We start from the raw sequence: 59,950 nt of genomic DNA on the forward strand, positions 1-59,950 counted from the left end.
TGGCAGTCATGGTAAAGCCCTGTTGCCATGGTTCAACCTTGACTGATTGGTAACGAAACAATAAGTCACTTTGCTGAAAGTGGGCTGTTTAGGACTTCTAACTGAGCAGGAAGTGGTGTGTGTGTGTGTGTGTGTTTAAGAACAGAGCAGATGTAACAACAGTGACAGTATTGTCAGATCTAAACAAGACTCGCTTGGGGAACACATTGTTTATGTTTGGAATGGTGTGCTTTTCATACTATTTTGGCAATATGTAAATAAAAGACTATAATAAATAACAATTTTGTTGTATACAAATTACATTTACCAACTGTATCCAAAAAATGCAATGCACTCCACTGGACCAGAGAGTGATGAATGAACCAGAAATGCTTGGTAACACTTGTACAATTAACATTAATTACTGGCATTAACTAACATTAACTAATAATAAGCCATACATTTGTTACTATATTTATTAATCTTTGTTAATGTTAGTTATAATGATTTTTATTACATTTACTTTCAAACTATTTTCTCATAAATTGCTAATACGTTTCACAAATAAATACAAAGAAATGGTAATTATGGAATATTAAAGTAGAAATACTGAGATATTATTTTCTTGTAAAACATACTCCAATAATTATTTACTTTTTAACAATAAAAATCATTTTACAGTATAAAAAAAAAACTATTTATTGTTAGTTTATGTTTTAGTTGTTTTTTCACAGGAAATTCACACTTTTTTAAAATTGCGATATGTAAACAGAATTATATTTTAAAAAGTAAGAATTGTGAGATGTGAACTCAGAACTGATTGAAAAAATTAAAAATTGCAATATGTAATCAGAATTCATATTTAAATAAGTACAATTGTGAGATGTAAACTCAAAATTCATAGAAAAAAACTAAAAATTGCAATACCTAATCAGAAATCATATTTAAGAAAGTAAAAAGTATGAGATGTAAACTCAGAATTCACATAAAAAATTGCACTATGTAAACTTGCAACATTTAGTAACACAACATGTATAAGTAAATGTTGAAATTAACCTGAAACTAAGTTTGATGAATTCTTTAGAAATATTTTTAATTGTTAGTTCATGTTAACTAATGGAACTTTACTGTAAAAGTTTTATAACAGAATTATAACACTCTGCCAATATTTTACACAAAATGGATCAAAGAAAGCCGAAAAGTGTATCATTGCATACTGCACACATTTCATACATTAAATTATTTTGAACTGTATGTACTACACAATAACAGATACACCAGTATTTCATTTCAAACATAACCACACACTGTATCAAATATCAGTCCATCCATTGTAGCATATATTAAGGTGTGGCATGAGCAGATCTTTTATCTTTAGGTTAAAACACAAGTCTGTTATATCAGATTTCTCAACTGGTTGAAAAAAACAAGATGTTGCAGGTCTGTTCTAATAGGGAAAAATATTATTGTTTAATATCGTATATTTCCATGTATACATTTAATATGTATAATCAAATTTTATTATATACTTTATATGTGATAGAAGCATGTTCATGTAGTTTTTGGTCCTAATAAAAATTGGCAAATTATTATTATTTTTACATGTTGTGTATTTATAAATGAATACGCAGCGCAGCTGTATTTTTATCATCATTCTTCCAGTCTTCAGTGTCATATGATCTTCAGAAATTATTTTAATATGATGATTTACTGCTCAAGAAACATTTCTGGTTATTATCAGTTTTGAAAACATTTGAGCTGCTTCATATGTTTATAGAAACTGTGATGTATTTTACATTTTTCAGGATTATTTTTTGAACAGAAAGTTCAAAATAATAGCATTTATATGAAATAGAAATGTTATATACGTTATAAATGTCATTATTGTCACTTACTGTCATCAATTTAATGTATCCTTGATGAATAAAAATAATAATAAAAAAGAATACATATGACGTACTGTATGCTATAGGAGCATGTTAATGTCAAAATGACATGCAGAAGTCATTTTACCAGTGTTCTATTTATGTGACATCACACTAAGTAGCTCCGCCCACAATGGGATTTCATTGGTTGCCGCTCCAAATAGCAGTACATTCTGATTGGCTGTGAATTTCAGCACTTTGCAGTTGCACAGTAGTTCACTTTAAATGGGAAAAGAAAAATAACATACACAGGCTTGTGTAGCTGGTCAGGACGTGCTGTCTGTGTAAAGAATAGATTGAATGATTATAATAAATGGAGAGTCAACTCAGTTCAATTATTTCTGTGGCTAAAGGTGATTACAAACATTCATCAGAATATTAAAGAACTGGTGTGTTAAATTTAGACATTGGCATCATCGTTAGACCAGACTGTACTGCGTTCCTATCACACTCCTGAAGCTTGTTAAACACACACACACACACACACACACACACACACACACACAACACGAGCCTCAGACACCTCAAGGCTGTGTTGAAAAAGATCCGCTCTTCTCTTTCCCCACAGGACGAGTGACTATAACATTCACAGAACACAAGACTGTAAAAACAGCCTCTTTTAATACAGAAACAGAGACAGACAGAGAGAGAGAGCGATGTTTCTGACCCCCCTGAAGTCGACATGAAACACTTTTCACAAACCGTTGTATCCTGAGAGAAACGAGACATTCAACAAGAAGAAATATGCAGGACAAGACCTGATTCTATCCATCAGGAATCGATCGGGTCGTGAAAATTATGCCTTTATTGTATTAAATTATATTATATTACATATAAATTATATTAAAATAAAAGCTGGTTGTATTAATTTGAAAACAGATTATGAAAACATCAGTGTATGTATTAATATTTTGTATTAGTTTTTACTTTATATTTTAGTTATTTTAGATTTTATTGGTATGTTTTATATTTTTTTATATTTTAATGTTACTTAAAAATTTTTAGTAATTTGATTGTTTTTCCTCATTTTTTGTTGTTTTATATATATAATTTATTTGTTTTAGTTATTTTAGTAAGTTAAACTTTTTACAAGAAAAAGGTGTAGGATTTACTCTGACTCTATTTTTACTCTATTTTTACTACTTAAATTGCTAGTAATTTGCACAAATATTCATAAATTATCGGCAAACAAAACAATATATATATATATATATAAAAATTCAATATATTTTTTGGTAGAAAGACTGAAAATAGTCAATAATCTTTTTTATTGACTATATATAATATTGCATCAGCAATTAACTGAAATAAAATAAGCTAGTTTTGTATATTTTATTTCATTAATTTTTGTTATGGTTTTAGTTTTCATTAGTTTTATCTATTTTCTAGATTACTATACTTTACTATACTATCAAGATTACTAATTTTAGGTAATGTATTCTGAATACTTTTGGATTATTTTTGCCATAACTTGCAGATGTGAATGTGATTTTCATTACACACACACACACACACACACACACACACACACACACATATATATATATATATATATATATATACACACACATTTTACATTTAAAATAGAATTTAGAATTAAAAAGAATCAATGAATTGTGAATAATTATGAATAATAATGAATAATGCCATTGTGTGAATAATAAAAAAAGTAATCGGGATTGTTGCTGGGCAGTCGCTAGTTTCTTTCAGGTTAGCATCGTACATTCCTAATAACCTTATATAAATAATTATTCCTCCTCCATACCTTCCTCAGTGATCCCTCCATCCTGATCTTCCCTGATGATCACTGTATCTCCATGACGACCGTCCGCTGCTGATATTGGAGGAGAGAGTGACGTTCAGTCTATAAATAACCGGACAGACGGTTTGTCCTTCCATTAAACGGTCTGTCGATGAATCAGACGGTAGATGATGATGGAGGATCAGCTTCTGACAGCACAGAGCACTCAAAACATTTCTCACAAACTCTGGATTTAGACCATTAGTACTCAACAGATGCTGTGAGGCACAGAGACATGGCATTTCACAAACACACTCGTACTGTGCATTATAAAGAATGAGCTTTATGACACAGTTATGACACAAACACCTGAGAGAAGTACGCGAACAGACTGTTTGATCCCACAGTCGAAAACTAGAGTATGTCATTCATAGAAAGAGACAGAAATGCAGTGTTATAAACTTACATCAAAGAAGCAACAGACAAACTGTGTGCGTGTGTGTGTGTGTGTGTGTGTGTGTGTGTGTGTGTGACTCCTTTGAAGATTAAACACTGACTACTGAAGTCTCTCTCTTTCTCTTGTGCGAAGGAAAACATGAGGAAAAAGTGACTTCAATCTCACAAAAAACTGTGAAGAATATATTCATATTAAAAAAATCGAAGAAAATATATTTTGTATGAATACAATATACCTTAATAATATATATAATATATATTTCATCATTTGTTTTAATTATAATGCAATGCAAAAAAAAAAAAAAATGTTATGTACAGTATACACACACACACACACATATTCAACGACTAAAAATTATATAAATATAAAATGATTTTTATGGCAGAAATTATATACAAATTATTAAGTATTATTATTAAAATATTACCATAATACAATTTTTGTCAAATGTAATTTATTCTTGTGATGGCAAATCTGAAACATTATAAATGAATTATTCATTTATTTTAAATTTCTACGTTAAATTTGTTGCCAGTGCTGTATTTATTGTAATTTATCAAAATCTATGCAGGTATAAATATATATATATTAAATGCAGTATTTTATATTGCATATTATAAAATGTTACACATAGTATCAACAGGTTTTTTTGTAATATATTTAATATAGTATATAAGTAGATATATTTATATATTTTATATTTATATATTTAATATAGCATTATATCTCTTAATATAGCATTATATCTCTCAATGCAAAAAAAAAAAATATATATATATAAATAAATAAAAATAAAAAAATTCTAATGCAGTTTTTTTTCTCATTCTTTACTGTGTTATGCAGTATGTTTTTTGTGCAGTTACCGTGTATAACCCTGAACCTCTCTCTCTCTCTCTCTCTCTCAGTTTGTTCGCAGTATTCGCGAGGAGTCTTTGCGATCTTCGGCCTGTACGATAAGCGTTCGGTGCACACTCTGACGTCCTTCTGCAGCGCGCTGCACATCTCTCTGGTGACGCCCAGTTTCCCCGCCGAGGGCGAGACACAGTTTGTGCTTCAGCTGCGCCCCTCCATCCGCGGAGCGTTACTGAGCCTCCTGGACCATTACGACTGGAGCCGCTTCGTGTTCCTGTACGACACAGACAGAGGTAAGAAACACACACTTGTGCATGCAGCCGTACTGAAAGACTAAATCAAACGTGACCAGCCAATTTTGAGTTGTTTAAACACTTTCTGGTGTCTTGGTTTAATGATTTGTTTGTTTGAGCGGCTTGAGGACAAACTTCTGTCTCGACCCATCTTTGTTTGCATGTGGCGTAATGATGATACGATCGCAATCATTTTTGAACGTGAACATGAAATGAGTAGACTAGTTTACATAGATATACATTCAGGGTTATTCTCGTGAACTAAAACTCTTTAAAACATTTCGTTAGTTGAAATAATGATGAAATATATTGAATAAAATGAAACGAAATAAATACTAGATGAAAAATAAACTAAACAAAATTGAGAAATGACACCTTGGCCAATAAGTACATTAAGAAAAAAAAAATAATATATATATATATATGTATACATATTGTTGACTGAAAAAAAAAATGTAATTAGTAAAAATTAATAAAAAGGCAAAAAAGACAAAATAAAAATAAGAATATAGAAATGTACTTATTAAAATATTAGTAATAAATAATACTAAAATAAATAACAAATAAAATAAATATTAGAAAAACCATAAACTAAACAAAAAAAGAAGGAACTTAAATTAATAACAAAAAAAAACTGAAATTAAAATAAATTAAGCCTAAATAGCAATATAAAACAAACAATGCAAAAGACAAAATTACTAAAATCTTTATAAAAATAAAAATACAAAGGTAATTATATAAACAAAATAGAATAAAATACGTAAAAATAAATATAATAATAAACAAAACTAAAACAAAATAAATAAATATTTAGTATATATATATATATATATATATATATATATATATATATATACCATACACCATACACCATATACCATAGATATATATAAATATATAATTCTCTCGTCTGGCATCATGGGAGCCCGCAGTGAGGCCAGACCTGAGTGTGCGAGTCAGGCAGGCCGCTGTCCAGAGAAGGGGAATGATATGATTCTTCTTGATATGATTTGCTCTTCTTCAGTCCATTTTAAGCCCAGCATTTGGACACAGAGCGCCTCAGATCTCCTGCCTGCTGTCGGTCCACTGCTCATCCTCGAGCCCAGAGTGACGCGGGCTGCAAGCCAATCATCCAGTCATCCGTGATCTCCTGCTTAAAGACCAGAAAGAGAAGCTAATGGATCCTTTACATCTGCTTTCTTCCCTCGTCTTCATTTTCTTCATCTCCTCCCTCACTTAATAAGTGCTGATGTCTGAATTTGACTGCTAGTCTCTTGAGTCTCTTCATCCGAGCTGGCGTTGAGTCCAAGGACGACGTAGCGTTTTTTCCGCATCAATTTAGCCTTTGTCCTTCTGTTTTGAAATAAGCACTAAAATTACTAACTGGAAAATGGAAATAAAAATAAATTAAACCAAAACCTTAATATTTAAGAAAAAAATTTAAATAACCTAAACCTCAATATAATTAATAAATAAATAAATAAATAAATAAAAAATTAAATTAAAAGAAAAACTGAAAAAAAAGAAAAACTTTGAAAAAAAAAATTGAAAATATATCAAATAAAACACTACTAACACTAATATAATGGTAATAAATAACACTAAATGACACAATGATTTCAAATTATATAATAAAATAAAATATAAAAATAATATAATATTTTATATAATTATTAAATAAAATAACAAAACACATTCGATATATAAATAAAAGTAATATTAATAAATCATGCTTAAAAAATAACTGGACTGGAGTTTAAGCACTAAAATTATTAACTGGAAAACATAAATAGTAATAATTATTTTGTAATTATTAAAAAGTAAAATAAAACATTTGAAACATATAAACAATCATATAAATATAAAGAAACAAAATGAATTTGGAATATTATTAAAAACTATAATAGTGTATACTAAGGATGGACCAGGATGATTGAGGTTGAGATTAGGGAGGTTAACTAGTGGCAACTTCTCAGAAAGTGTTTTAGCAATTATTTATTTTGTGAATCATAAGCGTTATTCTGATCTTGAGCCGCTTGATCTGCAGTTGGCATCGATTCCAAGGACATGGCATGCTTCCCCTGTCAGTTTTGCCTTTGTCCTCCTGTCTATGTTGATTGCCTGAGCGCTGAGGAGGTTTATCAGACTCGCAGACACTCAGTTTGACCTCACACCTCCGTCAGCAGATCTGCATTGCGGCTCTGTCTGCTAAAACGTCTCCGATCGCTCGCTCATACACGTGAAATGGCTGATCGCAGGGGAACGTCCGGCTTGTCTGGAGATGTTAGCATCACTGCCAGCAGATATGGAAAAAATACATCTATTCACAGATGAACAGGAAAGCCATACTGCAGATTATTAACTAAAATAGCCATTTAGAGAGGAAAACACTTTACCGACGTGTAAAACAATCAAGCATAATTTCTCTTGTAGGTTCATTGACAGGGAAAAGCTTGTTAAAAATACACTTTTATACAAAAACGGAGAAGAAATAAACAGAAATGTGTATAGATCTTAAGGGTGTGTGAAATTGACAATTGAAATTGAGAATATCTCTAAATTTATTTTGGTATTTAGCAGTTACACAAATGTATGTTTTTATTAAGGTCCAAGTTTGCCACCTTAAACTGATTTTCAGAGGCATTTTACCTTTTTAAGACCATTTTTTCTAACTTTATTCAATGCATGTGTCATATTTTATGTAAAATTCTTATATTTAATCAATAAATCAAGTTAGTATAATAAGACCCTATATTTACTTTATATTTAGTTTACTTTAAATTAGTTGTAGTCATTTATTCATCCAATTTGCTCTAAATGCTGATTCAGTCAGATAAATATTTAAAAAATAATCATTGTAGTCTTTCATTCAACTAAAAATATTTTGATTTTTATATGACGTTAAAGTTTAAATATGCAAGTCACTGTCTTAATGAGTGAGTCACTGAGTCATGTATTCAACCGATTCATTTAAACAGCTGATTCATTCAAGAACAAACGAAGTAACAGTTGAAAATTGCATCATTGATTCATTCAAACGGATGATTTGTTCAAGAATGAAGCAAGTGACTATTTCTAAATGGATGATTCAATTTGATTCATTCAAACGGATGATTAATTCAAGAAAGAATCTTTAGAGACTGACTTAATGAATAGATATTTGAATCATTGATTCATTCAAACGGATGATTTGTTCAAGAATGAAGCAAGTGACTATTTCTAAATGGATGATTCAATTTGATTCATCCAAACGGATGATTCATTCAAGAAAGAAATATGTAGAGACTGACTTCATGAATAGATATTTGAATCATTGATTCATTCAAAAGCGATTCATTCAGAAACAAAACATTGCTATATTTCGCTCTGTATCCTCAAATGATTTACAACCAAAAACTGATCAAATTAAATCCAACCCACGTATTTACATCTGCAAGTGTTTGCTCATCTGCAATACATCTAGAATGTTTCCTTTCAGATGTCAAATAAACGTTAGCTATTTAAGATGTTTATGATTTAGTGTATTTTAAACTGATGTCTGAAAGAGGTCTGTCAGATGTTTGTACACAGCAGATGCTTTCCAGATGCAGACGTACATGCAATCTGAGTTGTTTAACAGCACTGAATTATAAAATCAAGAGAAAGCTGGTCTTTGTAGGCTGCTAATTTAGGGCGAAAAGGCATCTTTCTTTAATTCTGGTCATTCAAAAGTGCATTTTGATTGCACCCCCGCCGTCAGCTGCCTCAGGATAGTTGCTCAGTTCTTTATTACGGATCTCTAGCATCCGGTAGGTTAGTGGACGTCCTTGTTTACGTTCGGTGTGCCATTTCAGCAGTGCTGGAAACCGCTCGGCTATTAAATGCTAGCAGCACAGTTGAGCGAACATCTCCACTTACAGGCCCTGAGTAACTGACACAGCCGTTGCTACTGGCACGCTCACTTTAGCCGAGAAACGGACCATCTGGAAGTCTGGATCGGACTGTTAGCGATCGGTTCCAGCTACCGCTTTGACAGTTTAGCTAGAGTCTTGCTACTGCTACCTTTATGAACACTGAGTGAAATACTAATGCACTGCCTGCAACACAACTGTCAGCAAAAATATGAGACAGTATGCACAGTACGGAATGCTAAACTTTCAATAAAAAGTTTCTGTTTCTAAGCAGCTTTATTGATAATTCAAAGCATTGACAATACATTTTTGTTTCTGTGTGTGCATGATATACGTGTTCTCAAACTTTCAAAAAATGATTGCTTCATTCAAAATCCCGCTGCTCCTATCTTCACTCCGCTCTTGACTTAGACATTGTTCAGATTAGGACAAGCTAGATAGTGGTGGATTTAGAAAAGAGGGAGATCATTCCACCAGCCAGAATGGTAAATGATAATGTTCTGCATAGTGATTTGTGTCTCTCTGTGATGGTACCACACAAGGCGTCGCTCACCTGTAGATCTCAGGCTTCTGGAGTGGATGTAGAAGAGTGAGTGGAAGTCGGCAGGTGTTGAGCCTGTCGCTGTTCTATAAGCAAGCATCAATGTCTTGAACTTGATGCGAGCCGCAAACAGTAGAAATTAAGCTCTTTCTGATGTTGTGCAATGCAAACCCGCATGATCCGTTTTTGCAATGTGGTCTTTGAAATTCAGCTGGTCATTAAAGATTACACCAAGATTTCTGATGGGTTAATTGTTGACAAAATTAGCTGGATGGTGAAATCACGCTGTAGGGTTGGAATGGCAGGGAAGATGAGAAACTCAGTCTTTGCCAGTTTGAGCTGTAGGTGATATTCTTTCATCCAATGTGAGATGTCTGCCAGGCAGGCTGAGATCCGTGCAGCTACCATTGGATCATCTGGTTGAAATGAAAGATAGAGCTGTGTGTCTTTAGCATAGCAACGGTAGGAGAAACCATGTTCCCTGTTGTGGGTCCCAGTGATTTTGTGTATACAGAGAATGGAAGGGGTCCAAGTACTGATCCCTGAGGAACCCCAGTGACCAGTTGGTGTGCTCTGGATACCTCCCCTCCCCAGGCCACCCTAAAAGACCTATCTGGGAGACAGGATTCCAGTGATGAGAGGGTGGACAAGAGGATCTGATGATTCACAGTGTCAAAAGCGGCAGAGAGATCCAGCAGAATGAAAACTGATGATTTGGAATCAGCTTTCGCAAATCCGCAAGGCTTCAGAGACCGAAAATGATGCAGTCTCAGTTGAATGGCCACTTCTGAAACCTGACTAGTTATTCTGTAAAATAAATAATGATATCTGGTTGAAAACAACTCGTTCAAGTGTTTTCACTATGAATGGAAGGAACGAGACTCCTGGTCCAGGTCTGTAGCAATCTACAAGTGAAGTGTTTAATGTAGAGCAGTGGGGTTACCCGAGCCTGCTTGAACGCTGTGAGGAAAATGCCTGGCAGAAGAGATTTGTTGATGATATAATGTTACTGCCTGTTACTTCTGCCTCAGTGAGGGGACAGGAGGAGGAGAGGGGAGTTTTAGCAGTGTATGTGGTTTGGAAATGGAGGTGGTGGACGGGAACACAGAAGATGATTTAATGTTTTGACGAGATTAGATGTGTCTGGAGCGCTGTTGATCTTGTTGTGGAAATACGAAGGATTGGCAGTTTGGACTTTTGCAGAGAAAGATGAAAGCAACGACTGATACAAACTCAGGTCGGACGGATCTTTTGATTTGTGTCATTTTCTCTCTGCTGCTCAGAATTTGGACTGATGTTCACAAAGAACATGAGACAGCCAGGGGTTAGAAGAGGCAGCACAGGCTCGCCTGGAGTAGAGAGGACAGATATCGTCTAGACAAGAAGTTAAAGTGGAGCATAAAGTGTCAGTTGCTACATTCACATCCAGAGATGAGAAAGGGGTGGGTGAGAGAAGAGTGTGGACGATACTATAGAGGAAAGATGGGAAGGTGAAAGGGAGCATAGTTCACAGAAAAAGAGAGAGGTGCAACTTTTCTACTGCAGATGGATGGATGGATGGATGGATGGATGGATAGATAGACAGATAGATAGATAGATAGATAGATAGATGGATAGATAAGAGTTTATGAGACATCATGCAGTATGAAATAGGAGTAATTTGACTGATTAATAATAATAATAATAATAATAATAATAATAATAATAACAATAATAATAATAATAATAATATATTATTATTATTAGAACTGATCAAATAAAACGCTACCCTACATTTGTTTTTATAGAATAATGTTTCACAGAAATAGGTAATATTTTCGAATAAAATTGCATATTCATGATAACACACTTTGTACAATTTTGAATACATTTTGAATAATTTCAATGTTTAAAATGTTTAAAATATTTTAATATTTTACATTTTTATTCATTTTTTCATTTTCATTTACTTATTATATTTGCATATTTAAAATTTTACAAAATTATAAAACTATGTGTAGCTCTAAGTTCTATGAGCCATTTTGCTAATATCCTAAAATGGTATTAAAGTGTAAAAATAATATTAATAATAATGTTAAATATGTACATATTTACAAATATAAAAATATATTGTTTAATAAAAAAAAAAAGAAAACCTAATTTGAGTGATTTTGCTAAATGACACTGCATTTCTCAAAAACTTCTCCTTTTGAAGTAGCACGTCACATGCCTACACATTCACATAGCGCTGTGTTTGAAAAGCAGCTGCTAAAGGCTGTGATTTCATGCGGAGAGAGAGGAAAGTGTCCATCCGTTCGTCCGTCCACACTCAGACTGAGGTTTGTGTACAGAGGATTCTCCAGCTCTCTGCTGCCAGTCTGTGTTTACTCACAGGACAGCTGGTACCGCTTCATTATGATTGCATGTGTGTGTGTGTGTGTGTGTGTGTGTGTGTGTGTGTGTGTCCGAGCTCACGGTCATCTGTGGTCTGTCTGTGTGTTGTGGCCTGTCTCATATCTGTTGTTGTGAACCTGCTCACACACACACACACACACACACAGAAGATACTGGACACTACATATGTCCTGATGTCCAAAGTCCTGCGGTGCGACTAAAGGCCAGTTTAAAGGACATCTGTTGCTCTTGGCCGACATTACTGGCACACTGATGCAGAATACACATGGGACATTTGGACAGGAGACAGAGCCCGAGCGCAAACACACACACACACACACACACCCACACACACACACACACTCTCACTCACTCACTCACTCACTCACTCACACACACACACACACACACACACACACACACACACACACACACAGAGTCTGGAAAGGAGAATATAGCTGAATTATGTAGCTTCTCTCTTTTTATTATTTGCATAATATTGCATCAAAATTACTTTTTTTCATATTTTGTCAGAGATAATAGAGTCAGTATTATATTAGTGATACTATTATAGTTTTTATAAATAATTAAATTAGTTTTTATATTTTCTGTTTTCATTTTATCTTTAGTTAACGTTTTAGTCTTTAGTTGTGTGTTTGTCATTTTTATGGTTTATTATGATTTGTAAAATATGTCTGTATAGTTTTTTTTTTCTGATTTAGTAATTTTAGTATATGAAAATGAAGTATCTCATTAAATAAGAATAAGAAATGTTACTAAAATAAAATAAGTTCAAGTTTTTACCTACAGTTCGAAGGGTTTTATCTGATTTATGTTGCATCTTACTTTTTAGCATCTGCATAAAATTGCAGAAAAACTTTTTTTTCATACTTTGGGAGATATAATGGAGTCAGTGTTATTTTAGAATCATTTGGGCATAATTCTACTTTTTATCAATATTGTAAATTATTTAATATTTTCTTTTGTTTCTGTTTTCATTTAAATGTTAATCTTTTAGTAATTTTGTATTTATTTTATTGTATTTCAGTTATAATAAAGTAAAGTTAAACCATTTTGTTATTGTTTTAGTGAACTATAATAACCCTGAATAGAGTTACATTTTTTATGTTGCATCCTTTTAGCATTTGCATATACTTGCATAGTTTTCTTTTCTTGAAAGTTTTTATTTTTATTTTCTCAAGTCATTTATATTTTAAGAATCATCTTTGTCTCCCATATTTTTATAAAATAGATAATTAAGACAAATGTTGACATTAAGTAAGTAACTTTTTTAGTAGTTGCATAAAATTGCATAATTTAATTAAATTATAACATTCTTTTAAGTTGTTTTTTCTCTCTTTATATATATATATATATATGTAAAGTTTATTGAAATAAACTGATGAGAGCTCTGACTCTTTTGTAGCTGTTGCAATCTAAAAGTCTAAATTAAAGTCTCCACTCAGTTTTCTCTCCGTATAACATGCAAGTTTAGGTGAAGACATACATGTGTTGTTGTTGTTGTTAGGATATGCCATCCTGCAGGCCATCATGGAGAAGGCGGGTCAGAACGGCTGGCAGGTCAGTGCCATCTGTGTGGAGAACTTCAATGATGCCAGTCACCGAAGACTGCTGGAAGACCTGGACCGGAGACAGGAGAAGAAGTTCGTCATCGACCTCGAGGCAGAACGACTCCAGAACATTCTGGAACAGGTGAGCATCACATCAAGCAATCAAAATTACCACATTTACAATCCTGGTCAAACACAATGGATACAATAAAATGCTCCACTACATTGTTTTTCGTGTGATATATTCTTTATATCATTATGCAATAAATTGGGCTGGGAGTGTAATTTCATGTTGACTTATACAATAAAAGATTTTTTACACTTTTTTTTATTTACATGCTTTAAATGTATTTTAAAATATTTAGATATTTTAAAATATATATTTTTAAAACATTTTTTTTTTGACTTTGAAAATATTCCACAATATGAAAAGAATGTATTACAATCTAAATGTTTTATTTTATTTTTTAATTATTAAAAATATATTTTTTTTAAATAATAAAACTATATATAGTAATGTAAGTGTTTTGAGCAGTTTTGCTAACTGATTTTGAAAATATTCGACAATGAATTTCTTCAAATTATAAAATGTAAAAAAAAATTTTAATTTATTTATTTAAATACTTTTAAATATTTACATTTTATTACAAAAAATGCATAATACTATATATAGCTCTGTGAGCTCTTTAAGACATTTTGATAACTGACTTGAACATATTCTAAAATATTAAAAATAGAAAATATTTATTAAATTTGTAAAAAAATATATTCAGATCTTTTAAAAATATATATTTATAAAAAATTAAAAAAAATATATATATACTACCACTGTAAGTGTTTGGAATAGTTTTGGTAAATGACTAAAAATAATCTACAATTTCAAAATTTCAAATATTTTTTTATAAATAATTATATTTGTATTTTTTAAATATTTACAAATATTCTGATAAAAAATCTACAAAACATAATATATAACTGTCATTTAGCCATTTTGACGGACTTTGAAAATATCATGCAATATTATAATTTTTTTTACATTTAATAATTAGTAATATTTAGATAATTATATTAGAAAATATATTTTTGAAAACCTATTAAACTGTATATTCTACAATATTTTGAAGTGCATTAATAGAAAACATTATTTTATTTTTTTTAAATGTTTAGATTGTTTATATATATATATATATATATATATATATATATATATATTTTTTTTTTTTTTTTTTTAAATAGGACTATACGTGCTTTGAGCAGTTTTCAAGCTGACTTTGAAATTATTCTACAACATTTTTTAAATGTACCTACAATTTCTGACAACCCGAGACTCGAGCACACAACCTTTGGATTATGAGACAAAAATCTCTAACTTCCACACAATATGATAATATTATCATATTGTATATGATATGGCATATATATGATTTGAGCTGTTTTGCTGACTCACACCAAACATCTCCAAAACCTTTTAAAGATATCTTCTGACATAATGCACAATGATCCTGAACTTGCACATTGATTGACAAGCAGGGAGGAATTCTGATTCCATCCTTAACGCACGTCAACAGTTTGTCAGTTTGACAAGAACCTTATTGAGAAAGTGAATTAATCAGTTTAGTGACATTTGAATACTGCTGCCAACAATTGTCCAAAAAAGTTAATGATTTTTGAAAGAAATTGATACTTTTTTTCAGCAAAGATGCATTAAACTGATGAAAAGTGAAAGTAAAAATATTTATGGTGTTGAGAAATGCTGTTTGTTTGAACTTTGTTTTCAAGTAAGCACAAGTAAAATTGTCTTAGAACATGTAAACTCTAGTTACAAAACAATCATATATGTTATTAAATTACAATTATTATTATTTAATATAAAATAACTAAAGTAATACGCATTTTATATAAAAATGTATTAAGTGCATAAATATATACAATAACATATATACAATATATAAATATATAAATATATACAATATACAATGTAAAATATTTAATTTATTTTAATATAACAAGTAATTTAATATAATCTTAATTTATTATTCACTTAAAAATGTCATTTAATAAAACTTTTTTTAATTAATTTATTAATCTTATTAACTTTTTATCTCTGCCATTACTGGCATTTTAAAATGTATTGTAATAAAAACAGATATTTTTGTATTGTAATAATATTCCACAATATTTTATTTATATGTTAAATGTATTTAAATTTTGTATTACATTTTTTTATATTTATTATAAAACTATATAAAGCTCTGTGAGCCCTTTGAGACATTTTCCTAAGTGACTTTGAGCATAATCTACAATACAAAAAAAAAAAGTTTAAAATACTTTAAAAAATATTCAGATCTTTAAAAATATTTTTAAGAATTATAAAAAAAAAATATATAGTACTGTAAGTGTTTTTAATAGTTTAGCTTACTGGCTGATACTACTGACTACAGTGATTAAAATTAATTTCAAAATCTACAATGTTTAAATTTTTTTAATAAATAATTATATTTAAATTTTTAAAATATCCAAAAATTTATATTTCGATAAAAATGGAGTCATTTTGACTGATTTTGAAAAGATATTCTACACTAACATACAAAATATGTATAATATTATAAAATATTATGATTAAATAAATGCAACCTTAGCGAGCACAAGAAACTTCTTTCAAAATCATACAAATATTTATGATTAATTTATTATAATTATATAATACTGTAATTACAGTAAGAATTATTTTTAATACTAAAATGTATACATGTGTATATCGATTTAGTTTTTAATATATACTTTATTTTAATGTAATTCATTTAATATAATTTTAAATTTTTCGTAATAAAAAATAATTAATTTAGTATTATTAATTTAATATTTTTTTTATGAATTTGTAAAGGAATACATAAATTGTAATGATATTTCTCAATTTAACTTTTTTATTGTAGTTTTAAAACTTCTTTCAAAAATGTTTTAAAAAACCAAACTTTAGTGTACATTAAACGGTTTAAATGTGTAGCAGCTCCATGGTTCTCGTGCGGTAATGATGTCACAGCTCAGCTCTCAGGACGTCTGATCTATGAACTCTGTGATTGAGGGGCATGTTTGATTATTACATGGTCCGTCTGTTCCTCAGGCAGACCTCTGAGGTGCCCATCTATCAGCCTGACAGCAGATGTGGCAAACACACACACACACACACACACACTGTCTCGCGGTTGGACATAGTTAGGTACAACATCAACAGAATGTTCTCTCTACATGCCCTGCCAGAATGTTCCTCGAGCAGATGTGATCTTACACCGATACCAGTTACACACTAGACAAATCTCAAATACAGTATTTGAAAAAGACTATTTACTTAAAGGAATAGTAAAAAAAACAACACTCTGCCTCAGGCCATACAAGATTAGGATGAGTTTGTAGCATTGCATCAGTGTCTCATCAATGGATGCTCTGCAGTGAATGGGTGCCGTCAGAATGAGAGTCCAAACAGCTGATAAAAACATCACAATAATCCACAGCACTCCAGACCATCAGTGAACATCTGGAGAAGACAAAAGCTGAAACAAACCCAGCATTTAGGTGTTTTTGAGTCCATAATCTATACTAATTCTTCCTCCAGTGAAAACATCATCTGAATCAGGAGAGAAATCTGCACCGTTTACAATCCAAAACAGCTCTATTTTGAAGTGAGAGACTTCAAAAGGAGATTAACTTTTTTCACTGGAGGAAACGTTATTATGGATTATGAACTCATGTTTTTGCCAGAAGCAATGGTTTGAAGTTAAAAGCATCTTAATGCTGGATTTGTTTCTTACAAACACGTCTTCTCCAGATGTTAACTGATGGTCTGGAGTGCTGTGGATTATTGTGATGTTTTTATCAGCTGTTTGGACTCTCATTCTGACGGCACCCATTCACTGCAGAGCATCCATTGATGAGACATTGATGCAATGCAACATTTCTAACTTTTTGTGTTTTTTTACTTCAAAATGTTTCTTCTGGCTGGTCCATAATCCATAATTACACTTCCTCCAGTGAAAAAGTCCTCTTCAAGGTGATGAAAGCGTTCTTTTGTCACGAATGACCTGTTTTTGATTCTGTAATTGGTGCTGAGATTACAGAATCATGGGTAATGTAGTCTATTACCAGGAATTATTTACAAATATAAGTAAAAACAAATGCAGGCTGATGGCTTCATCAAAAATCAACTATCATTTTAATTATACTTACATTCAAATTTGAACTGCAATTCTGCATCCTATTTACCAGATTAATACAAATGCATTGAAATTGAAATGCACACAGTGTCTTGGAACATAAACTCTATTTATATGTAAAAATACTTTCCCAATAATATATGAATGCATCTGTAGGCTGTATTGCTGAAGCGTGTAATAAAACAATCTTTGTGCTACTGTATTTGCAGCCACTCATTCCTTGTATTTCTGTCTTTCTCTCAGATTGTGAGTGTGGGCAAACATGTGAAAGGATATCACTACATCGTCGCTAACCTGGTGAGTGCTGGCGCCGGTTTATACAGTGATGGAGGAATACAGCTGGAGGAAATGAACAAATATAGAGGACAGCGTGTCCTCTGGCTGTAATTCTGTGACTGAGCTTCACTTTCCTAAAGAAAACCAGAACACAGTATTACATGTTGGCATCTAACTCACATCATTTGTGAAGGATTCCTTAAATCATGTGCACTAGTGCTCTACTGCGTGATCATATGCACCATTTTCACCTTCTGGACGATAAAGCAGATTTAAAATCACACAGAGATTTGAGGATACAGGACTTTTTTTTTTTTTTTTGCTTATTATATAACCACCACCATTGAGTTTTAAAAGCACCAAGTAAATTTAAATTCTAATTATAAAACAATCATATTCAAAAATGATATTTAATATAAAAAATAACTATAAGAATTATTGTTAATTTTAAAATGTATTTCCTAAATGTATAATTAAAATGAAATAATTAATTGACCTCATTGACACCCAAGAAGACATCAGCAAATTTTCTTTTTCTAATTAATTAAAATAATATAATTTATTAATTTATTATAATATATTTCATTTAAAGTAAGGAATTTTAACTATTTGTTTTATAAAACTTAATGTAATTGTAAGAAAAAGTAAAAAAAAAAAAGAAAAAAAAATATATATATACAGTATATATATTTTTTTTAATGTAATTAGAAAATAAAAATAAAATAACGCAACAAACTTAACATCATCTTAGCAACAATAAATCAATGCCAATGCCATAAATCTTTTAAAAACCACCCAAAACAGCCTAGCAGCAACTCAATCTGGATGATTAATTTTCTCTGAACTGGTAGTTAGTCTCAAGTATTTTGCCGTCTTGTTTAGTTTTGGAGACTCTGACTATGATTGACTGCTGAACCTGAACTTTGTTACGTGTGATTTATCATTGCTTATTTTGTGCTGTGCCTTGACGCATTCTGCGTGGACATTTGTTAGCGTCAGCATCTGGGATATTATGAATTGTTATAACTCACTCCACCTCACATTCACTCAATTAATCTCTATCCTTTTCCACCTTTTTATCTTTTCAATGCATCGGCTGCATTCGCTCTCACCCTGCTCTCTGTCTTTTTTCCCGTCAGGGATTTAAAGACATTTCTCTTGAGAGGTTTATGCACGGCGGGGCAAACGTCACTGGTTTCCAGTTGGTGGATTTCAGCAAACCAATGGTGATTAAACTAATGCAGCGCTGGAACAAACTAGACCAGAGGGAGTATCCAGGATCCGAGAGCCCACCCAGGGTACGCAAACAACATAATTAAACACAAATGCAAACACCAATAAACCAGAATAACAAACACTGCGAACATTTATTTGCACACGCTTTATGTTTCAGCACCCAGTTCACTAAATTAGCTCAGAGATCTGAACTAAACACCATTGAATCCATCAGCAGAATAATTCCTTATCTACTCAAACAGCGTGCTTCGAACCCCTCGAGCAAATAGAAGTTGGTTTAAATCAGGGCAAAACTCTGATAATCCTGTCGGACGCATGTGGCAGAGATCCAGTCACAGATGTTCAGCCAATCAAACTGTGACAGGACACATTCTTCGTCAAGCTTTAGCCAATGAGATTCAACAAGCAGCTGCCCAGGCAATACATGAGTCAATTAAGCCGTGACAGACCACAGCCGGAGCCACGTTTAACCTGTCTGTTGGGGAACATGTGAAATATAGTCTTAATACAAGTAAATAAATGTTGTGTTTTGAAGACTGTGATACCATTTTAGACAAATTCACATTCAGGGGCACAGTTTCAATGTATCCAACAATGTGCTTTTTTTTAATAAAGGGATTCAATGAAAGCAAAAACAAAAAAAAAAAAGAAAGAAAAAAAGAAAACGAATATATATATATATATATATATATATATATATATATATATATATATATAATATATATATATATATATATATATATATATATATATATATATATATATATATATATGTATGTATAAATTATAATTTAATCTTTAAATACTTAATAATAATGCAATTATTTATATGCCTTTATACACTTTATAAACATAGGTTTATACAATTAAAAGTAAATATATTAATATAAAAATAATCAAATAAAGGCAAAAGTACACACACACAGACACACACGCAAAACAAATGACATGTAATCTGGGTTATATAATCATATTCCAAAAATAAAGTACTTATAATTAGATTATATCACAGATTAAAGTTTTTATAATTACATTATTACTTATTTACACAATGACAGTAAATTAATGATGTACTGATTTGACCTATTTTCACTCTTAAATTTGAATAAAATATATTATATACTAAATACAAAAAAATAAAGTACTAAAAAGTTCATTTAAGTAAAGTACATAAATATATTTAAAGATATATTAAAAGTTAAAAAATAAATTCCTGTTTTGCCACCACCAAATATAAGACTTTTAAAAACATTAAGATGCTTGTTATAACATTTAAGATATATTTTTTACAATCATAAAACAGATTTTCTTTTATTTTTATTTTAAGGACCCTTAGGGCCTTTTTGTTATTCGCACATGCTCCTAAATCCATTTTACATTTGCATACATCTATTCTTAGTCTCAAACACAAGTGAAATGCTCGCACAGTACCACACAAAAAGTATTACAGTTCTTTGTACTAGAAAGCAAGACAAATAAACTCATTAAGATGGTTTTATTCTGCATAACCTCACCTCATTGTGCGGTCCTCAGCTCAAAACCTTGCTTTTCTCCTCTGTTGATAACGTGGAGCTCCTTCTCTTCTCCCATTGATTAGTACTTCTATCCTGCGGTCCCTACTATAAATTATCAGAGGAACATCAGACCAATCTTTACGGGTTCATTAGAGCACACTTTATAGGCAAGAGCCTTGACTATCTCCATCTCTTGCTTGCTCTTGATTTTCTGCATCTCACTCGCTGAGTCCCCTCTTTAATGTTGTTGTTTGCTTCTGTCTTTCCCTCACTGTTAATTGGATGTTATTATGCCTCTGCTAGAACCATAAATCTTCAACTGATCAAATTCATTCATAATGAACGGTGTCTGTGCAGATCCAGCCACTGAGGCTTGTTCTGTCTTATTGGGGTAATTTACTCATGCAAATAGCCATGCTTTTGTATTTGTTTATGGAAATAACAACAGATGAACATCCATTTTTATTTCTGGTGCAGTGAAGCTTTTTTATTTTACCGCTAGTGGTACCTCATAAAGAGAAAAACAATGCACTGTTTTCCCCAGCAATCTCTATGGATCTTTACTGCTCTGTAGCAGCAATCTGTACTGCTTTACAGTTAAATAGCTTTTCCAGTAACAAGTAGTGGTGGTGCTACATTGCAGTTTTATGTCACATTGCATTACGTACACAGCCTTACAAGCAAGCTGGCAGAGGCAATAATCAATGCACTCACCTAGATTGCCCTCTCTGTTGCATTTACATCTACTTTAGGCACTAGGACAGCTCTGTATTATAATTGATATGTGATTATAAACAAGACACATGGGTAATGTAGTGTGAATGAAGTAAAGACACAATATTCCTTTTCCTTCCTCAGTACACATCATCATTGACGTATGATGGTGTGCTAGTGATGGCAGAGGCGTTTCGGAATCTGCGTAGACAGAAGATCGACATCTCTCGCAGGGGCAACGCTGGAGACTGTCTGGCAAACCCGGCTGCTCCTTGGAACCAAGGCATCGACATGGAACGAACTCTGAAACAGGTGAGAGGATGTTATCTAAAAAATGGAAACCACAAGTAACAATGGGCAAGACTCTGTGAGACAGGTGGGAATGGGCTGGACTTAGTGAGACAGGTGGGAATGGGCTGGACTCTGTACGACAGGTGGCAATGGGCGGGACTATGCAAGAAAAGTGAGAATCGGCTGGACTACTACAGGTGGGAATGGGCAGGACTCTGTTCGACACGTGGGAATGGGCTGGACTCAGTGAGACAGGTGGGAATGGGCTGGACTCTGTGAGACAGGTGTGAATGGGCGAGACTCTGTGCAAAAGGTGGGAATAGATTGGACTCTTTTTGACAGCTGGGAATGGGCTGGACTTAGTGAGACAGGTGGGAATGGGCTGGACTCTTTACGACAGGTGGCAATGGGCGGGACTATGCAAGAAAAGTGGGAATCAGCTGGACTCTGTACTACAGGTGGGAATGGGCAGGACTCTGTACGACAGGTGGGAATGGGCAGGACTCTGTACGACAGGTGGGAATGGGCTGGACTCTGTGAGACAGGTGGGAATGGGCTGGACTCTGTTCGACAGGTGGGAATGGGCTGGACTCTGTTCGACAGGTGGGAAAGGGCTGGACTCTGTTCGACAGGTGGGAAAGGGCTGGACTCTGTTCGACTGGTGGGAATGGGCTGGATTCTGTGAGACAGGTGTGAATGGGCAGGACTCTGTACGACAGGTGGGAATGGGCAGGACTCTGTACGACAGGTTGGAATGGGCTGGATTCTGTTCGACAGGTGGGAATGGGCTGGACTCTGTTCGACAGGTGGGAAAGGGCTGGACTCTGTTCGACTGGTGGGAATGGGCTGGATTCTGTGAGACAGGTGGGAATGGGCAGGACTCTGTGAGACAGGTGGGAATGGGCTGGACTCTGTATGACAGGTGGTAATGGGTGGAAATCTGTATGACACATGGGAAAGGCTATGATTCTGTACAACATCTGGTAATGGGCAGACTCTGTACGACAAATGGGAATGGGCTGGACTCCATAAAACAAGTGGTAATGGGCGGGACTTTGTATGATAGGTGGGAATGGGCGGGACTCTACATGACATGTGGTAAAGGGCAGAACTCTGTATGACAAATGGGAATGGGGATTCTGTATGACAGGTGGTAATAAGCAGGACTCTGTCTGTCAAGTGGGAATAAACAGGAATCAATACCACAGGTGGGAATGGGGGGACTCTGTACGACAAGTGGGAAGGGGCGGGACTCTGTGAGCAGATGGTAATGGGAAGGACTCTGTATGACAAGTAGGAAGAGGTAAGACTGTGTAAGGTAGGGGGTAATGGACAGGACTTGTATGACAAATGGGAATGGGCGGGACTCTGTATGACAAATGGGAAAGGGTGGGACTCTACAGTATATTACAGGTGAGGGGGGGGGGGGGGGGGGCTCTGGGTGGGATTCTGTGCAAAAGGCTGAAGCATTACCTGAAAGGTGATTGTGGGTGGAACTGAAAGAGAGGTGAGATGCTCTATAGCAGGTAAGTTTGGACAGGGCTTCACATGACAACTAGGAATGGGCAGAACTGTTGTCTGGACACATCCTGAAAGTGAGAATGGGCGGGACTCTTTATAACAGGTGGAAGTAGGCAGGATGCTGTCTAACAGATAAGAGTTGGTATGCCTCTAAATGGCGGTACACTGTCTGAAAGTGACAGTGGGTGGGACTGTGAACAGCTGCTGGGAGTGGGCAGGACACTGTCTGAAACGTGAGAATGGGCAGGACTGTAAAACAGATGGGAGTGGATTTTATGCTATTTGACAGGTAAGAATGGGCAGAGCTCTATACTTGAGGTGGGAGTGGGCTGGACACTGTCTGAAATGTGAGAGTGTCCAGGACTCAAGGGGGGTTCGGACAATGCAGGATAAAAGGACACATAAATTTGCTATCAAATCTCACTCTAGTTTGAACTCATCTTAAAAGTTGAAACCACTCATCAAACTAAAATGTAGCTAATAATGATAACTTTCTTCCATTTTTACCAAAAGTGATGCGTGTTCTGTCTTACTAATACTTCCTTGTGTATGTGTGTGTGTGTGTAAAGGTGAGAATCCAGGGTCTCACTGGGAATATCCAGTTTGACCATTATGGACGAAGAGTCAACTACACCATGGATGTCTTTGAGCTAAAGAGTAACGGCCCCCGCAAGGTCAGACACACAACACAATTTCATACATTTAAACACACACACAAGCATCCATTTATACAGATACACACTGTAATTTTACCCAGATGCCCGCACACAGTATTGATCACCTTATCATCTATAATCTGCAGATCGGTTACTGGAACGACCTGGATAAATTGGTTCTGGTCCAGAATGAGCTCTCCATGGGAAATGACTCCACTATGGAGAACAGAACGGTTATCGTCACAACTATAATGGTAATGTACACGCAACCACCCACATCCGCGGTCTTACACACATAGTGCCATCTAGAGTGAGCAAGATATCAGTTAGATATACTTGATTAAAACTCACTTGCATTGCTCTCGACTGTATTAGTGAGAGAAACAGAAAGTGGGCCAGTGGAAGCAAGAGAGAGGGAGTGCTGACTGTGCATTAATTCATTAATCATGTTAATGTCATCAGTTTAGCCATAGATAAGAGAATAAGAGGGTTATACTGAAGAGAAAAAGTTTGCATATGCATTTGAGGTTGATGTTTAAATTTCCCTTAAAATGCACCACAGTAACCATCGTTTTCAACAAATCATAATCGTTATAGCAGTCATTGTTAAGGTGCTGTCCGACTAGCTGACTCAATTTGAGTTTGGTCAGGCGTGTCAAACCTACCAACTGTTTATGTCAAAAAGTCGTAGGTCTGTCACGGTCAGCAATTAAAAATGGATGAGATGACAGGCTGAAAGATTGTCTGTGACATTTCGATCCCATTCTGTCACGAACTGCTGAAATAAGAACAGGAGCACCATGCAAGCAATTATAATAGGCTGACTTAAATTATACAAGTGTACAGCTATGCTATATGACTTTGCATTCGTTGTAAGTTCTTAAGCCAGAGAACATTTACATATACATGAATGCATTTGGTAGGTGCTTTAATCCAAAGTAAATTACACTGCATTCATGCGTTCCCTGGGAATGCAACCCATGACGTTGGCGTCATGTTCTACTATTTAAGCTGCTGTACATGAATGCCATATTAAACACAGAAGAAGCTGAGAAGAAGCTCAAAGGCCATGACAGCCGCCCACTTACTGGCTCAGGCTATTTCAAACTTACTAAATGTTGCACTTTTGTTTGGGGTGTTAACAAAAGCGTTGAGTCACTATCTGACCTCTGATTCTCCAACAGCTCACAGCCGAAAATCGATTAGCAGGACATCAGCATTAAAGACCTAAAGATTCAGAACCTATTAGCAATTACAATTAGACAAGCTCCAAGGGTTCATATTTTAGAAAATATGCATCTGAACTAATCAGTTTATCAGTTTTAAATTTTTTAAAACATCTTTAGATTTGAAAATATCAACATTAGAATTAAGATAACATTATGGAAACCTGTTTCTGCCTTTTATAGAATAAAATCTCTTATTATATTATATACTCACATTTATATCTTGTAATTTTGCAATGATATCTCACAATTCTGCTTTTATATCTTGCTGTTCTATGTTTATATCTCACAATTCTACCTTTGCAAGATATTATAAAAAGTCTGAATTGTGAGATTAAAAGTTCACAATTATCTATTTAATTAATTTGATTATCATCCAACAGCGGAAAGATGCTTGCATAGAACATAAGATATAAAATTAAGGTTTACTTTTTTTACTTTAATTTTGAAAATATCAACATTAGAATTAAAAGAACATAAAACAAAAGGTAAAAAAAGCTGAATTTTAAGTATGAGAAGTGCTATAAAATAGCATTACTTTATAATTATATAAAAATATTTTTATATACGTTTTTTTAATTGCTTTCCATTATATTGTCTACTGTAACTTTACTACAGTACCACACATATTTTGGTGGAAACTATGGTCATTGTGGTAAATTCTGTAAGGGTTAAAACAGGGAAAGAGCGATAGAAAATTATACCTTAGCAGGCTCCTCCTCTCTCTCTCCTTCTCTGTCTCTCTTTTCTTTTCTGCCGTGCGCTTTTTAAGGCGATGGAGAATTTTACCTCTGCAGGATCATCATCGTTTCCATCACTGCTAAAGAATCCGCTGTTCAGACACTGAGCAGAGAGAAGAGGACGAGACAACCGTGAGACACCAGAGTGTAATGATTCAGCTGTTTTCAGCTCTTCAGCCGGGACTGCAGCGTTAAACGTTCACTAACATTCAGCTCACATACTTGAGGTGCAATGCCAAGGGTGTACAAGGGTATTTTGTCAAAGGGTTTTTTGTTTTGTCATCTTGTGATTGCTTGACCTTGCTCTATGAATTTACATGGCTGGCATTTAAAGGCATCATGAAACTGAAACTGACCCAAATTACTGTACTCTATAATTGAAGTTTAAGTCTTGTTTCGTCATATTATTGTGTTGCCTTTAAATGTCCTGAAATCCATCGGAGGATTGTGTTTCTCGAAGGTGTGATTATCTGAGATGCTGTTTTCTGTGTTTATGGAGGATGATCTCTATCATTCATGTGACCGTGAAATGATACTCTAACAAATTAAACGCATATATTCATCAAGATCATGCATCATTCAAAACTGAATTGAGATTACAATGTCCAATTCAATGCCAGGTTATTAAAATTATTAATTAATTATTAACTCATCCACACATCACTCCAAACTTTATGACTTTTTTAAATAAAACAAAACAAAACAAAGATATGTAGCGTCTATTTGCATTCAACAAAAGTCATTTATAATATGCTTGTTTAATATATAATGTGTTATGAGGTTTTACCGTTTCAAAATAATAGTTTAGTTTCAAATGCTGCCCGTTTTCCTTCTATTCTCCTTTGGTATTAATTTGACATATTTACTACTAAATATATAATTTAATAATAAAAAAAATACAAGTATATTACTTGTTCCGTACGTACTTGTAGTTTATTTTCCTCGATTTCATTTTTTCTATAATTTAAAAATAAAAATTTAAATATAGTTAAAAGAAAAAATACAAGTACATTTAGTCTAAATACTTTTTGCTCAGTAAATGTAATAAAAAATACACGTACTTACATTTACTGAATAAAAAAAGGTCAAAAAGTTATTTCCTAAATTAAACCATAAAAATGTTAAATTAAATAATTAAAAAATAAACTAAATAAAAAAACACCTACTAAAAAATGTATTTCTTTGCCTTCATGTTGTGACTGACAATAGAGAACAAAATACAAGTACATTTACTCTAAACAGTTTCTATTTCATAGATATACTTGTAATTTATTATAAATAAATCGTTTATACATTTAAAATAATATTTATTTTAAAGTCAAAATTTAGTTCTATAAACAATTTGTTGAAAAATAAATTACAAGTATATTTACTGAATGAATGTATATTTATTCTAAACACATTTTGTTGACTTGTACATAATTTATTATTTCCTATATTAAATCATACAAATTTAAAATAAAATAAATAATAAACAAATCTAAATAAAATCTAAATAAAACACCTAATTAAATTAAACATTTGATTTCTTAAAATATATATTTTTTTATTTTTAACAGAGAACCAAATACAAGTACATTTACTCTAAACACTTTCAGTTTCATAAATATTCTTGTAATTTATTTTTAAATAAATTGTTTACATATTTGCTAGTAAAATATAAAGTATTTATTTAAAAACTAGTGTAAATTAAGTCTAAATACTTTTTTGTTCAGTAAATATAATTAATTTAAACATACTCAAAGTATATTTATTCTAAATACTAAATTAAAATTGTATTTAAAATAAATAATAATAATAATAATAATAATAATAATAATAATAATAAATGTTATTAACATCCGAGAGCTATGAACCTGCAAAGGTGCTGTTAAATTATCGAAGTGCTAATTTAAAAATCAAAGGTCAAAGGTCAAAAAAGTTTGTGAATTTGTGATGTGTAACTAATGCAGTGCTTTAATGTCAATTAATGTAAATCTAAACAAATAAAATAAAATATGCATATAACTACAAATAATGACGCATATGAATAATAACACTCACCATTGGGTCCCATGCAGACGAACTTGACCTTCAGTCTCCTCAGTGTTTGCCTCTGGGCTCTCAGATTTCCCACAATCCACTGCAGAGTCACATTCCGCTCTGATATGAATCACAACCACATTAATTCATCATAAATTAAACATGAATATATCTGTTACATTATGTCAGTAGATCGGACCATTTCATGTTGACTTTAAACCCGATGTTTTTAGTAACACATTGTGAGCACAAACACACGGGTGACGCTTTCTATAAATAGACACATTAATTAATCCAATGAGAGTTCTCGAATCGATCAAGTGTAAGTGTGTCAGATGCAGAGCAATGTATCGTGATGCACAAGCGACACATCCAGATGTGTTTGTGTACATTTCATGATCTATATGTATTAACATCATTAGTGACTTAACTACAGATAACAGCAAATAACACCAGTCTCATGCTAGTGTGTAAAATGTGTTGGAAGGTTTTATGTTTAAAAAAAAAAACAATATTTTCATCATTTATTTGCAGTGCTGCCTTCTGTGTTTTTCATGATCATATATTTATATTTACTGGCAAATATATAAATAAATACAAATATTTAAATGTATCTAAATATAGTTTTTGTTCAGTAAATACACTTGTAATATTAATTTATACACTTACTTACTATAAATTAAAAGTATATTCACTCTAAACAAACTTTTCAGTATTTTTTATATTTTATATATTTACCCAAAACACTTTCGGTAAAATTATTTAATTATTTACTAATAATTGCATAAATAATTTATTTAGAATTAAATCACAATAGTATTTCCTCTAAATGCACTTTTTTATTCAGTAAATAATTTTTTTTTTTTTTTATAAATTATTAACTTAATTTACTGGTAAATATATAAACTAATAATTTATTTAAAATTATATTACAAGTATGTTCACTCAAAAATATTTGTATTATATATTATATAAATATATTTGTTTATATACTTGTAAATATATAAACTAATAATTGATTTAAAAATAAGCTAAACAAACTTTTTGTTCAGTGTATATATATATATATATATATATATATATATATATATATAAAATAAGAGAACTAGTAAATAGATACATATATAAATTGAAAAAAAGTGCTATATGCTGTGTGGTGATATTTAATTCAGTTTCTCCATTTATGACCTCTAGAAAAGTACAAAAACTGTATATTTAATGTAGAATAATTGACTATCAAATGAATGTACTGTACTTTATTCTGTCAAATGCATTGTTGTTTGTCTGTCTAAATGATCCTCGCTTTAGTGTTTAGAATGACTTCTCTTGTCAGAAATGATATCTTGGTTTAATTTTGATTACATGAACTTGTTTATTTTATTCGATTCGATGAAATCATTTGATTATCAGTGACCAGTTGATCATAGTAAATTAATACTTGCAATGATTGACATGTCAAATGTTTCAGACAGTCGTATACATGTGTGGAAATAAATGTTTTGATTTATGATGATAATCTTGTCAGTCAAACCTTTATTGGCTGCATTTCTAACGAGCATCACAAATACATATTGCATTCATTTATGGCTCATAAAAGAGTGTTTTCCACAGTTATGTTTGCAGTCAGATCCTGTGCATCCCTGATAACTCATGAGTTACTATAGGAAAATAAATCACTTGAAAACCATCTATACTGGTGCTTTAAAGGACATAATAACCAAAACGCCGATCTGAAATACTTTTATAAGATCTGTAAGATCTCCACAGAACCAATAAATCCAAAAATGGTTCTTGATAAGAAGTTAGTCTTCCAAAGAACTTTTATTTTGAAATTTGTAATTAATAATACAGTTTAATTTTGAGGTCAGCTTGACCATCCCTGCCCACCTCTGTCTCTCTCTCTCTCTGTGTGTGTGTGTGTGTGTGTGTGTGTGTTTAGGAAGGACCGTACGTGATGTTGAAGAAGAACTGGGAGATGTACGAAGGAAATGATCAGTTCGAAGGATACTGCGTGGATCTGGCGTCCGAGATCGCCAAACACATCGGCATCAGATACAAGATCTCCATCGTTCCTGACGGGAAATACGGAGCCAGAGATCCAGAGACCAAGATCTGGAACGGCATGGTTGGGGAGCTGGTGTACGGGGTGAGATACACACATATATATATATATACAAGGTCTTTTGTGTTTACATTTTTACAGGCATTTATCATTGTTTTTATCACGAATGTTATCTTTTTCATGCACATCACTTTATTAATGCATGTGCATCAGATAGAAGAACCTGAAAAATATATTTCCAACATAAATTGAGCTAAAGAAGCTAATTTTATCATACTACTGTTGTTTGATTTTGCTTTAAATAATAAAGAGTTAAATAAATGCAAAGATAAAAAGAAAGAAAGAACAGAAAAGTAAAAATATTTTAATATATATATTTATTAACTAACATTAAAAAAAGATTAATAAATGCTGTCATAGTATATTAAACTGTGATGTTATTGCTAACCAAAGCTAAAAGTATTGCATTTTGTTTCCGGTACCTGAAGGCTGAAATAAAAATATAGAAAATATAAATAATAATAATAATTTAAAAAAAGATGAAAGTTTAAAAACATTAAACAAAAATTACCTTGGTTGGGAGCTAACTGTAATAAACATATTTATTTTAAAGTACTTAAATTACTTAAACTGAAATGTAAAAAAAAAGAAGAGAATTATAGAAATATATATAAAATAAAATAAAAATACAAATGACAAAACACAAAATTACTAATACTTTAAATTTAAAATAAAAATAAAATATAAAAATAAAAACATGTTCAAATTATTAATAAAAAACTATAATAGAATCTCAACGATGCTAAAATAACACTGAATATATATATATATATATATATATATATATATATATATATATAACAAAAATGTACAAATATTAAGATAAAAGCTAATCCAAAATATGAATAATTTTAAAGTATATAAAAAAATTCTAAAATAAAAATAGATTATATATATATATATTTAAAAAACACAATATAATAATAAATAGTATTTATAAAATAGATTATATAAAATAATTATTATATTATATTATATTATATTATATTATTATATTATATTATATTATATTATATTATATTATATTATATTATATTATATTATATTATATTATATTATATTATATTAATCTAAATGATGGTTCATTATTGTGAAACGTTGCCAACAGAGCTGTTGTCATGCTGGCAAAACAGCAGGAGAAGCCAATTACTCATGTTTGCTCAAATCGTTTGCAGACAACTATTGACATATTTAATTCAATCGCCTAAATCAATTTGCATCTCTAATTTTCCTCCAATAAGACAAGACACGTGGTAAAAAATATAACAATAAAAAATCTCTCATTTCAGTCTGTTAATGTTTGTCCAGATGTGTTGGTCTTGTGTGTTTGTGTCGGATTCGTACAGCCAGAGCTCAAGGCCTTTTCTCTTTTAAATGCATCATCATTCATCGTGCAAGTACATAAAATCAGCCTCTCTGACGTCTCGCTGTGACTCCAGCAGCGAAAGGCAAACGCTCCTGCTGACGAGTGTTAATGAGCTCGGGGAGAGCACAGATGCACATCTTTCTGCCCCATTAAACACACTCATCCTCCAACCTGCTAATACACACTCCACAAGAGCGACCCGCGCGTGAACACGCCATTCAGAACCTCACAGTGAGATTTAGAGGATTTATAAGCCTTCACGAGAGACCAGAGGGTGTTAAACAACATTATTAGACTCTCTCTTGGTCAAGTGCTGCATCAGATATGTCTATACTAGACTAAACGACCAGTCTTTGAGGAAAAGTTCAGTCTAAAAATGAATTTGATGAAAGTTTATGCCAACCAAGATCAGGATGAGTTTGTTTCTTCATCAGATTTGGAGTAATGTAGCATTGTATCAGTGTCTCATCAATGGATGCTCTGCAGTGAATGGGTGCCGTCAGAATGAGAGTCCAAACAGATGATAAAACAAACAGATTTGACACTATAAATATTAATAATAAAATTATTAATTATTAATAATAAAATGTTTTATTAAAATATTATAAAAAATATTTTATTTAGAATTATATTTTATTCATACAAATTGTATTATAAATAAATATAAATGTAAATGTTCCGAAATTATATTTATATACAATATTTACATATAAACGTTAATATGAACAAGATAATAAAACATAAAATGTTTAATTCATTTTTATTATATAATACATAAAATATTTCAAAATATGATTAATATATAAAAGTTAATATAAAAATTATATTTATATTTGTTATAAAAATAAATAATATAAATAATATTATAATTACTATATTATTACTATACTATATTATGCGTATTTTTTTATTATTTTAGTACATAAAATATTATGTTGTATTAAAATACTAATGTAGATTAAAATCTTTAAAATTTCATTTTTGCATATATATATATATATATATATATATATATATATATATATATATATATATATATATATAAAATAAACTATTAATATATTATGTATAAACTATTACTTTATATTTAGAATGTATTATAAAAACTTATATTATAAAAACTTATATACAAAAAAAATTGCCATTGTTTCAAAGTAATTTATTTTATTTTATTTATTTTTCTTTTTGTAATCAGCTTTGCAATATTGTCTTTTCTAACTATTTTCAAATATTATTATTATTATTATTTTATTTTTGTTTGCACAACACTTAATCTTAAAGCTGCTGGGTTTGGATCAAGGCTTAAAAACTCATTGAAGAATGTATTGAAACGCAGCTTGGGAAAATAAATGGCACATGCATTTTCAGAATCAAGGCTACTGGAAAAGCAAGTGCACACACACACACACACACACCCATACACACAGGCCTCTAATTAAATCTAGCAGCGAAACAACTTCTTGTGTTCCTACAGGAGGGAAAAAGATGGCCGACTTTCACTGTGACCTTTCACTGGTATTAAACCACTGAGCCGGTCTAAATATTACTATACTCAAGTCCCTCAGACGCCTGTTCACTGATGAAACCATTTCCATTCACAAGTGCTTGAATCCTGGCGTTTTATTAACTTGGAGATGCTGTAAATGTGATATAATAAAGGAGGTGCATTGCAATTTTTTTCTCTATCATCTAAACCCTTTAAAGAAAGAGATGGGGGAAAGTAATGGGCTGTAAAAACATGCTTGGACACAGACACTTGGAATGTGTTTTTCTCGTGAAATCGCACTATTGAAAGCACTTTACTATAATAACCCGTCTCTCCCGGACTTAGAGTGGCTTTAACCCGGGATTCACCGCAATACAGGGTCCTTGATGTTTTGGGGACCTTAAAAATGAATGGGTCAGACAGATGCCGAAATGAGTCACATAAAAGGGTAATATTCTACCGTTTTAAAGCTTTTTGTCCATGTAAAGTCCGATTTAATTGTAAGGTTTCTTAAAATGTGTGATTTTTTAATAGAAATAAATACTTTTATTCAGGAAGGATGCATTAAAATGATTTAAAAGTGACATTTTTAAATGTTACAAAAGATGACTATTTAAATAAACGCTGTTCTTTTGAACTTTCTGTTCATCTGTTAATCCTACAAAATAAAATATATCACCTTTTCCACAATAATATTGTGCGGCACAACTGTTTTCAACACTGATAATAATCAGTAATGTTTCTTGAGCCGTAAATCAGTATATTATTCTGATTTCTGAAGATCATGTGACACTGAAGACTGGAGGAATGATGCTGAAAATACAGCTGTGCATCACAGAAATAAATTACATTTTACTTTATATTCACATAGAAAACCATTATTTTAAATAGTAAAAGTTTTTCATAATTTTTATTTTATTTTACTATGAATAAATGCAGCCTTGATGAGCAGAAGAGTGGCTTTTACAAAATGTAATTTTATTTTTAAATCTGTAGATCTCAACATTTTTAAATGACATCAAGGCTGAAATATCGCTTTAAATATACAGCAAACAACTGAAATCAATAATAAAAAACACCTTTACATGAGATTTAAAGCAATATAATTTTTTCTCCAAAAACTACTCATTCCAGCTCTGTTTCAACACTCGATTCTTTGTGTATTGAAATCGTGGAGTTTATTTCATGTTATTGTGCTTTTAGTGTTTTGATACTGTTTTACTATGTGTTTACTTATTGTACGGCACTTTGCTCAGTGGTCGGTCGTGTAAAAGTGCTCAATAAATACATAAAAAGACACACATAAACATCAGATTCTGAGCCTCTGAGTGTGTTCCTTCCTCCACAGAAAGCGGAGATCGCTGTGGCCCCGTTAACCATCACTCTGGTCCGGGAGGAGGTGATCGACTTCTCCAAGCCCTTCATGAGTCTGGGCATCTCCATCATGATCAAGAAGCCTCAGAAGTCCAAACCGGGCGTCTTCTCCTTCCTGGACCCGCTGGCCTACGAGATCTGGATGTGCATCGTGTTCGCCTACATCGGCGTGAGCGTGGTGCTCTTCCTGGTCAGCCGCTTCAGCCCGTACGAGTGGCACACCGAGGAGCCCGAGGACGGCTCCGACGGTCCGCCCAGTGACCAGCCCCCCAACGAGTTCGGGATCTTCAACAGTCTCTGGTTCTCTCTGGGCGCCTTCATGCAGCAGGGCTGTGACTTCACACCCAGGTGAGAGCCACTAGAGCCGTGCAATTCATCAAAATAAAGGCTGCAGTGGAATTAAATACATATACAGTACAGACCAAAAGTTTGGAAACATTACTATTTTTAATGTTTTTAAAGAAGTGTCTTCTGCTCATCAAGCCTGCATTTATTTGATCAAAAATACAGAAAAAACAGTAATATTGTGAAATATTATTACAATTTAGAATAAATGTTTTTAAATGTATTATACTTTAAATGATCATTTGTTTCAGTGATGCAAAGCTGAATTTTTAGGATCATTATCACATGATCCTTTAGAAATCATTCTAATATGATGATTCATTATCAAAGTTGGAAACTGTTCTGCTGCTTAATATTTTTTCAGAACATGTGATACTTTTTTAGGATACTTTGATGAATAAAAAGAAAAAAAAAAGAATAAAAGAAGCCATGTTTTTAAAATATAAATATTTTGTAATAACAATATACACTACTGGTCAGTAATTTGGGGTCAGTAATTTTTTTTCTTTCTTTTTTTAAAAATAAAATCAATACTTTTATTCAGCAAGGATTTGTTAAATTGATAAAAAGTGATAGTAAAGAAAAAATATTATTAGAATATATATTATTCACATTTTTTTTTATTTTGAATAAATGCAGTTCTTTTTAACCTTTAATTGACCAAATATATTCGACAGCAGAACTGTTTCCAACACTCATAATAAATCAGAATATTAGAATGATTTCTAAATGATCATGTGATCGACTGATGTTACATGTGACACTGAAGGCTGGAGGAATGATGCTGAAAATTCACAGGATTATTTTTTTTTTTAAGTATATTCAAATAGAAAACTATTATTTTAAGTTGTAATAATATTTCAAAATATTACTGTTTTTTTCTGTATTTTTGATCAAATAAATGCAGACTTGATGAGCAGAAGAAACTTCTTTCAAAAACATTAAAAATAGTAATGTTTCCAAAATTTTGGTCTGTATTGTATGTGCCACATTTTTAAGAGTGAAGCTCGGCGTTGTGTTCATTTACACGCTGGTGTTTTCAGTGGGTTTTTAAACATGAAATCATCAATTATAACATGCACTTTAATATGCAACAATTTCCCCAAACGTATAAACCTACTGTGGTGAAAAAGAGAAGCTTAAAGGACCCAGTCAGCGGTTTTCAGTCAAGCTTGATGTTATAATGTTAGTGGTACTGTAAAACAAAATTATTATTGTAGTTGTTATATTTTTTTCTGAAATACTCGATTTTTGTATTTTACATGTAAATATGATTACAGTAGTAAAATTTCTGATTGTGTTGCATATTTTAATTTTCTAATATAATATTACTTCTACAATTGAAAAAAAAATGTTAACAATAATAATAATAATTATATTTGTAATAATAATTATTATTATTATAGCTGTGCATTTATTGAATGAGCACTGTGCAATGTCCGAACTGATTGCACTATATTTTCAAAAAGTTAATTTTTTTATAATTTTAAAAGTTTTAAAATTGCTTGTTTTATTCTTGTTATTATTTTTCTTCATTATTATTTTAATTTATTTTATGTTAAGCACTTCGAATTACCATTGTGTACGAAATGTGCTATATAAATAAACTAGCCTTGCCTTGCCTTGCCTAATTATAAATATTATATTATAATAAATTATATTTGTTTCAATAATCTTGTCAAACTTAAACTGCAATAAAATATTCTCACAATTCTGAGAAAACAAAACTGCAAGACAAACTGAATTGTGAGATATAAATGTGCAATTCTGAGAAAATATGCAATTGTTTTATTTGTTTTTGCCACAGAATTTAATTTAAAACAGGGTAATTGCATTTTTTTTTATCTCGCAATTCTGTCTTTTTCCTCAGAATTGCACATTTTATATCTTGCAACTCTTAGTATTTTGCGATTTCCTTAGAATTATGAGATATAAACTCAGAAATGCTAAAAAAAATGTATAAATAAATAAAATAAAAAAACTAAACAACAACAAAAAAAAGTAATAAATGTGAGACAAAAAAATCTAAATTGCAAAAAAAAAGTTGTGACATCAATTTAACAATACATTTTAATTTTAATTTGTTTACCCTGTGGTGTAAATGGTCTTCCATAAATACTTTCCAACTAAAATAATATTTTAATTTAATACTGAAATTTATCACATTATTACTAATAGTAATTTAATAATTAAATAATATAATTGTTATATAATTCCTCATTTACTTTCTCACTTCGGGATCTTTTTTCCACCACAGCTGTCAGAAATCTCTCTCACAGGCTTGATCTTTATAACATCTCTATAACTCAATAATAAACACGGCAGATATTTCCTGGCCTAAAGCGTAAAGCGGGTCATTCCTGTGCTTTGGTCTGTGCTGACCGAAAGGCTCCCCAGAATCCCAGGCACAAAATTAAAGAAACCGCAGGCTCACCGTCTCCACTTCCTTCAAGACAAACATTAAACTTTCATACCTGCAGCTGCACGGCAGAAAATCACACTTTATTTTTAGAATATTTATAAGGATATAGCATTTTATTATTGATAGCCAGAGAATGTGGCACAATGAAAAATAGATGTCCGGGGTCCTGAGAAAGGCAGTGCCTCTGAACTGCACTAAATTACTAGAATCTGTCCCAAAAAAACAAACAGAACGAGAGCGCTGCTGTGAATGTGTTGATCTGCTGTAAGAAAGCTTTCACACTCTTCCTCGTGAAACATTTACGCTGCCATATCATGCCTCGCTGGACTTAAACCTGTGTCTGGGAGCACGCAGCATTACACTGACAAAATTACATGGTTCTTGCCAAACGCCAAGCATTTTTGAGCTGCAGAGCGCACACAGATGCGGTTCTGAGAGATTAATGCCTAGTGTCAGAAGCGTTCAGGTTTTCAGAGTGGAACTGACATTAGCATTAGCATTAGCATTAGCCTGGTCAGCAGCTCTGTGCATTAAAGGACATTACTGATCCACACACACACACACACACACACACACTTCAGACTCTTTCTCATACATTACCCACAAAATATACAGAGAGACCGAGCTATTTTTAAAGTGAATGTACTCTCGACAATAAGAAAAAAGAACAAACACACACACACACGCATGCACACACACACACACACACACACACACAGTTATATATATATATACACACACACACACACAATCAAAAAACTGCTGACAAGACTGTAGGTGGATTTTGCTAATAATATGATTTTTTTTTTTTTTTTTTAGTTTCTAAAAATAAAAAAGTATAATGTATATAATATATAAACTATAGCTATTTCATCGTACTGCATTACATTGCAAAGGATATAATGCACAGCAATGTCCATCATAATGCAGTGTGAATCTCTTTATACTGCATCACATATACAGGAATATTTCTCCCAAATATCATGCGCCGCGGGCTGTATTCTGATGATGTCAGAGCGTGTTGTTTCTGTTCTGCAGCAGAGCTTTAGGACACGGCGTGTGATTCATGCGGCACACGCACAGATCATTTCCTCTGAAAGGATTATTGCTCTTAATCCTGTGATGTACACAATTATAATAGACTTTCTCTAAAAGAATGTTTGATTATGTCGTGCCATGCCTGATGGCTTGTGTGGTTTTTAGTATAGTATTTAATATCTTTTCTAGTACACTTATTTTAATTTGTATAAACATACAAACTAGAACTAGTCAATTATGAGTGTCATGTTTCTTCATCAGATTTGGAGAAATGTAGCATCACATCATCTCCTGTTGTCTCTCACTTCAAAATCCAGCCACAGATTTGTTTAGAGCTGTTTAAACGGTGCTTGATCTGTGCAGATTTCTCTCCTGATTCAGACCAGAACACTTTTTTTGCTGGAGGAAATGTTATTATGGATTATAGACTTATAATTTAGTTGAAAAGATTTTGTTATGGATTGTTTGATGGATTTGTTTCATCTTTTGTCTTCTCCAGATGTTAACTGATGAACTGGAGTGCTGTTGATTATTGTGATGTTTTTATGAGCTCTCATTCTGACGGCACCCATTCACTGCAGAGCATCCATTGAGGAGACACTGATGCAATGCTACATTTCTACAAATCTGATGAAGAAACAAACTCAATTAGATGTTGGTAACCTGAGGGCGAGTACAATTTCAGCACATTTTCATTTTTGGTGAACTATTCCTTTAACCGGAGAAGGTCGGCCACACATTAGCACAAGGGTTACACACCTGTCAAGATGCATCACACACACACACGCACACACACACACACACACACACATGGATTTTTCTGCTGGTCACATCTCTCTCCTGCTTCCTAGTGTCTCTCGCTCTTTTGTTCCTTCCATTTTCTTCTGTTCTCAGTCTCCTCCACTGTTATCAAACTCTCTGTTACAACACCTTCTCATTCTCTGTCTGCTTTGCAAAAAATTCCTTCAGTGATTCAGATCCTAAAACGACGCTATCAGTGGATTCAAGCCTTAATGTGATGCAAGAGTCAGTTCATCAGAGCGAGATTAGAGTTCTGCTTTATAACCGCTGATGGCACACAGATAAACGCAATCACACACACACATCAAAAGGACCATCTTATCACCTCATCCACCATCAAAAGAGAGAGAGAGAGAGAGATTTGTCCTTTCCAGCCATGACTTTGATCTCTCTCATCAGTACACGTGTTCTCGGAGGACATGACTCTTTAGATAGAGTCAGTGTCTCCTCCCCGTCTCCGAAACCATGTGCATCGGAACCATTGCATGTGTGTAGGACAAGACCCACCCACTTTTTAAGAAACCCCCATGTCATCCAAGATGTTCATGACTTCGTCTTCAGTCGCAAATAAATTAAGGTTTTTGAGGAAACATTCCAGGTTTTTTCTCCATATAATGGACTTCAGTGGGGATCAACGGGCTGAAGGTCCAGATTGCAGCTTCAGTTGAGCTTCAAAGAGCTCTACACGATCCCAGACGATGAATAAAGGTCTTTTCTAGAGAAACCATCTGTCATTTAAAAAAAAAAATGATATACTTTTCAACAATGAATGCATGTCTTGCACTAGCTCCACGATGCGTAAACACGTTGGAAAGGTTACATGCAGTTAGCTCTTCGTCTGTGTACTCTGGTTCAGAAGAGTCATGTGGGACATGATTTTCTCCTCCTTCAAAAAGTCTGACATCGTTGTTTTATGTTTTTAAGTAAAGGGCGTTTGACTTGTTTTGCATGTTCGCTTTGTAAACACATTTGTAAATACTTTTTCCCCCACATCACGCGTGACCTTTACATAGGGACTATGTCATGCATGTCCAGTTAGTACAAGATGAGCATTTGTGTTTAAGTGTATAAATGTTTATTTTTTTAAGAAAATGACAGATTGTTTCTCTAGATAATACCCTTAACTGTGGTTTGGACCTTCACCCCATTGGTCCTCATTCAAGTGCAATATATGAAGAAAAATACTGGTAGTTTTTCCTCAAAAAACTTAATTTCTTTGTGACTGAAGACAGAAAGACATGAACTTGGATGACATGGGGGTAAGCAAATTATCAGCAGTTTAGTTTAAGTGAATGTTCATCATGATTTGTTCGCCAGTTGCTTCTAAAGGCATCATTTAGTGTTTGTTGCAGCACTTAATTATAGTTACCCTTACACTATGTTGGACCCACCCACAGCTGTTTGCTTCCGACACCCCATGGCTAAAACTGTCTCCATTTAGATTTCATTCCTGCCAGTGCAGTGACAGTACAAACTGCACACACACCACGCACATTCCTTAAATACACAGTGCCCACTGAGCTCAACTGTGAACTGACATCATGACTTGCTAGCTCCAGTGTTAAAGATTCGAGTAAAATGATCTAAAAGCAGTAGAAGATCAAAGCATCAGAATTTAAAAAGCAGACATTATGACATCAAGATTCTAAAAGCCATTATGACATCATCGCTGGCAGTTACATTTTCAGGTCTGAACATTCTATGTGGCCGGTCACACAGAAGGTGTGACATCACAGAATGCACCCTCTGTGATGTTGCCATGCCAACTTGCTTCTGTAAACAAAAGCTTGTGACACTTGCCCCGCCTCCAGAGTCTTCTGATTGGTGCACTCAATATTTTCATAAATACAGTTGGAAATTATGTTTTTCGCTTGATATAATTGAGGTTAAACCACTGGAGTCACATGGAGTACTTTAACTATGTCTTTCCAACCGTTCTGGGCTTTGAATGTGTAATGAAACTTTAAAAATGTAGAGCCTGTAGACTAATTTTTAGCAATAAGTCGCTGGCTGCAATTCGCTTAATGGCCACCGGTGTCACTAATAACAAGGGTTTCTGAATTCTGTATAGAGCCCTTTAACAGCTAAATATCAGCAGGAGTTAATATTTACTTTTGACTCTCAAATATGCTTGATGGTATTCAAACAAACACAGTCAGTTGAGTCTTAAGTGAACATAAGAAATTTGAAGAAATATGGATCAATATATTGTCTAGTGTTAGGGTTAAAAGATTTGTTTATAAGTGGTTCAAGAAAGGGGAAAGCACTTCTCTTTCCATTATGTGTGCCTAACACATCAAAAACACTTCATTGTAAATATTGTTTGTATTTTAAAATTACTTTGTATTTTTTTATGTGCAGGATGATTGATGTGAGACAATATCCTTCCTCATAGTTTTGTGACAGTAGAATGAGTTTGACTCTGTGAAATTGACCAAGAACCAAATAAACAGATGGCTTTGTTTTCTACTGAGAGGACCAATGGGAAACTGCCTAGTTTGGCCTGAAACTCAATTGGACATCTCTATAGACATTTTTAACAGATTTTATACCATCACAGCTTCTGTGAAGAAACCGTTCAGTTCCCTGCAGTGCACTAGCACATTAAATGCATTTTGCCTGGTATTTTATGGTAATTAAATTTTACTAAGGCTTTTGAGTGAATCTACATGTTCTTGCATCCTTATTGATGAACCCAGGTCAGCGTAGCTAGTGGTGTGTTTCAGTAGATGAAGTGAGAGAATGGTGCGTTTATAATGAGATCTTGGTTACGTTTTGAAGACTCTAATTTCTCCTGGATTTACTGCAGGTCTCACAGACGCGCTTCAGTCTTAAACGCTTATAATGAGTGTTCTGTCTCTTTTTGAAATAGTGTAAAGTCATTTCTAAAGCAGAAATGTAGTTTAACCATCTTGCGGAGTGAGACCAGAGATTGTTTCGGAAGTCTAAAAATCATTTTAAGAGGGACACAATAGAAGCTCACTGAGGTTAAATGAACAGTTTACTCAAAAATGTAAACATTACTCACCCTCAGACTCAGGAGTTTGATTCTTCATCAGGTTCGGAGAAATGTAGCATTGCATCAGTGTCTCATCAATGGATGCTCTGCAGTGAATGGGTGCCATCAGAACGAGAGCAGATAAAAACATCACAATAATCCACAGCACTCCAGTCCATCAGTTAACATCTGGAGAAGACAAAGATGAAACAAATCCAGCATTAAGATGTTTTTAAAATGTTTAAACCATTGCATCTGGCTAAAATACGAGTCCATGAATCATAATAACTCTTCCTCCGGTGAAAAAGTGGTCTGGTCTGAATTAAGGTGCAACATTTTTTCACAAGCCAAAATAATCTAAAACAGCTCTAAACAAATATGTGGGTGGATTTCGATGTGAGAGACAACAGGAGACGCACATTATTACGGAGCATAAGAAGCATCGTTTCATAGTTAAAACGTCTTGATGCATTTGTTTCTTACAAACGTGCAGCTTTTGACTTCATAAGACGTTAACTGAAGGACTGGAGTGGTGTGGATTACTTTAACTGTCTCCAGACAAGGTCTGTAATATATCAGTCTGCTGCAAAATATCAAAACCCGTGTTCAGTGCTTCGTGCATGTTTTTTTTTAGGTCTGATTGATGCTGGAAGGCTCTAAATAAATGAGCACTGGTGCAATCAGTCTCTATACCTTTCCTAAATTGGAGATTGGGTGTCAACAAAATGGAAACAGCAGCTTACAGATGAGTTATTTCATGCTGCATGATGTCTTCAGAATGAACCAGATGTAATCAGATGGAGGCATGATGACAGCCTGAATTGATGTGTTGTGATTTTTAACTGTGTGTCTCTCAGGTCTCTGTCTGGTCGTATAGTCGGAGGCGTTTGGTGGTTCTTCACTCTCATCATCATTTCCTCCTACACGGCAAACCTGGCCGCCTTCCTCACTGTGGAGAGAATGGTGTCGCCTATCGAGAGCGCAGAAGACCTCGCCAAACAGACAGAAATCGGCTACGGGACGCTTGATTCGGGTTCCACCAAAGAGTTCTTTAGGGTGAGAGAACAACATTAATGGCTATAATAAAACAGAAAATCCATTTAGATTTATCCTGTGGTGGTAGAATTGTGTCAGCTGGTGGAGATCTATAAAATGCTATATGAATACTATTTAAGAAAATAAAGAATGCATCAAATTGATTGATCAAAAGTGACAGTAAAGACATATATAATGTTACTAAAGATTTTTATTTCAAATAAATGTTGTTCTTTTGAACTGTTACTTAACTGTTAAGAATTTGCACAATTTCCGCAAAAATATTGAATCAGAAATCAGAAATGTTTCTTTAGCCGCAAATCAGTATATCAGAATGATTTCTGAAAGATCATGTGACACTGAAGAGTGGAGGAATGATGCTGAAAATACAGCTGCGTATCACAGAAATATATTACACTTTACAATATATTCACATAGAAAACAGTTATTTCAACTCGTAAAAATATTTTACAATATTACTATTTTTACTGTATTTTTTTATTAAATAAATGCAGCCTTCATGAGCAGAAGAGAGTGATGTAAAAAAAAAAAAATTCAAAATAGTAATAATTCAAAATTTCCGAACTGTAGTTTATATGTTTGTGTGTGTGTTTGGGCTTGTTTTGTAGTTTAAGGCTTCCAAAGACAGACAGACCACACTGACATGTACATCACAGTAACAGATCAGGAATTTAATCAGACTCCAAAGAGTATAAGAGCCAAACCTAGAGAGACGGTAGAGGAGCTGAAAAAGCAATTTACTCAGAGAGCAAAGACAAAGTGACAGATAGGTGGAGAGAGAGACGGGTAATATGAGAGAGCATCGGCGTGAGCTGAATGAATGGTCTGTTCATTAATTAGCTGAGCAGCGCTGCATGCATCTCACTCCGTCTCTGTCTCCCTGTTGACATTCACAGATGGTGTGATGCTACACTGAAAAACATTCATTTTCTCATATTCACTGCTATTGACCTGTCACACTCTCTCCGCCATATTTTCTCATTCAATCCACACTAACCTGTCTCACTTTCTTTCTGCCAAACTGTCTCTCTCTCCCTCTCCATCTCTTTTCCAGCCTGTCTCATACTCATACATGAGCCCATTTCACATATTTTCTCATTCTTTCTATCAATCTAGTCAAAGTCAAGTACAATTATTTCACATTGCACATTGTTTCAAAGTAGCTTTAGAGAAAACCATGATGTTAATGTTTATAATATAGTGCATTATAGTCGCTTTAAGAGCTGGGCGATAATAGAGTTATATTTTGTGACGATGCAAGCAATCAAGCAGTTGAGATTTGCTATATAATATATACTGAACGAATAATGAAATTTTTTAATTTTTTAATAAATCTCTTCTGCTTACCAGGGCTGCATTTATTTGATTGAAAATACAGAAAAAGTTTAAAAATGTAAAATATTTTTACAATTTACAACAACTGTTTTCTATATAAATATATTGTGAAATGTAATTTATTTCTGTGATGTGCAGCTGTATTTTCAGCATCATTCCTCCAGTCTTCAGAAATAATTTAATAAAGAAACATTTCTGATTATTATCAATGTTGAAAACTGTTTTTCCAATTTAATATTTTTATGGAAACCGTGATATATTACCATTCACAAGTTGGGGTATGTACAATTTTTTAGTTGTTGTAAAGAAATTATAACTTTTATTCAATAAGGATGCATTAAATTGATCAAAAGTCACTGTAAAGACATTTGTTACACAAGATTTCTATTTCAAATAAATGCTGTTCTTTTGAATTTTCTATAAATCAAAAATCAATAATTAACTGTTTCCAACAATTAATAATAACCATTAATACTTGAGCACCAATGATAACCGAGCAGCTTATGAAGATCATGTGACACAGAAGACTGGAGTAATGATGCTGAAAATTCAGCTTTGAATCACAGGAATAAATTACATTTTGCATTATATTCAACTAGAAAACAGTTATTTTAAATTGTAATAATATTTCACAATATTGGTGATTTTACTGTATTTTTTGATCAAATAAATGCACGCTTATTAAGCAGAATAGACTGATGATCTGTCTCGCTCTGTAATCTCATCACAATAACTGTGGCATCCGTCTCACTGCCTCTCGCTGATATACTGGACAGAAACATTTGATCAGTTACCCAGGGAATAAGTAAATGTCAGGCGTCCCGTTGGGTTTAGACTAATGCGTGAGTTTGTTTGTCATTTGTTGTGGGGCGTTTGTGTCTGAGCACAGGTTTGTCAAAGAAGTGGGTGATGTTTTATTTCGGAGTGTAATGGCACAACAGCGCTCCAGACTGAACGTGACGAACATTATAATGAGCCGGCTGTCCGTCACGCTCCGCTGCTTTCCTCTCACACTCTGCAGCTTAAGACTAAGCCTGTGTGTAAAAGAGGCACAAATGATCAAGTACAAGACACACTGGGGTACCAGCATGTCAAATATGAAATCTCATAGGACAAACACACACATTTCAGCCATATTAGACCCATCCGTCTTATTAACAGCAAAGCCTTGACTACACAAGATCTGAAACATAGGATCTGTTATAATGTGTGAGAGTAGCCATTACTTAATACATTTTGGTGTCAGAAATGTATATTTTTATTGAGTAAAGATGCTTTATATTAATCAAAAGTGACATTAAAGGCATTTATGATGCTAATAAGATTTCTATTTCAAATAAATGCTGCTCTTTTGAACTTTTTTTATTTATTAAACAATCGAGGAATTTCAAATCCATCAGGGTTTCAACACAAAAATTGTCCAGAAATGTTTCTTGAGCAGCAAATCAGCATATTAGAATGATTTCTGAAGAATGGCGATATGATGCTGAAAATTCAGCTTTGATCACAGAAATAAATTACATTTCAAAATATATTCACATAGAAAAAAAAAATGTTAATTACTAAAAATATTTTACAATATTTACTGTATTTTTGATTAAATAAATGCAGCCTTGGTGGGCACAAGAGACCCCAAACGTTTCAACAGTAGTGTACATTATATGTTATTTGTTTCCTAGACTCCACACTATCATCATTTCTATCATCATCATCAAATAATTTCAGCTCATATCAATATTGCATGTATATAAATTAGCATAATGAGTCAATTATTTGTAAAAACAAAACAAAAAAACGAAGAAAAACATCAGAACGATAGAAGACGCCTTTGCACTGTTTAAGACAAGGTTATTATATTAATTAACTAAAACTAAAACCATTAAAAAACTTTTAGCTATTTAATATAAAATACATATACATTAAAATAAAAAATAAAAAAGGTTAGTTTAACTTGATTTACTAAAATAACTCAAATTAAAAATACTAAATCTAATAAATAAAAATGTATAGACATAAAAGAAAAATAATAACAATGACAAACGAAATTGCTAAAATTGTAACAAAAATTAAAGTGAAAACAGAAAGTATCAATATCCCATATATTAATGAAAATTATTTTCAAATATTAACTAAAATAATACTGGAATGTGATTATTTCTGGACAGTGACTGACTATTAGTGTTCGTTTTTTTTTTTACAAAAGTAAAAATGACACAATTACAAAAGCAAATTCCATAAAATATTCACATCTTCCCTTTTCATTTTTATGCATCACTATCTACACTGTAAAAAACATGACTGTGATTATAACGGTAAAAAAAAAACAGATTTTTTTTTTACAGTAATTTCCTGTAAAATTCCCCGTAAACTAACTTTCCCAGAATTCTCTGCAATGAATTTCTAATTTAGTTTTTGAATTTGATGTTTTTAGAAAGGTATATTGATTAGAAAGGTACAAAACAGACTTCAGTACTTCAATAAGTTGCTATATTAATATTATATCAGTTAAATTACGGTATTAAACTGCACATTTTAAGGTAAAACCGTTAAACCTAAAACAGTGTTACTGTATTTTTTACGGTATAATTCTGGTAAATTCAGCTGTCGTTTTTTTACCATATATTTTACAGGGGGGTTTATTCAGTGTACAAACACTATACATATATCTGTGATTGATGTGAATCAGATTTAATCAAAGCATTCGTGACCGACAGCATCCCAGTGTTCACTGCATGTCTTTCGCTGCGCCCTCTAGAGGTCAAAGATTGCGGTGTACGAGAAAATGTGGAGTTTCATGAAGTCGGCCGAGCCCACGGTCTTCACCAAGACGACGGCTGAGGGCGTGGCTCGCGTCCGCAAGTCCAAAGGGAAATACGCCTTCCTGCTGGAGTCCACCATGAACGAGTACACGGAGCAGCGCAAGCCCTGCGACACCATGAAGGTCGGAGGGAATCTGGACTCCAAGGGCTACGGTGTGGCCACGCCCAAAGGATCGCAGCTAAGGTGGGTGGAGTATTATAACAACCGACCAATCACAGCGCTGTTATAGTATTCCACCCACCCTGCTGTGCTTCTCTCTCTGTTTCTGTCTTCCTCTCTTTTCTCTCTGCCTGTTCTGTCCTTCTCTCAGTTTTCACCCTCGGTACTCTCTGTGATGCAGTGATATCTTGGTGGACACATATACAGATGCTTTGCATTGCAATTCTATGGATAATATATATTTAAATACATTATATATTTTGAAGGGCTCATACCATGATAAATGAAATAGGCTCTTCCTTGACATACTAAAATAGTTATGATTTTTTAAAATATATTTTTTATGCTTTCTGTTTCATTTTAGCCATTTTTTTTTAGAAGTGTTAGTAATAATAATAATAAAAAAATTCTATATAGTTTTTATTCATTTTGGTAAGACTTCACAATAAGTTCTCATTTGTTAATGCATTAGCTAACGTGAACTAACAATGAAAATATATATTTTGCAGAATATACTAGCCTCTGTTTGTTTTATAATAAAAAAATAATTAGCATATTAGTTTATACTATAGTGTATTGACTATTGTTAATGGATGTAACTTAGCAAATGTTGAACTTAACATTAACTTTAATAAATTTAATAAGTTAAATGCTGTACAAATATTGTTGATGTTAGTTAATATAGTTAACTCATTTTAACATATGAAACCTTATTGTAAAGTGTTAAATTAATTTTCTTTTTAGTTATTTTAGTACATCAATTTAAATTAAAATAAGAAATTTAGTCCTGGCAAATATCTGAAAAAATAAATAAAAAAAACATAATAAAAAAATTCATAAAAAAATAGTTTTTTTTTTGTTTTTTTTTATTTCACTTAACTTTTCTTGCATGTAACTTTTTTTACGGTTGTAGTTTTAATTTAATAGTTTAATGGATATTGTAGGAATGAAAAATAACTGAGTTAAGAAAGTAAACGATTTCAATGGATTTAAGCAAATAATAAAAAAAAAGAATCAATTTGAACTATTTGCAAATAATTTTCATTTTAAAATATGTACACATTCACTCTTACTTTCTTATGCATAATATGTCGAAAATGCTAATGATTTTGAGATACTAAAAAAATGTAGATACTTCAGTAAAGTTGAGTAAAGTTTTTCTTTACTAGAAATACGGTCAGTCGTTTTAACATTTCTATAATAAAACCTTATAAGACTTTTTATCTTCCAATGTAGACTTCTTTCTCAGAATTGCAAGATGGAAACTCGGAATTCAAGAAAAAAAAAATCTGAATAGCAAGATGTAAAGTTTAAGTTATATATATATAAATATTTATAAATTAATAATTACTATTTCGCTGTAGTGTTCATTTGATTTTATTGATAAAGACAAAATATCTCCTGTATCCCACAAGATATCAGCGTTTGAGCTCACAGACAGTGCTGTGTGTGTGTGTGTGTGTGTGTGTTTAATATTGTTCTTCCTCCACAGAAGCGGCGCTCAGGTAAATGCGTGCCTCATATGTTGCTCATTTCTTTCATCAAGCCTGTATCCTGTCTAACATCTTCATCCTGAAGTATTATTTCTCACCTCTTTCACTGTTCCTGCATAAACCATCAGCATGTTTCACACCACGCCATCCTCTGGATGTTAAAGTTGCTTAAAATTTCTAAAGACAACATGAAACTAACATTTACTGCCGAACATAAATGTCCTCTTATTGAATATTACGCATCGGGACACATTACTGTATACACCACCTTTCAAAAGTGTGGATATTTTTTACTGTTTTTGAAAGAAGTCTCTCCAAGTCTGCATTCATTCATTCAAAAATACAGAAAAAAATCTCAATATTCTGAAATATTATTACAATTTAAAAAAACTATTTGCTATGTGAATATATATTAAACTGTATTTTATTTCATTGATGCACAGCTGTATTTTCAGCATCATTCCTCCAGTCTTCAGTGTCACATGATCTTCAGAAATCTGCTGCTCACTCAAAGTAATCTTAAATTTGTTGTAAATGTTAATTCATGTTGTCTATACACAGAATTAATTTTAATAATGTGCTGTTATGTCGTACGTAAGCTGAAATGAGTTTTAATGAGCGTTCTGATCTGAGGTCAGTTTTTGACCTGTGTGGAGCTTCAGTTCTGCCTGAGAAGATTTTATTGACCGTCTGAGATCACGGATCATCCTGAGGGTAGAAGAGAGAGCACTTGATCGTTTCTGTCTCTGATGAGCTCCTTGTGTTGCCATCGGCCAGTTCAGCAAACTAATCTCAGCACTGTGACCTTTGACCCCTAACGTCTACCCTCTTCAGAACAGTTATAAACAAGCTGCTAGCGTTTACACATTCTGAGTTGCAATCGAACATCCACTGCAAAAAAAAAACAAACCTGTCATTGTGCTGAAAGTCTAAAACTGACACTAATCTCCAGAATCTCCTTCGGCTGAAATCTCACGCATGTCTGACAATAACAGTTCACCCAAAAATGTAAATCTGCTGAAATGTGCTCACCCTCAGGTCATGTGAGATTACGATGAGTTTGTTTCTTCATCAGGTTTGGAGAAATGTAGCATTGCATCAGTGTCTAATCAATGGATGCTCTGCAGTGAATGGGTGCCGTCAGAATGAGAGTCCAAACAGCTGATAGAAACATCACAATAATCCACAGGAAGCGTTATTATGCACTTGTATTTTAGATGGAAGTTAAAAACAACTTAATGCTGATGGATTTGTTTCAGCTTTTCACTTCTCAAGACATTAACTGATTGTCCTGGAGTGCTGTGGATTATTGTGATGTTTTTATCAGGTGTTTGGACACTCATTCTGACGGCACCCATTCACTGCAGAGCATCCAATGATGAGCAAATCCATTACCATGAAGAAACAAATTGCACAGTTCCCGCAGAGATTTTAAATGAAAGGTTGAGTCTCCACACAGACCTGAAAAACAAAATAATGGATGTGAATACTGGCGTACCACGGTACATAGTATATACTGCACACTTCCTGCTAGGTTTAAATCGCGTATGAAGCATGCAGTATGTACAATACAAAATATTTTCTCTTCATATGATAACATCCAAAAGAAGAATTATTAACTAAAAACATCCTACATTATGTTGCACCAGTGAAACTCATTTGTAAATGTGCTGCAAAAACATGATTTTCTTACTCAGTGTTTTTGTCTTGCTTTATGATATTTAAGGGGTCATGAACTGACTTTTTTAACATTATTTTATGTAGTTATCAAGATTTCTACATCATAATTTAAAAGTCACAGCCTATTTCTTGTTTTGACCTCCTCATCCGAACGCTGCCCACTGTTCTGATTGGCTATCAGTTGTGTGTTTGACAGCTTACATCCTTCACAGATGCACTCAGTGCATCTCCAACATCAGTTGTAACAGACAAAGCAATAGTGAGCACGTAATAAAAACAGTTACTCACAACGCAATGACTGTGTTTTTCCACATCTTGGCTCCGAATAGCGTCTTGTTGTTTTTGGAGCATCTTTATCGTTTTCTGAGTAGACCTGCGTTTTCTGCTCTCACACTTAATGCGTGATTCGGTGGGCGGAGCCAATAAGGCAGTGATGTCAAAGTAGGCGTTGATCTTCTTCTGTGGAGGCGGGGTTTAGCCACATTATTAAGTTATAAAGTGGCACATTCCACAACCTGTGTTTTTGGCAGACTGGCTTCAATAGAAGCAGTTTTTAGACTAACGAGAAAGATTTGAGTAGTTTTTATAGTACAAAGATCTCTTATATGCCAAAAGATTACGGAAATTTATATTTCTCAGTTCATGACCCCTTTAAGTCTTGTTTTCTGAAAAAAAAAATAATAATAATTTAATAATAATTTCAAAATTAAGTGAGTTTATGGTTAAATAAATCTGTTAGTGGTGTAAGAAAAATAAATGTAATTGAAAAGAAAAAAAAACAAGATTATTTTCTTACTGTACTATCAGATATTAGTTCTTGTTTTAAGCAAAAACTCAATTTTAATTCATTTTTTCAGACTTAATTTCTGAAGGAAATGAATCTTAAAGAATTTTACATATTTACAATAGAAAATAAGACAAATATATTAAGGGAGAAAATCATGTTTTGCAGTGCAAGCAGATGTAACTTATTAAAAGTCAATATGAAATCAAATCTGACACTGTTTACTTTCTTAATACACAGTCCAATTTATTTGATGAGTTTATCAGTTCACTCTGAATTAAAGTCCCGCCCTACATTTTTTCGTGTCTCACAAATCATAAATGTCACACTGTGGTAGTAAAATTGGTGACGATTGCCTTTTTCACTGCAGCATAGTGTTTCATGTCATCATCAGTATTTCTCATTTCTTCATCAAATATGACACGCTTGTGGAAACACTGAGGATGTTTCTCTCACATCTGTTTCTCGCTCTCATTTATTCCCTCTGATGTGTCTCCGGCTTTCTGAAATCATCCGACTGAACATCTTAATTTGCTTCAGTCTACATTTACACTAGAAATATGTCTGTTTTGATATGCAGGCACACAAATGGTTGGCCGCTGTTCAATTTATTTCAATGACAAACAGCAGATAAAATGCATTGCAATGTCAGTATAGTAAGAAAAACATTCAATTTCTGTTTCACATTTTGCTGAAAATTATAGTGTTCATAGAAGCTTGAAATTCAATTCGTATGGGACGTTCTGTAACACCTGACTCCATGCAATTTTACATGAGACGCAAAAAAATATATCAAATGTCACAGCCAATCAGAAGGTTGTGTGGGCGGGGCTATTTCAAATATTCAAACTCACATTAGAGATTTTTAAGATTAAATAAAGCACAATCATTATCTAGAATTAGCATTGTCATAGTTTGGAGGTTGTTTTTTTCAGCCACGACATTGCAGAAATAGAAACCGTTTAACCCCTTGTCGTGTAACTTGTACGTGTTGTATATGGGCGGGGTTTAAAATAGTGGGCGGGGCTTAGCGGCGGTCAATTCTACTTACAATAATAAGTATTGAAATTGAAATAGTGGGCGGGGCTTGTCCAAAGATAATCAAACAAAAAACTTTTAAGACTAAATAAAGCACATAACCATTACTTGAGATGATCTTTGTTTTATATTGTAGGTTGCTGTTGTTACAGCAGCCGCGACGTCGCGGAAATAGAAACCGAGACCTGTTTATCGCTTATGGGCGGGGCTTAAAATAGTGGGCGGGGCTTAGCGGCTGTCAATTCTGCTTACAAAATTATTTTTTTAATAACAATGCTGATTTCTAAGATCAGTCATTTTTAAGTATCACTCACAGATGATAATCAAAGAAAGCTGAGTACCAAAATAAATCGCAGATGAATTGAGAGACTTGTTATTAAATTGACATTTTATTCAGTAGTGAAAATTATTGCTAATTTAGTTTAATGCAATGAGTTTTCTCCTTCGTTTTACTCAGTCTATAGTATTGCACTACTTTTTTTGAAAGACAGATTGGAAGAAATGAGAGCGAAAGAGAGATAGAAACAAACATCCCATAATAGTCCTCTTTAACAGCAGCTGCCTTCCACGAGCCTCTCTTATGTTCTCTCTTGTTTTCTGTTTGTTTTGTGTCGTCTAACCCGGGCGCTCATGTGATGTTTATGGTTTGTTGAAGAAATGCCGTAAACCTGGCCGTGTTAAAGCTGAATGAGCAGGGGCTGTTGGACAAATTGAAAAATAAATGGTGGTACGACAAGGGCGAATGTGGCAGCGGGGGCGGGGACTCGAAGGTTAGCCACCAATGACACGCAGAGGAGTGGTAAAAAAAAAAAAAAGATGACAATGTGATGCAAGAGAGACATCTGCCCTGACACGACGGCCCTCGCCGGCCAGGAACGAGACAAAACAACAAATGTGTCAAAGGAGAAACAAACTGAAAAAAGAAGCAATTACTGTCAAAACAGAAATATTTGCTAGAAGATACAGGGTTTTCAACAAATGAGGGCTGTAACTGCACAGAAATCAAATAAAAGGAAGAATGCAGTTGCTTTATATAAACAGGGTCCATAAGTATTTGAAATTCATCAAATAAAAATTTGAATTAAAGATCAAAGATATAATTTACAGAATAATAAATTGAATCAAAAGTTAAATTAAAAAATGTAAACTGAACACACTGAAAATTAAGATTGATTTCAGAAAAATGTATCAACATTAAAAATGTAAAAAAAAAAGGAAATAATAATAATAATAATAAAATAATAATAATAAAAATAAAAAAAGAATATCAGAAAAACTATTTGAGTCAAGTTAAACTGAAAAACACACACACACACACACAAACACACACACACATAAACACATACTTATTACGATTTATTATGTGTTTTTAATACAAAAAATATAATATTAAAATAACTATTAGAGTCAAAAGTTGAAAAACAATTGATTTAAAACAAATAATTTGAATGAAGGAAAAAATAATGTAATTAGTAATTTTTTTTTACCTTTCCATACATATATACACATATATAATATATAATTGTATTATTTGACTATTATTTGTACTATTTGAGTAATATTAATTATAACAGAACAAAATACACAATCATTATTTAAGTAATATTGTTTTGTAAAAACAGAAAAACAATTTGTATCAATTTATAATGAAAAAAAATACAATTTGTCATAAAAAAATATAAAAAAATACACATGCAAAACATTTTATTATTATTATTATTATATCAAAATAACAATTTGAGTAAAAAAAAAACTAAATCACTTATTATTGTTATTATTATTGAATAGTTTTGGGTCTGAGTTGTGGGTCTCATCTGCGCTCTGAGCTGTTTGTGATGAGCCAATAGTTCTGGATTAGCAGTAATTGTTTGTGTTTTAATAATGAAATCAGGGCAGTATGTGTCTGTTGCCTGAAGTGATGGAGCGAGATCCCATCCATACGTCTGTGGCTCCACACACACACACACACACACACACACACACACGAGCTCACACACGTGCACTCGATGGGACCTCGGCTTCATCACTTCCTGTGCTGCTGTGTACCAAGATGTATTGTAAATCTAATAACATAAAATAACATGGCCTATGATGTTATTTATGTTATTCTCTCTGAGAAGAACGCCGGTTAACCTGGCGGTGTTGAAACTGAGTGAAGCAGGAGTGCTAGACAAACTCAAAAATAAATGGTGGTACGATAAGGGCGAGTGCGGACCCAAGGACTCGGGAAGTAAGGTCAGTTTCCGGACATAAAACCGCAAGCAAACCTGAAAAGCTCTGAAAAACACAAAATACAATGAAATTAATGTGATGTGTTTTCAGAAAGAAAAAGATGACAGTTGTCTTAAAATGTCGCTGTCATCATCATACAGAGATATTTTAGATTTGAACTAAATAGAACCTTTAGAATGAAACATTGTGACATCACAATACAAGAACGTTGCACTATGATGTCATGATTCAAGACACTTTCATGATGTCATAATAGTGTTCGGTTTTGTCTAGAATGCAGCTTTGTTAAAGTATAAACTTAAAATGAACAGCAAATTGAAGAGAATATACTCAGTTAGCTTTAAGGCTAGTTAGTAGAAACACATTATGGCTGTAAGATTACAAGATTATATTCCATACAAATTAAAGTAATTTAGTTAGTTTTTTTCCCCCCAAATGCTGATCAATACGAACAAAATTATGAATTTATTTATTTTAATATTTCAAAAAATTAATTGTTTTAATTAATTATCATTTAAATAAAAATGTAATAATTATTTCCCCCAATTTGATACATAGATTTGTTCATTTAAATGCATTTTAAACATTTTAGTTTGAAGTATTAAAAGAACAACAGTAATGTGCAAAATACAGTCATTTACTTAGTTATGAATCTTCTTTTCCAAATACAACAAAATATAGAAAAAATATATAAAATGCATTTAAAATACATTTTAATCAATACATTAATGTATCAAACTGGGGGAAATATTTAATTATTTAATAATAAAATAAAATAATAATAAAATAATTAATTTAAAAATGATTATTATACAAACGATTATTTAAATAATTTACTTTAAATATTTTTTCCCAGCTCTTAATTTTTTTTATTTAAATGCATTTTTAAATATAAGATAAATATAAGACTATATACTGTGTAAAATTGAATTTAGTTACTTAGTTTTTATTCTTTTCAAAATAAGAGAAATATTTAATTATTAGTTTAATAAAATTTTATTTAGATAATTAAATAATTTACTCTAAAGAATAATTTCCCCCAGTTTTACACCTTAAAATAATTCATTTAAATGCATTTTAAACATTAGTATAAAGATACAAGACTATATACTGTGGAAAGTAGAAGATTAGTTACTTATGTTTTTTAATAAGAAATAATTATTTAATTGTTATTTTAATTAACTATTAATTAATTCAATAATTTACTGTAAATTATTATGTTCCCCAGTTTGACATTAATTCATTGATTTAAATGCATTTTAAACAGTTTAAATACAAGACTATATACTGTGAGAAATAGACAATTAGTTAATAACAAAGTTTTTTTCTTTGTTTTTTTTAATAAGATAAATATGTAATTATTATTTTAATGAACTATTATTTAAACAATTTAATAATTTGCAGTAAATAATGATTTATTTCCCCCTAGTTTGACACATTAATATTTTAATTTAAACGCTATAAAAGTGTAAAAAGTAAAACTATACACTATACAAAATAAAGTCGTTGTGCAAGGTGCCAAAAAATCACTAAGAAAACTAAACCAAACCACCAAAAACGATTATAATTTAAATCATACCCCTTCTGTACATGTTTGAAATCTAAATGGCAGTGGATTTCATTCTAATGTAATGATGTTAAATCAATGGCACTAGTAATGAAGCTGATTGTATCATATTATGAACTGTTATTAAATATCTGTCATGTGTCTTCGACTCACCAGTTCCTGCTTCTCTAACGCTCTCTTTTCTCCCTCGAATCCCTCTCCTCTCCAGGACAAGAGCTCGCAGGCGCTGAGTCTGAGCAACGTGGCGGGGGTTTTCTACATCCTGGTGGGCGGCCTGGGTCTGGCCATGATGGTGGCCCTGGTCGAGTTTTGCTATAAGTCCCGCGCCGAGGCCAAGAAACTGAAGGTGGAATCGGCCGAACTGAATTTTAGCCCTGCTCCCAGCCCAACGCACAGTGTGCAGAACTTAGCCACTTATAGAGAGGGATACAACGTGTACGGCTCTGACGCAGTAAAGATATAGGGGTAGGACAGAAAGCCTGGGGTTCGGCCTGAGCCTCGTGCAGCAGACGTCTGCTAATGTCGTGACAGCTTCCCATCCCTCCGTTTACTTACGTTCCGTCTTGCTGTGTTCACTTCTGAAAGAGACCCCTTCATTTCTGTCGCCTTTGCTTTGTTTTCGTATGGCATCTGCCTTGACTAGAAGGTGTTGGGATTGCATTGGATTGTTCTTCCTGGCTGCAGTGGCTGGTGTTTTTGCACTGTTGGCTTTCTGTTTCAGACACCTGCATTAAAACAAACGGCGCACAAAACATTCACACAGGAGCTCAAATTATTACCAAACCAAACATCTTAGTATGCTCCTTCAAACACTTTATAAAGGAATGCTGCTTATATATTTCTTGTTTAGAGATGTTAGCTCTCTGCTATAGACCGGCGGTTCTCATCTGGTGGGATGATTTGATGGACGAAAGCAATGCTAGATGCAAATAATATCATGCAACTAACCACATCAATCATCTCACTTTTAGAAAGCGTCAAATTAAACTTTATAGTATTTTGACATGAATTTGCAAAAGTCTAATAAAATAGTCACTTAGATGGTTATTTGTGCAACAAGTAACCCTTGTATTATATTAAAATTCTAGGCAAAAAATGTTTTTAAAGCTCAGATTGACCCTATATATATATATATATTAAATCTTCAGTAAATCTTAAGGTAAAAGCAGTAAATCTTTAGCATTAACAGTACTTACAAATTACAAACAGAAAAATAAACATGCAAACATTTTTTTAAACTTTTTTAAAACGTAAAACTCTTTCACAAACTGTACATTTTATGAACAGTACCATAACTATTTTTTAAAACACTTTTTTTTTTTTTTTTACTGAATTTGGAAAATCTATTAATCTGTGAAGAAGGATGGCGCTTGCAACTCCAAGATCATGAGTTCAATTCTTGATTTTAAGCTAAAATTAACATGCATGAACTGATAATGTACGCCATCATGCAGTGGATAAAATCATATATATATATTTTTTATTATTATATTTGTATTAATGAGTTGATTCGTTTTTATTTTTATATTATTTTAATTTATGTTATAGTCTTTTTTTTGGTTTATATATATATATATATATATATATATATATATATATATATGTGTCATAAAAATATATATATAGTATATATCGTTTTTAGTTTCATTCATTTATTTTATTATTTTTTGGTTAAACAAAGTTACATTAGTACATTAAAATGAAAAATGTTGCCTTGGTTTTATTGTTTATTTTATTTAAAGTAAGAATTATTGTTTTTTTTGTTTTTGTTTTTTTTGAGTCCAATAACCCTGGCTGCGTTTAACCAAGAAATATTAAATATTGTCTTATAACATCATAATATAAACTTTGTATTCACATTCCACAATACAAAACTTTGCATGCAAGTTCATGACCTTAAATGAAGAAGAAAAAAAAGTCACAACATACAGAAATAAATCTTTAACCAGTATATCCACATACTCAAAACCCAAATTGATGCGCAGCATAATACAAGGGTTAAAATGATAAACAATCCTGGTACAAAGCAAAACCAGCTGAGATCCGCCTCTTTAGACAGCAACTATGTGCAATGTGTTATTTGGTGCAAGTAGGGCATTATAGATCAAACGGCTGTTGGTTTAATGATGTTTGGTTGCATTTCTCTTTCTTTTGTTGTTAGCGACATCAACAAACCAATCTATAATGCTGTGCTGATACTGAATAATACCTCCAGAACCCTGCTTACGAAACATTAGCAGTATGAACATATAAAGTGTTGACTGTTAGGGGACACCGTTAATTAAACACTGGACAATTAAATCCCTAGATTTAGTGGGAACACGGGCGAAGGGCTGCATGCTGGCGTTAGAAATGCAGATGTCTAGCCATGTTGTACATTCTAAGATGTCTTCTGTATTCGTTTGTGGCGGCCTTGAGCTTTTCTCCGTTCTGTCGTTGTGAATGTGTCGAGTGGTTTCATTGTGATGTCACTGTCTCATTTGCATATGTTGCCCCGCCCAGAGAGTTCCACATATTCTGACTCCGCCTCTCGTCCCGCCCCCTTTTCTAGCTCACCTTCTCGGAAGCCATGAGAAACAAGGCACGCTTGTCAATCACGGGCAGCCTGGGGGAAAATGGGCGTGTCCTGAGGCCAGACTGCCCCAAGGCCGTGCACTCTGGCCCCTCCTACCGACATGGCCCCGCCCTCGCCGTGGTGTCCTCCGACCTCCCATAGAAACCAAAAACTCACCTTGTGCCTTAAAACATCTCAACCCTGTACCGAAGTTCAGATTTCACGCAAAACGCAGGAGAAACACGCCGTCGCCGGCTCAAACACAACAAACTCTGTACTCTTTAAGCCCTCGGAAAAGACATCAACAATTGAAAATAAGCCGGGACGGCATCGTTACGTCTGCTTTGACGTTAGCAAGCATCAAGGATCCATGATGCCTTATCCTGAAGCCTAACATTGGGGATGACCATCATCGCATACGAGACGGAAAATCACAACCATTAAACTGTAAATGTAAAGACTTTAGCCGCGTTTCTCTGTTTAGCTGTCCGGCATCATCAAACCTGCATTAGATGTATTAAACCATAACATATTTACGACATGGTCCACAATCACTAGCTACTAAACTGTATGTAGATATTCTCTCAGGAGCCAGGAAGGGGAACGATGGATCTTTTATCATCTTTACAGGATTTCTTCAAGATGCCACTGGGAGCCGCTTGCTTTTTGGACTGAAATGTAAATAGACCAGTAGTAAAAGCTGAACACAATTCTTTTATAAACCATCTTAGATAATAAATCATTGCAATAATGACAATAGGGAGACCTGACTTGTAATTAAGAGATCTTTTATAAACACAAAATATTATATACATACAGAAACCAATCTATATAACTGAGGGAGATCTGAACTAAAACAGCAGCGTTGTGTGTGAGACCATGGCATCTGTTCTGTTAACAGTTGTTTTGATAAACCAATCAATTTACGCAGTGTGTACGTTTCTTTGTTTTTAATGAATGTCCACACATTTCACAAATTCGCACAAACACATGTGAACGACACACCACATCGCACACTGGGGTCACACAGACTCCCGATTCTCACCTTTGGTGTTTGGTTTGGTTTTCGCCTTGTTTTTCTCTTTGTACCCACTGATTCAAATAAAACTGGAACATTTATACAATAAGTCTTTCCATTTTCATGCTTTAAATGAGACAATATGAATGGAATATGACCATTAAGTCATTAATGGAGTTGTTATAAAAATAGCTCTTTAAAGGGACAGCTCAGCCAAAAATGATTTCTTCATCTGT

The 59,950-nt window shown here is 33.0% G+C and overlaps 1 protein-coding gene across 1 annotated transcript; it reads left to right on the plus strand.

Annotated features, from left to right (window-relative positions):
* Positions 1-4,961: 4,961 nt before the first annotated feature.
* Positions 4,962-58,921, plus strand: LOC113081241 (glutamate receptor 4-like; the record flags this gene model as incomplete). The annotated part of the gene is made up of 14 exons (XM_026253313.1): positions 4,962-5,247; positions 13,580-13,764; positions 18,074-18,127; positions 19,246-19,404; positions 21,715-21,882; positions 23,952-24,056; positions 24,185-24,292; positions 29,966-30,172; positions 34,349-34,722; positions 42,836-43,034; positions 47,125-47,372; positions 54,464-54,578; positions 56,351-56,488; positions 58,694-58,921. Coding segments are annotated over 14 exons (2,511 nt in total), but the record flags the coding sequence as incomplete, so codon positions are not given.
* Between the last annotated feature and the right edge of the window lie 1,029 nt (positions 58,922-59,950).

Source organism: Carassius auratus, unplaced genomic scaffold (assembly GCF_003368295.1).
Source record: "Carassius auratus strain Wakin unplaced genomic scaffold, ASM336829v1 scaf_tig00033530, whole genome shotgun sequence".
Classification (NCBI taxonomy): Eukaryota; Metazoa; Chordata; class Actinopteri; order Cypriniformes; family Cyprinidae; genus Carassius; species Carassius auratus.